The sequence below is a fragment of the Motacilla alba genome, chromosome 3, assembly GCF_015832195.1.
Source record: "Motacilla alba alba isolate MOTALB_02 chromosome 3, Motacilla_alba_V1.0_pri, whole genome shotgun sequence".
Taxonomy (NCBI): Eukaryota; Metazoa; Chordata; class Aves; order Passeriformes; family Motacillidae; genus Motacilla; species Motacilla alba.
The window spans coordinates 5,490,279-5,561,924 of record NC_052018.1 but is presented as its reverse complement, the minus strand read 5'-3'; the positions used below and the strand labels follow the sequence as shown (position 1 = coordinate 5,561,924).

Below are 71,646 nucleotides of genomic sequence, written 5' to 3'. Positions count from 1 at the left end.
GACTGCTGCCAGTGCACATCCTCTAACAGACCCCCAAACACTGAATTTCTCAACATAGACATAGTCCTTTTTAAGGAAATTTATGATGACTACATAGGGTTAACCACCTGTGGCTGCTCTGAGTGCATGTGCCACAGCACAGGTGTGCTGAAAGGGGCCCTGGAGAAGCTCTTCTCCAAAGATGAACCTGTCTGCTTCCCTGGGTGAAGGCAGAAGCCACTGCTGCTCAGAACTACTGCTCCAGGCTGCTCCCAAACTGCCAAAGGCATTGGTTATGTCTCTCTGTGCTCTTATTTGCAGCCGTAAAGAGCAGCAGATAATCACAGATGTGTCAGCCCAGATCCAACATCACCTTTAAGGTCCCAAATCCAGTCTGTCAAGAAGGCAGGAACCTAAGGAGGCTGCTGAGTCTGGGTTGGGGCACTCCCACTGAACAGCACAGCAGCTCCAAAAGGGTGGAAATGGCTCAGCTTGAAAGTTTTACAAGTGCTTGGGAGGAATGAGGGCTTGTGAGAGCCAGACAAGATGCCTGGGAGTTTAAACAATGCTGAGTGTGGCTCCAAAAGCACTCCCTGTGGACAGCCCATCCTTTCAGCACAGCCAGAGGTTGCCCACACGTCTTTAGAGCCCGTCGCACGCCCCACATCACGCTGACTGTGCACAGCAGCTGAGAGCTGAACAAATAAGCAGCCACTGCTGTGCTGGATGGGGGAACATCCTGGTGCTGCTATGGCATTCCTTGTCGAGTTTTCAGGCTCAAATGGATCCCACATGGGGGGAGCGCATCGGGCTCTGTTGGCTGGCGGGAGATTTGGAGGCTGGAGCACTCCCCATCTCCTGCTAGTGGAAACAAAGCATCTTTTATGTCTCCTTACAACCAGGACAAGGGGCTGGAATAAATAATTAAGTGACCCAGCCACTCCCCTGCTATTATAACAAGCAGCTGGAGGGCCACCAAACCCGGGCACCGTGCTCGTCAAACAGGCGCTTTCCCGCTTGCCTTTTATTGGGATTCACTGGTGGCACTCTGGGGGTTTGTTGCTTCTCTCTTTGCCTCCTACTGTCCAGAGACACTACCAGTAAAACCCCAAGGCAATATTAAAAAGGGGAGGCTGGGCTGGCAGCCAGCTGTTGCTACCAGATGTGCCTGTGAGCATCGCAGAAAAAGCCAATTTAGCCGATCCAGCCTCCTCGCAAAGTGGAGCCCATTGTTCAGTGGGGCACAACAAGCAACTGCAGGAGGTTAAATAAATCCCAGGGCACAACTGTTTCAGGCTGGGGCTGGGGAAAGCTCCCAGAAAGGTGCTTATTGCTGCAAAGAGAGCCTGGGGAGCTCTCCAAGTGAATAGTAGGTGCTCAAACACCGGCACTATGGCAACAAAAATAAACTTTTGCATTTTTAAGCTCACCTGGAAGATAATGGGAGCAAAAAGTGCATTTAAGGGACCAAAGTGAAGTTACCCATGTGTCCACGTTGGATGGGGGTGACCGAAAAATCACAGAATCATAGAATGGTTTGGGTTGGAAGGGACATTTAAAGATCATCTAGTCCAATCTCCTGCAATGAGCAGGGACATTTTCAATGAGATCAGGCTGCTCAGAGCCCCACCCAACCTGGCCTTGAATGTTTCCAAGGATGGGGCAACTGCCACCCCTCTGGTGCCAGCACTTACACGACCTTGAATGTGAAGCAAGGTCGAGCAAAAAGCAGATGCCCAAGCCTTTTGCTGTTGTCTCAAAGCCCCCCTCCCTCCATCCTTCCCTCATCTGGAGTCTGTGCTGCCCTCACAGAGATGATGCCCACTGCAGCCCACGGGGACTCTTCTCTCTCGAGCCACAGCCTCAAGGAGCAGCAAAGGGATGAATTTGGCAATGCCCCGTGAAGCAGCTGCTTTTCTGGGCCGGCTGCCTCTTCTCCTGGAAAAGGAGAGGCGCAGCTGGGGGGAGGAGGCTCCAGCTGGGAAGGTGGGGAGGGTGAGAGGAAAACCATGAGGGAAGTGCCTGAGCAATTTCACAGCAGAGGCAGCGTATGAAGTTGCCTCGGTTCGTGGTCTGCACTCTGGGGTCTGTCTGTGGGAAGCCTGCAGGGGTGTTGCAACCTGCCAGTGCCAATAAACATCACCACAAGACCAGAGGAGCTCAGGGCCTGCAATATGAAAGGCAAAGAGAGGAAAATTAGAAGCAAAAATATGAAGTTAATAAAAATCCTTTATCCAATCAGACTCTAAAGAGAGCACAGCCATGGGCTGGAAGGAGCAGCCGAGCGCTCCGAGCCCTCACTTTGCTTAATTACCTAATAGCTTGCAGAGCTCCTCCAGCTTTATGAGTTGCACATTTACGTGCAGCTGTCCTGCCTTGCAGGAGCCCTGGTAGCTGCTGGGGGGTGTCTCTGCCTGTGCCCCCTGCCTGCATGCGGGGCAATGGGGCTCCGTGGCCCAGATGCTCCACATCTCAAGGTTTGAAATAGGAAAATCCCTTTAGGTAAATAATCTTTCTTATAAACTGTACATTTTGCCTACTAAGGGGGAGAAATTCCCCCTCCCTGCTGTTTGCACAGCAGGTCCTCTGGGCGGTTTATCTGAGCCCCAATTCCCAGGACACAGGGTTGATGATTTCATGAAGATCAGGAATTGTGCCTGTGGCTTGCTGGGGGCTGGCACAGGCCCTGCTTTGGTTTTCCTGCTGCAAGAAAGCCCCTTCCCAGCTCGGCTCCTGTCTCCTGCTGGGAGCAGCTCCCAGAGCAGGAGGTGAGTGGGATGCTCGCATGGGGCTCTGAGCAGCCTGGCCTACTCACTGCAGAGGGGTTGGACCAGGTGACCTTTAAAAGTCTCTTCCAACCCAACCAGTCTCTGATTTTCTGATTCTATGCTGGAATTTTTTTCCCCAGTGAGGGGTGCACTTTGCAGGAGTGGAGGACAAGGTAGGAACACATATTCTCAGGAGCGGGGCAGCACACTGGACCCTGATAAATAATGGGTTTGGGCACAGTAAATGTTTTATTCAGTTCCACGTCAGGCTGAGGCAGATCTAGTGGTTTTTCTCCAGACTGGGCTACTGAGAGCTGCTGAGGTGTGTTGTCTTCCCTGTGTTGTGGGATCCCTGCTGCCTCCTGGGCATTTTGTCTGCAGGCTCCAACATCCCAGTTTTGCCAGAGCAATCACCCTGTGTCCCCATCCAGTGACTGAGCTGCAGGATCAGGCATTTCAGGACTCCTGTGCTGTGCTGATGGCCAGGACAGCTCTGTGCAGGCACAGAAAGCCAAGCACTGCCTTCAGCAGATGGTGAGGTGCCAGGAAGAATTCCCTATGCTGAGAAAGGACTGCTTGGTACCTGCTGTCTCAGCATTCCTGGGAGTAAGCAGTGGATGAAGATGTCTCTGATCAACAAGAAGTTCTTTGCAAGATGCCCATGACTGCAGCACTTGGGCATTGATTAACACCTCCCTTAGCAGGGCAAAACATAGAGGAGCCGCATGCAGCAGTGCTTGTCCAGAAGTCATTACCTCTGGGCTTTGGTCCCAGCACTTTTCTGGGACAGGATGTCTATCCAGGCAGCCATGGAAAACCCTGATGGCTTTTTCAGGGCTCTGAAACCCAGAGGCCAGAAGTTACATGCATGGTTGATGTGCAGGGATGAACACTGACCATCTAAAGGAGCTGGGGGCTTACTGCTGCAGCTGAGCACCATTAACCCCACCTGGTCATTAATCCCCAGGAAATTGAGTCATATCACAGACCTGGAGGATAAATGGGCTGAGGGGAGCTTGTGGGATTATTTTATCTGACCCTCTGCTGAGTGACAACATCAGAGAGCCTTTGTTCCAACACCTTTTGGTGTTGCAAGCTAAAAATGAGGAAGGAGAGGGAAAGGAGGAGAAAATATAAAGTGCTTAACAAAAGCTGTAGTGATACTGAGTGTATGCCCAGTTGTTGCTCCCTCTCAGCTGGCAGTCAGGTGAAGGCATAACACATATGTGGGCCATGAAAATGCTCCGAGGGCTGGAGCTTCTCTGCTCTGGAGACAGGCTGGGAGAGCCAGGGGTGTTCAGCTGGAGAAAAAAAGGTTCTCAGGAGATCTTAGAGCACCTTCAGTGCCTAAGCCGGCCACAGAGAAATGGAAAAAGAATTTTATCAAAGGTATGGGGTGACAGGACAAGGGGGAAAGGTTTCAAACTAAATGAGAAGATATTTAGATTAGATATTAAGGAAAGTTCTTCTCTGTGTAGGTGGTGAGACACTGACCCAGGTTTCCCAAAGAACCTGCAGATGTCCCATCCCTGGAAGTGTCCAAGACCAGGTTGGTTGGGGCTTGGAGCAACCTGGGATAGTGGAAGGTGTCCCTGCCCATGGAAGGACATGGAAGTAAATGATCTTTTAGGTTCCTTCCAACCCAAACCATCTATGGTTGATTCTGTGACATCTGAAGGGGGAATATTTTTAATGGCACAAATTGTCTCAGTGAAAGATTTGTGTTGAACATCTGATTTGTTTATTAGGAAAATCTTTTTGCTTTCTTGTTCTACTTGAAAGAAATACAGCAAAAATCCAAATCAATACTGTGCCTTTAGTGGGTGTGACAAAAGTTCATACAGATGTGTCTTTTTCTGCATTTTGCAGCTCCATTTTCCAAATCTGAGCTTTCTGAGAAATCATTTTATCACACCTGGAAAATATAAGTAAAATAAACATTTTTTCATATTCATTGATATTTTTGAAATAGAACCTCTAAGGCTGCCATTAAATCCCAGTCAATTTTAGAAGTGATGTAGATAACTAAAGATGTTCAGGATTCAGAAGAAAATTTCATATCACTTGAGAATAAAATAAAATAAAATTTCCATTCTGTAAATATTAAACAGAGAGACAGAAACTGTCTTGTTTTCCCCAAACTGTTCTGTGTAAGAAATAATGTCACAATGTCACGGGAAGAAAAGACTGTCCATGGCTTTTTGTGTTGTAAAAGAGGAAGATGGTAGACAGTTGATTAATTGAACATATGAAAATATAGGAATAATTTATTCATAGAAAGACTTTTTATTAAGTCCAAATGTATAATCTCAGGCTGCAACTGATAAAGGATGTGTAAATCTGGATTTTCATACTCTAAGTTCATGTTTTGGTTCTTATTCCCCTTTTCCAAAACATCTCAAAGTCCCACACTGGGCTCTTCTGAAAATCTGCCCATTGTCTGAGTGACCTCCCCTCAGCAACTGAGCTCTTTTGAAAAAAGAACTTCAGTTGGGAGAGCTGACCACATCTGTAAATCTGGAACAGCTTTTCAAAGAGAATTAGATGTCAAGTCTCAAAAACACTGGTAGGCATTTAAATACCAGCATAGAAACAAATATTTATATATATAAAACCTGTTCCAGTGGCTCATCAGCCTCTGAGTAAAGAATTTCTTCTTCATATCTAACCTAACCCTGCCCTCTGGCACTCTGAAACCTTTCCCCATTGTCCTGTCACTCCAGGCCTTTGTTTCAAGTCCCTCTCCAGCTCTCCTGGAGCCCCTTTGGGCACTGGAAGAGGCTCCAAGTTCTCCCTGGAGCCTTCTCTTCTCCAGGCTGAACAATCCCAGCTCTCCCAGCCTGGCTCCACAGGAGAGGAGCTCCTCCCCTGATCAGCTTAGTGGCCTCCTCTGGACTTGTTCCAACAGTTCCATGTCTTTCTGGATTTGGGGGCCCCAGACCTGGATGCAGAACTGCAGGGGGGGGTTTAGAGGACATGGTTTAGTGGCGGATTGGCAATTCTGGGTTAACAGTCGAATTTGATGATCCTAAGGATCTCTTTCCACTAAAATAATTCTGTAGTTCTATAAACTGACTTTTGATTTTAAGTTGTCCTATTATCCCGTTTTTAAGGTTTTATTTCAGGCAATCAGGCAGCAGGTATAACTTGTGCTCCCTGCTCAGAGTAAGCAAAACTTGCAGAGTGAGTTTGGTGTGAGCTTGGTGGTCACGCAACCTGAAACCAGCTGTAATGCCAGATCTGACCCTCGTGGCTTCAGTGGAGATGCATGGATGAGCAACAAGTGAATATTTGCTCTTCCTGCCCTGCATCTCAGTCCTAAACCCATCCTGCCAGCATGTGATGCAGTGAGTGCTGGGTCTGGCTCCTTTATGAGCTCATCACATGTGAGGATTTCTGGAGACAGGGGGGATTTGTGAGCCCCAGACACTTCTCAGTGGCTGCAGAGGGCTGGTCCATCTGCGTCCTGGTGTTCACTTACGTGGAGTCAGAGGAGCTGGCTGCCAGCTCCCAGCAGACAGATCAAACCAGCATAAAAAGGGATTAGTATCTGAAGACCGGATGGAATTCCCTGACGTTTCCCTTTAAAAGTTTCAGGTGGAGGATAAAGAAAAATCTTGTAACCCGAAACCTTCTGATGTCCAAATTGTTATGTTACATAGGAAATCTCCTTCTTTCTTACAGCCCCTGGTGGACTTTCACTGATGAGTGAGGGGGCCATCTGTTTAATTTCACGATTAACGTGTGCACTTACAAACCCTCTCCTCCCTGCGCCGTCCGGCTGCCCGTATCTGAATTGTAGCTGATCTTGGTCCAAAAACCACAGCAGGGCGTGTAATTAATGAGGGTAAAGTTGTGATACGATAAGTGCTGCAGTGTAGTGTGTGGTTGGGCCCATTGTTAACCCCAGAGCTGTTAATTTCAGGGCAATGTTTTAAGCTGATTAAATGGGAGATAAGCAAATTCAACTGTATTACAGCAATTAAACTATTTAGCACTTATCCAGCTGCAGATCTTAAAGCAATTTGTAAACATTAATGAATTAAACTCCGTGTTCAATCAAGCTGCAAACAAGCTTACAGTGCTATAGCCCCATTTCTAGAAAGACATCCAGAAGAGTGGGAGAGGAATCCCTGTTTTACCAGCCCAAACTGAGAGAAACTGCCCCCAGTTTTTATTAGAAGTTATAAAAGACCTATTCTGCAGCTCTGTCCTTCTTTAGACACCTGGGACAAAACTCCCTTTAACTTTGATGTCCATTCAATGCTAGGTTTCCCCTTGTGAAATATCCCTTTAGCAAAATGGTGTTCAAAACACACCACTGATAAATGAAGGAGGAGTGGGTGAGTTTTCCTGTGGTGTTCTGATCTATACTAGAAAAAAAATGTCTTTTATGCCCTATTTATCTACGTCTGTGTCTTCTCTGTCTCTGCTCAGAAACAAAATGAGAAGGGTGCACATTTTTCAGCAGTCAGTCGGGGGCTGTTCCCAGCTCTGTGTAATCAGTTAAAAGAGTCCTCGTGCTTTGCAGTGGCTCCAGCTCAGACCCTCAGGATAAATCCTCCTTCTTTTTAGTTAAAGTCAGGTAGCTCTGCATGAAGCTGGCCAAACCCACCGAGTGAGGATGTTTTAGCTGCTCAGTGAAAAAGCCCTCATTAATTAAACAGGACTTGCTTCCAGAGGTTTGCAGGATGCAGCTGGGCCCTGCAGGCATTATCCCGTGGTGGGATGGGAAGTCCTCGGTAAGGCAGCTGAAATGGTTGCTACAGGAGTTCACAGCAGGAATACAGACTCGGCTAGATGTGATCCTGATTGCTTGTGCCAGGCATTTACTACTCAGTTGAAAGAGTAAACAGGGACTTCAAAGCCTCATCAACCTGCAAATCAGATATATCCACAGCTGGAGAGAGGCTGTGCACAGCAGAGGATGGGAGGAGGTGGGCAACATCAGCCTGAGCACAGGTGTGATGAGGAGCAGGTGAGGGAGCTGGGAAAGGGACTCAGCCTGGAGAAAAGGAGGCTCAGGGGGGACCTTCTGGCTCTGCACAGCTCCCTGACAGGAGGGGACAGCCAGGTGGGGTCAAGCTCTGCTCCCAGGGAACAAGGGACAGGATGAAATGGCCTCAAGTTGTGCCAGCTAAGATTTAGACTGGATATTAGAGAAAATTTCTTCACTGGAAGGTTGTTTAGGCATTGGTACAGGCCATCCAGGGAAGAGGTGGAATTACCATCCCAGGAAATTTGGATGTGGCACCAGGGACGTGATCTAATGGCAGGATTGGCAGTGCTGGGTTGACAGCTGGACTTGATGATCTTAAAGGTCTTTTGCAACCTTAATGATCCAATAACTCTGTGATTCTAAGAGAAGAGCTGTGAGCATCCCCGCTCTGCACATGGATAAAGGGCTGGAGGAACATCCAGCCAGATTTGCAATGAGCTCCACAGCCAGCACCACTGGCATACACCCTTTAGGCATTCCTATAAGTGGCCATGTTTTCTGAAGCCTTGGTGGTCTGAGGTGACAATCTCTGGCCACTAGTGTCACAGAATGGCCACGAGAGTCACAAAAAGGTGGTTCTCAGGTGCTCTGCCCACACTTACAAATCAGAGCAGGGTCATGGTCTCCATTTCGACTCAATGATCTTTGAGGTCTTTTCCAATTTCAATGATTCTGTGTTTTCACCCCTAACAAGCTCTGAGGACAGGTCCTGCTGCGTGGGGCATCCCATTGTTGTTGTCTGAGATTCTTGCGGGCATCCCCTGTGATCTGCAGTTTTGCGGCGATATTCGCAGTTTTGAGTCAGAAAAAGGTGTGAGATGCCTCCAGCTGTAGTTTTTAATTGCTGGTGTCACCAAAAATAATGTCTTCTGGGTCTTTGTAAAGCCTAGCAAGAGATAGGGACCCACAGGGAAGAGGAAAGCTGCATTTATCTAGCTGGCATTCCCTGATGTATGAGCTGGGACACTCATCGTAAGCGCTTTGCTCACAGACAGAAAATAATCACTAACAGGAACTTTTCCCCTTCAGCTCATCTGAAAAAAAAAAAAAAAAAGTGTGCCAAGAAAACTCCTATCCAGGGCCTCCTAGACACTTTCCCAGTGCCAGAGGATGATCTTTGAACATCTGTTACAGCTCTGCACATGAAAGGCTCACAGGCACATTAGTTTGCATGTCCAGCCATCCTATCTCCAAGGGGGATGCGCTCATCGCTGACGGAGCTATCTGCAGGATGTGATTGCTCATGCTGCACCCAGGTACTTGGCAAGTGAGGGGGGTGACGACGTTCTTGGCATCACACCTGCCCCGTGTGCTGAGCCACGGGTGGGATTTCCGCATGGCTGTCTCCCCTGCCTGGGATCAGAGCGGCTGCGAGCTCACAGCTGGAGCTGGCTGAGCCCAGCAGCTCGGGAGGGAGGATTTTGTCTCTCCTTTCAAGGCAGAGCTGTGAAAAGACTTGCACTTGATGGGTTTTTCCTCTCCAGCTAGACTGAAGGTGCTCAGTGAACTTGGTGGTCTTTGGTCTTTGCTTCAGTTCTGATGGTTTTTAGGTGAAGATTTCTTCCCTTGGGGTGACTTGCTGGAAGTAACACAGCACCCTGACCCCTGAAATGCAGCTGTGGCATTCTCCTGTTGGTTTCAGAGCAACCCCACAATCACCAAGGCACTGTCAGGAGCTGGGCCCAGCTGTTCTCAGCTCCTGTTTTTTTGTCAAGACTACAAAACCCACCTTCACCAAAGCAGCATCCTTGCCTCCCTGTCTGCCAGCAGATACTAGTTTAGATTGCTGTGAGTTTTACAACACTGCTTTTATGCCAAATTGGCTAGAAGGGTCAGCTGTCTGGAATGCCTTGTGCTCCTTGTTATTTTCCCAGTCAGAGCTGCTCAGTAAGCAATGCTCCCCGGGGCAGCTCTTACAAGTGAGTCAGGCAGGGTCATGATGTTTGGTCATTTCTCTCTGCTTTTCTTTTTTATCTCTTCTAAATGTTTATTTAAAAAAAAGTGTTTGGGCTGTTCTTAGGGCAAAATTCAGTTCAGTCCCCTGCTATATCTTAGAGTCAGAGACTCATTAAGGTTGGAAAATCCTGCTAAGACCACCTAGTCCAACCATTACCTCAGCACTGCCCCTGTCCCCACTAAACCATGTCTCCAGGTGCCACATGTGTTTTGAACAATTCCAGGGATGGTGATTCCACCACTTCTCAGGGCAGCCTCACCTGTGAGTGCCTGAGCACCCTTTCAGTGAAGAAATTTTTCCTAATATCCAATCTAAACCTCCCCTGGCACAACTTGAGGCTGTTTCCTCTTTTCCTATCACTTGTTACCTGGAATGATCCAGCAGTATATCCATCTTATACTTGGATTTAAGAAGTTTTACATGGTATAAGCAAGGCAGAGAACAACACCTGGCTTCACACAGGGCACCAGGCAAATGCCACACCAGTGACAGCTTTCGGTCACCAGTGGTGGGGACTGGGGTTGCATCTCGTTGTTGGGAGAGAAAATATTTTTTCCTTGGCCAAATGCTGATCTGTGTGGTTGTAGAACTGCCTTCATCAGAACAAGGAGACACAGAGATGGGGCAAAACTGCATCCTAAATCTTACCAGAGTATCAGTCTCTCTCTCTCTCTTTTTCTCAGTCTCACCCCATTTAATTCAACTCTTACTTTCCAATTTGCAACAGTGTGTTATTTTTGTCTCTGCAGACACAAATCCAAATCCTGATCTCATTAATGTTAGTGGCAAAACTTCCAATAACTTCAACTGCACCAGGACTTGGCTCACTGTGAAGAAAATGTTGTTCTGAAGGCAATATGTACTGCCACAAGGCTTCAGACATCCATAAATCCATCAGGCCAATGAGTATTTCCATCTGCCATCCAGCATTTGGAGTCGTGTGTGTTAACAATATGAGCTAGAGAGTGAAAGTTACCAGCAAATGCATTTCTGCAACCATTTCTCCCCCCCTTATTGATGAGGCTTTTGCATTTACTGGCAGAAGGGTAAGGAACAGCTTCCAGAGCACAGTAGTTTCTGTGTAGGTTGGATTTTGGATGTCAGTGTGATGGACACCTTGAAAATGTTGTAGTAAGACCTAAAAAGGTTGATTTGGTTCTAGGAGACCTGAGCTTATTTCCCAGCTCTGCCACCAACGTCCTGTGCTTCCCAGGGCAAACCATTTGATCTCACTCTGCCTCAGTCCCTTTGCTACAACATTTCTAACAATTTTGTCCTTTGCCTATGCAAAATTACCGGCAAAGGCTGTTATATAAATACTACTACTACTAATAATGATGATGATGAAAATCTGGTCTATACACTGCATCAAATCTCAGCCACCAGCATCTGGCCAGCTACATTCTGGCAGGACTCTCACAGCTGAGCAGCACACACAGGAACCCTTTAGCTGGGGGGAAAAAAATCTTTCCCTTTCCTGGTGAATAATTTTAGGACTAGACTGGTAGCAAAGCCAGAGTGCAACCTGGAGGCAATTTCACTGGCGTTCTGAAACGAGTTTTATTTAAGTCCATAAATGTTTTTGAAAAGTCTGTTTTAACAGAGGCCAGAGTGCCCTGGGGTGACTCTGTTTAAAGAGCTTTGTTTGGTTAATAATGGTTTGTAAATGCTGTCTGTCGGAAGTGCCGCTGCCACTACCTTGGAGATGTCTCTGCTGGGAAACACAGGTACCCCGTGTTTGCTGAGGTGTTTTCCTTGTGTTTGCTGAGGTTTTTGAGTGTTCTCCTTTCCAATAACTTCTGCCAGTGCCCCGACCCTGTGTGGCCACAGTGGAACAATGCTCGGCTGAATGGCCTCGGATGTGCTGCATCTACACATCCACTTCTTCAGTGGCCCATGGGATGTCACCATGGGAGAAGATGGCATTGCCTTGGGATTTGGGGAGGTGAACTCCTTGGGGAACTCACTAGATTTTTTCTGAGCAAGGACAAGCCCTGGCAGGTACCTGCTGCGGCTGGATGTGCTGTGGTGTGAATAAAGGGCACATCACACCTGCCAGAGGTGAGATTCAATTCATGGCACAGAGAAGGTCCTGCTGGGATGGTGAACAGTTGCCATGGGGATGCCCTGAACTAGGTGCCATAGGCACAAATCCTGACATTAACTGTTAAAGAAAGGAAAAAATCAGTAATTTCAATCTCTTTATTTGTATTTAGTGGGAAGTAGGACTTCTAAATGACCTTGGGAAATACTCAGACTGTACTTTCTGCTGCTACCTCTGCAAGCATGGACTGTATGAAAACATGATGCCTGCTGTTTCTGTTAAAATCCCACAGTTTGGTTTCTCTGCAACCACTGTTTCAAGTCTCTGGGTCCTTTCAGAGGGCCCAGCTCCATCTTGCAGGGATCAGCAGCACTATTTCCACCTCTCCAATCTACTCCAGCAGCTTCAGTTTGGATAAAATTATAGCAGCCATCAATCCAGTGCTCGTACTCGAGAGCTGACGCTAATCACCACAGAGGGGAAGGAAGCAATTTTCTTAACACTTTATTACTGTGCAGCTCCATACTTACAGATCTCAGTGCTGCTCTTTATTTGGCATCCTTGAGGAGCACCCATCACCATTCACTGATGGAAGGGCTGACAGAAAACCAGGCTGGACAGACCACTGCACTGCCCAGGCAGGATTCACCTGACCTAACTATGGCTGCCTGCGAGCTTGGCTGATGCCAGATATCTTTTTCTAGTTGGTGGAGAGAGTGGGAGAGGGTCAGGGGATGATTCATCCCATGCTAGGAGAGGTGTCTGAGGCAGCCAGAATAAATCACCCTTCAGAGGCCCAGCTCTGTAGGTGGAGCCCATATGATTCACCCCTGTGAGATTCCAAATTTCTTGATGGCTGTAGTGGAGATAGGTGTTCCTTATCTCTCCTGGCCATGGGTGCTCTATTCCTGACCCACTGCAGCAGTTCTCCTTCAGATGAATGAAATTCCAGAAAATTTGCTTCTGCTTAGTACAAAATTGCCTCAAGCATGCTGCCTCTTAGCAGCAGGTTGATGCAGGACACTAGAGAAATATGGATGTGCCATGATAATAATAATAATAATAATAATAATAATAATAATAATAATAATAATAATAATAATAATAAAGATTGCTGGTTTGGAAAAGGGAAATATAACAGCTGAAACTCAGCAGAAGGGGCCAGTGAGAAGTCTTGTTCCGAAATGATTGTGCGCTGAGATGATGTGGAAGAGGAGGGGAAGTTTTATTAATTATCATACTTAAACCTGAGTGCAACGGCAAACATTGCTGCTTTTAAAACTTCCCAGCTGTTCCTTCCTTTGTTCTGGTGACTGCTTGGAAGTTTGAGCAGTGATAAAAGCAAGGGCTCTTAAAGCAGTTTGCAAAGTTGTAGGAGACTTTAAACAGCTGGTATGATAAAACACCCACATTTCCCCTGACAAATGTAAGCTCTACCGGTAGCTTTTAGTACAGGGATCTGTACCAGAGCCATAAAAGAAATCAAATGGTTAAGTGTGGAGGTGAGGTCCTGGGTTTTCCCAGCTCAGTAAAGATATATCCAACCAGCCATTATCACACAGGTGCACGTATATCATTCAACATCAGACATCAAGGAAAAATAATCGCCTGGAGCGAGAGAGTAAAGTTCAATGAAAGTTTGAAAGCGTTACACACCAGCACTCCTGGAAGGATAATCAGACACACACACACACCAAAAAAAAAAAAAAAAAAAAAAAATTACTCTCATGCTTTTGTTTGGTTGATGAGTTTGGGTTTTCTGGCTGCATCAAATGAGATCTGCAAATCCGTCTTCATTAGACTTCTTCTAAAAACAATTGTACATTTCCTGGAAGCTCATTAACAGAGGAGCATTGCCAGGCTCTTATTCATAGTGACCATGATTCAACAAAGTACTTGAACATGTGCTCTGGGACTGATGATTTATGAGAGAAAGTATAAAAGGAACCCAGATTTCTTCTAAGTTGTAAAAAGTTGTAAAACAGATTTAGTTTGTATTTTTAGTGAAAATTCTGGTCAATCCCTCTTTTCTTGGATCTGATTTGTTTTAAATAATATGTCCAATATCTACCTATCTATTATTTCATCACTCAGCATAAATTCATGTTGAGCTCGAAATACTTGATGACTCCACCTCAGTATCTACTGATTCTTCCTTCTCTCTTCTGAAATACTTCAAATACTCCAAAGGCTGGGAGGGCAGCAGCTGTTACCTGTTGAGCACAAGGATATAGAATAATGAATGATTTGGGTTGAGACAGGCCGTAAGGTTCATCTACTCCAACCCCCTGCCATGGGAGGGACAGCTTCCACTAGACCAGGTTGCTCCAAGCCCTGTCCAACCTGGCTTTGAACAATTCCAAGGATGGGGTAGCCACAGATTCTCTGGGAAACCTATGCCAGGGCCTTACCAGCCTCTGAGTAAAGAATTTCTTTCTAATATCTAACCTAAATTACCCTTCTACATCTTAAAGCCATGTAGGTAAAGGTCTTTCATGTAGGCTTAAATTTATTTTTTAATAGCTTAAATATCTTTTCCTATTGCAGTTTCCTCACTAGAATAGATTCCCTGTTCCTGGCTGAACTGTGATCCAGCTTTGGTTCATTTTCCAACCACCTCCAAGGCAACAGCATCTACTGCTGCTTTGCCCAATTTATTGCTACTTCACCTTTCCTGTTCCTGTAGGATGATAGCCCCAGCAGTGATTAATCCCTTGCTACATCCTAAACTCTGTACAAACATGTAGTCAGAGGTTAACATCCCTCTGAGAAGCCTATAACCTAAATAGATGAAATAAATTAGGAGGTGAAGTGATTTGCCAGGAGGAAAAGCTGATTTTTGGATTTGCACCTGACGGCGCCAGGTCTCGGTGCTGGGTCATTAATCCCCCATTCCCCAGGGGAGCAGGAGTGTTACCTGCTGGAAGTCCTCAGCTGGAAAACGTTCCAGCTACAGCTTTCCCATTGCAGTTCTGCTGGAGACAGATCGCTCCTTGCTTGACACATGGAGTTGTACGAAGGCTCATTACAGAAAATGTTTTATGCTGTCGATCTTCCAAAGCGTCGTCGCTGCCAGCAGGGCACTGGCTTCAGAATGGGTGGATTGTGCTTCCAAAAGCTAATTAAAATCATTAGTGGCTCCCTCAGATCAGTTGCCAGAAGCTATCCTTCATGACAGCAACCTCACATTCCCCTTGTCTGCTTGGGTACATTTAAGAGTTATTCTGAAGTTTATTATCTACCTTTTTAAAAATAATTCATGGTTATTTTATGGTAAGGGGAGACATCTTAAAATGATTATGTATACCCAGATAAGCAATAAAAATCACAGAGGTCAAGAAAGAGAGGGCCTGTTTTGAATGTTACAAGTGTTCTGTATCTGCTGCTGGGTTCAAGGCCAGAACCTTTGCCAAATCCCCCGAAGTCAGATATTTTTCCACTCTCTGCCTGTTACAAATGGAAGCTACAAAGCCGCTCAATGGGAAGGGGATGGAAAGATGAAAGGGGAATTTGCAACCAGAAAATAGTCACGAGACAATATCACCATTTAGGATTTCTTTTTCTTTGCCCTGAATTTCTATTTCCCTTATCCTCCACCATTCCCAGGTTTGTATTCTTTGGAAAGGGATAGAAACAGGAGTTTCACACTAGCAAACCTGTGTCTGTAATATGGATAGAAACTTTGACCAGGATTTATACTGCTTACCTGCACACCAAAGAGTAGAGCTGTATTGAGTCCCTGGACTGAGAGAGGTGGTTCAGTTCACTGAATGCAGGCTGTGACCCTCAATAAATCAAAGTAATACTGCTCTCCTCTGAACCCTTTCTTGTCCTGTCTGTTTCAGGTCTATTTTATTTGCCTTCCCATGTTGGTACAGTGGATTCTCCAGGTGCTGACACAAGGCATTTCGAGATTTGTAAGCCACATTGCACCTGCAAAGTGCCTGGTGACAGCTGTGAGAGGTGCATTTGTTCCAGCTCTGCTCAGAGTGGCTGGCTACAGCCATTTGTATGGAATACCTTCGAGCTGCAGTTATGTAGCTTTAGACTTAGACATTAGGAAGAAATTCTTTATAGTGAGGGTGGTGAGGCCCTGGCACAGGTTGTCCAAAGAAGCTGTGGCTGTCCCATCTCTGGAAGTGTCCAAGGCCAGGTTGGATGAGGCTCTAAGCAACCTGGTCTAGTGAAAGGTGTTCCTGCCCATGGCAGGGGATTGGAAATGGGCGATCTTTAAAGTCCCTTCCAACCCAAATCGTTCTATGATTTTGGCTGGCAAATTGAGAGTCTAAAACAAAGGATTTGAGGCTACTGGGAGCAGTTCTTTGTGTGGCGGATTGCTTTCATGGACATGGAAACTCATGCTGGAAACATGGTTTTAATAATTAAATTCATTTGGATATTTTATGTAGAGTGTCAGTTTAGCTTTGTAATAATAAATTCCAGTTCTTCTTCTGTTTGCAGCAATTTAACTCTTACTGGAAGAATCACTTCTGTTCTACTTCTGCTTCCCATTCACTGACTAGCTCTAGTGCCCGGGCTTTATCCCCCTATATGGTTTTTAAAAAGCACAGGATCACCTGTAAGATGGGGCTGCCCATTGCATCTCTGCTCAGGGCTACCAGTGATTCTAGCACAGCAAAGAGCAGCTATGAGTGGTTTTGTCCAAAAAAAAGAATATGGAAAGAATGTTCTTTGTGCCTGCCTCCTACAGTGAGCATCTTCCACGGTGATGAAAGGTCCTGGTCCACTTCCTGCCCTTCCCACCTGGAAAGGCTACATAACAAAAATAACATTCCCTGGCTTTAGCTGTGTTGCTGCTCAGTAAGGATTTGCTAAAATTCGCTGAAATAGCCATTGAAACCCAAATGTGAACAGAAGTTTCTGCAAGTCTGATTTCTGCCATGCAGAAAGGCTGTGCCTGTGGCAGCTGAGGCACACTGCTCAGTGACAGCCACCTTTGCAGCCACCCTGCAGGGAAACAGCAATCCAGCCACATTCATCAGCTCCTCGTGAATGACCACAGTTGCTCTGTGCATCCCTCACATAATGATAGGCTGCCTTCAAAAGTTTTACAGCTTTTTTTGCCTCAGTTTTCTTTTTTTTTTTTTGGTAGTAGGAAGCATCCTTCCAGTGAAAATAAGACCATTTGATGTTACAATAAACCATTCTGCTGGCTCAAATCAAAGATGAGGCACCGAGGTGTTGTAAAAATCTTTGAGTCAACGAAAGACAGCTGGTTGAATCATTTCCCAGATTTTCATATGACTCATAAATTTGTTACATAGTGAGGAAATTCCATGAAAGCTTCTTGGCAGGCACCACCAGTCTGACCAGTAGCTAAGAAACACATAACCTTCCAGTTATAGGGAGGGAGCAGTGTGTGGAGGAAACAAAGACCACTCTGCCTTCAGGTTTGAGCCTGGGGTTAGTTGGAAATGCATTTCTGCCACCAAAGCCACAATCCTTCTGCACAAGGGGACAGGACATTGAAGTGACAGCTCTGGGTTGTTATGACAATGTACATAAGAGTCTTGTCTCTTTCTCATTCATCCCCACTGCACTCGTGCACAGAAACACATATGTCCAGACTCCACAGGGGTGACCTGGTGGTGCAGATATCTGTATCAGCCAAATACATAAAATTATACCTTATCCAAATTAACCAAATACATAAAATTATACTTTATCCAAATTAACCAAGAGGCATAAATTCATAAATGTTTTGGGTCGGAAGGGACTTGAAATATCAACTCATTCCAACCCTCTTCCACGAGCAGAGCTGGGAGTTAAAGGTCATCTGGTTTCAACACCCCCTGCCATGGGCAGGGAAACCTTCCACTATCCCAGGTTGCTCCAAGCCCCATCCAACCTGGTCTTGAACATTTCCAGGGTTGTGGAAGCCACAGCTTCTCTGAGCAACCTGTGCCAGTGTCTCACCTGTGCCAGTGTCTCACCATCCTCTGAGGGCTAGTGAACCACTGGAGTAAGACAGGTAGCCCAAATCCTGTCTTATTTGGGAATCTAACTAATGACAAAATTTGAGATGTTTCTGTCACCATGATCCACATTTCTTTGAGTAATTAATGGGGAGCACCTTAGAGAGCCTCTAAAGGAAAAAGCCTGGCTACTGTGAGCAGGTAGGTTGGGTAGTTGTGTTCCCCAAAAAACCTTCAAAGCTGTGTTTGGTTTTTTTCACTCTCACTACTGATTGTGTGTGGACAGAAAAGTCTTGCTTCAAGGGAACCAATTAATTAGTCACCTACAACCTTGGCACAGATTGGGGCACAGTGATGTGCACCCCAAATTAAGCTGTATGAACAAATACCAGTGACCATCTTGTGCTTGTGTTGACACAAGCACTGGGCCAAGATCTTGCCTGGTACCTCAGAGATCATCTGAGCCTGGAGTTATCTCCATTACCCCAGCAAAATGGAGCTTATCCACAAAACTCCTCCAGCTTCAGAGGTTGCTGGTGCAGACAACTGCACCTGAATTTCTCAGTGACCTCTTCTTTGTGTCCAGAGGAAAGGAAGAACAGGTTCCTCTCATCCCAAACAATTGAAGCTCCATGTGACCTCAGGTATCATGCACATAATCTCACAATAATTTTCTTTCATGTCCCTGTGATATGTAGACAATAAACCCAGGACATCCTCTTGAAAACTGCGGTGTAGAATCATTGGTAGCTCTACAGTAAAACTCAACAATGCAGCATTTGGTTGTTCTGTTTGGTGTCTAAGCTCTGCACCTTGTTATCTTTTGAGGAACCTCCAAGGTATCTGCAGGGGGCTCTGCATGTCTCTGCAGGTTGTAGCACAGAATCTGAGATGCTTTGGGGTGTTGGCAGACAGGTCAGCTCAGGGTTTTTCCCAGTCACTGGTACCAAAGCCACAAAGCCACGAAGCCACAAAGCCACAAAGCCACAAAGCCACAAACCACAAGGAGTAATTGACTCCAACGGGTTGGGTCGAGTGATGGAAGTGAGACTGTCTGGGTTAGAGAGTGTGAAGATGATGGGGACCACCTAGCAGAGACTTGGGGACCACCAGAGAGGCGTGGGCTCCTGTTTGGGGCCCACCAGTGCTTAAGCAGAAGATGTGTGACCTGGCAATTCATCCCACAGAGTTTTCACACATTTAATTAATTCGTCAGGTAATTCAACAGCCGTGGATGATCACAGATAAAAGTCCCACTGAAATCCCAGTGCGTGAGCACACACAGGCCCAGGCACATCTAATGGAACGCGGCTCCCAGCTCCCCAAACCCCGCCGCGCTTAAAATGGCCAAAGGAAACACAAATGACATTTTGTTTCTTCCCTGTGAAAAACACTTGCAAAACCCTGACCGGCAAGAATGGATTGCATTTCAGGGACTTGTTTATTCATCCGAAGCTCAAAAGATTTAAGAGTTTAAATAAAACATCTGAATGAGGCTCCGAGTATGTGAGGCTCTGAAATGCTCTTTTTAAGAGACAGACGCCTGACGCCTTGGAGGAGCTCCTCGGTGGCAGAGAGGAGCTTAGCGGCTTCAGTTGGCTGCAATTAAAGCTGATCAGGGCTTCGAGCTGGTTGACAACACAGAAAATCATGCCCAGTTCAGCCCTCCAAAATGCCTTCCTGTGTCACATATTTGTCACAGCTTTAGCTTCAAACTGCAGCATAAAATACACACCCCATCACCAGGCTAGGGGTAAAAATGTTCCTAGGAATTCAGAAACTTTATCAAACCGTTATTCTGACTGCTTTCCAGATTAAGCCTCTTCTTTTTTTTTTTTTTTTTTTTTCCCTCTCCTTCTTTTGGTTGCTTTAATTTACTAGAGGAAGCAAAGGCAAATAGTTTAATCATAACCATCCCTAGGGGCAATTTAGAATCATTTTCTCATTAGTGCCTATAATATGCAGCATAAGTAATGTTCAATCAGATGGTGGCTACAAAGGCCTGTGCAGACAGTGAAATGAAATGCACTCCAAAGCCAGGAATAGATGAATGAGAATAATCTTGTCTTTTTGTATCTTGCCCCTTTGCTGGTGGATGAACAGGATTTTTCCCCCCTTTATTCTCTTTCTAGTTTGGGGGGATGAATCAAACTTTCTCCTAAATAGTAAAATCAAGTTATAGAAGTGGAGAGATTCCAAGACTATTAAGGCTCCAGGGAGTTCAGTCACAGACAGCCAGAGGCAGGAAGTATTTGAAGGGGGAGAAGAAAATAAAAACATGAGGGAGCAGGAAATACGTGCTCCATAAAGATGGCTTAAGTGCGAGACGTGTCACACATCCATAAGGAGGGTCCAATGGGAGTACCTGAGGATATTTTGGGAGAGACAATAGCTTCAAAGGCTTCTTTTTCCCCAAAAGATTCTCAGCCTGAGATGCAATTACTCTCATCCCCAGTTTCATCATACCACCTCGTGTGGGTCAGGATTGAAGTCAGATCATGGAAATGACTCCCATTAAAAAGCAAGCTATGAAGATTCAAAATAGTGGGGGCAGGAAGTTCTTGCACCATCTCTCCTGCCAAAGCTGGCACACATGGGATTACTCCCCTGAGTGTAGCCGGGTAGATAAGCAGAAGTAAAATGGTCATTATTGCATGGCCACCAGTTCAGTGGTGTCCATTTTGCTCCTGTCACGTGGGATGTGCTGCTCATGACAGCTACACCACTTAAATGGGATCTCATGGATCATCCTGACCATGATGGGGAGCCCAAAGAGCACTGCCTGTGATTCCAGCACATGCTGGGAGCTGAGGAAGGTAAATTCTTTCCTCTTTCCAGGGAAAAAAAAATCAGTAAGACCCATAGTTGTGTTCCTCTCCGTATTTTTCAGGAGGCTCTTGGCTTGCTCAGGGTGGTACCTACTGGCTTTGATGGACCTTGTCTGGGAGAAGGGCAAATTCTGGGATTTCCTGCTTTCCAGCTGGCCCAGGGTGATGACTGAGATTGGATATTGTCTCTTGAACAGCTCTACATTAAAACAAATGTAGTGGCTTCACTTGTCTGTCTTTTATAGGTTGGAAGAGACACTGGTGCTGCTCCCAGCATCCACAGAGATCAAAGGTATGAAATTGGACTCCATAGCAAGGGGTTTTGCAGATCGTTTTTCAGGATCATTCAATGAGGGTTTGAACCTCCCAAGTTTCACTTAATTCTTCATAACTGAATAAAACCAAAAATTCAAAGTGAAACTCAACCCAGAAATCCACATTCAGCTTGGATTTGGATGGAAACCAAAGGAAATCATTTAATCCCAACATGGTTTCTACCAGAAGCTCTGCTTTGGTCTGGGTTTGGTTGAAGCTCAGCTTTTGCTTCCCTTTGCTGAATAGTTCATGTAAACTATGGGATAAGAAGAAACAAATTCAGGAAATACTTGTGTATTTTCCTTTAACGGTTAAAAAATATCCCCTGAATTCTATCAAACACATCAGTACCATGGAACCAGAAAATACATCAGTCCAAACTCGCTGTAAATTAGAAAGAAGAGAAATTTGCCACTGTTTATCTTCGACACAAGTACAGATACTCCAGCACTGGAAGAACTTGTATTTGTAGCCTGCATTTTTTCCCCCATAGGTGGGGAAAAAAAGATAACTTTAGAAAAGATTATTTGATTTGATAAATAGAAATGAAAGGCTTAATTAATGCCATAAACAAGCTTTCCTCTCACTTTTACAAAGTCTGAAGGAAGCAAAAGTAGCAGATTTGCTGCTACAAGAGACTTGGAGGATGTTTTCCCCAAGATCACAAAAATGATGGTATTATACAAATGTCATGTTGGGCAACAGGCTTCGAGTGATTAAGGACAAGCCTAATTATTATCTTATTTAATGGATCATGGCAATGAAAAATCTGTTAAATAGGAGGATGGCAGGACTGTTCAGATAGTACATGATAAGTGAATAATGGGTATGGAAAATAGATATTTCTTATTTTAGTATATGTTTGTGTAAGTCTGTGTAAGGCTTGTCTGGCTCACATCCTCTTGACCATGAGAATGTGGAGCTTCATAGGAAGGGACAAGAAACCATAATTAATGCTTATGGCATGAGCAGTTTTTTAGTTCAGCCAACAATTAGAGGCAGCCTGAACTCAGAAGATGAAGTTCTTGCTCCTCCAGGCTCACAGATGAATTGGGGTCTGTAGATCTGGATTATTCAAGGGCAGGTTGGACAGGCCTTGGAGCAACTTGGGATAGTGGAAGGTGTCCCTGCCCATGGCAGGGGTTGGAATAAGATATCTCTAAGGCCCCTTCCAGCTGAAACCATTCTGTGATTCTGTGATACTACTGTAAACTGGTATTCCCCCTTAGGCATTCTGGGTGGTAAAAATACTTGTTTACAGAGATTGGGGTAGGATTGTTACTTCACAGGGAGCGCTGGGCATCTGCAAACTGTGTGCTTGGCAAACTCACGCCCTGGAGATATTTCATGGAAATTCCACTCACTGGTTTTTTGGTTGTTTCTCCACAAATTCCTCGTTAATACATTCTCCACTAATAAATCTTTTCATTGCTCAACCAGCTCTGCAGAAAACAAAAGTACTGTTTGGAGTGTGTTTGATTGCAACATTTCTTTCTACAATAAAGTTGGAAGGAGCTTGGCAAAGTAAAATCCTCCACTGGGATTGGATCCCCTTGAAAAGACTCAAATTAATTTTGCTGTTGCCATGATTTGATTAGATCTTGTTGCACATGTGGTTGAGCTTCAAAACAGAGATTTATATCTGTGCAGCTAACCTGTGCAACAGCACTTGTTGCTCCTTTTAACTTTATTTAATACATTGAATGAAGTACATAAGCATATTTTAAAGCATGTAAAAAAGTAAACCTAAGGAAAATGTTTAAAATACTGACTCACACACATGATGTTTTGTGCTTCTCTTCTTACACTGTCTACAAAAACATCATGTGTTTTGGCCAGGCCATTGTCAGAACAGACAGAGATTAATTACTGCAGCCATTTGTTCTGTTACAAAAAAGATAAAAATAACTCATGAGTCATGATAACAGTGAACACTGTGGAGCCAAATCCTGCATCTTTATTTGCCATTTTCTAGCCTCAGTGTAGAAGAAGAGATGATTTTGAGAAATGACCCGACAGTATCCTTAGTCCCTCTGTGGCGTTTGCGCAGCCAGGGAAGCCAGTGCCTGGCATTGCCTTTAGGGACACGTAGACGTGGCTCAGGGGAGGCTGTCCTGAGTGAGCCCACACTTCACATCCTGGGTCTAGAGAGACATTGAGGGGCTGGAGCGTGTCCAGGGAAGGGAACGGAGCTGAAGAAGGGTCTGGAGCACAGGTGTGATGAGGAGCAGCTGAGGGAGCTGGGAAAGGGGCTCAGCCTGGAGAAGAGGAGGCTCAGGGGGGACCTTCTGGCTCTGCACAGCTCCCTGACAGGAGGGGACAGCCCGGTGGGGTCGGGCTCTGCTCCCAGAGAACAATGGACAGGACAAGAGGAAATGGCCCCAAGTTGCACCACAGGATGTTTAGAGTAGACATTTGGAAAAATTTCTTCATCAAAAGGGTGGTCAGACACTGGAACAGGCTGTCCAGGGTAGTGGTGCAGCCACCATCCCTGGAAGCATTCAGAAATTGTGTGGAAGTGGCACTGTGGAACATGGTTTTGTGGTGAACATGACTGTGGTGCTGGGTTGATGGTTGGGCATGATGACGTTAGAGGTCTTTTCCAACCTTCATGATTGTATGATTCTATAAAAATCCACAGGATGTGCTATAATAAGCATGAAATACATAAACATGACACAAGTGTCACCAGTGTGCTGGACCCAGGGTCTGTGTTGTGTGCTCCCTTTGCAGCATGCATTCCTAGCAGGGGCCAGGGCAAATTTCTGACATAGTTATCATCCTGGGAGAACCAGTTTAATAAGGTCATGGGCATAATCCATGCAAGAGACAAGGATAGGTGTGGCTTAGTTTCCTGGCATAGATCATAGAATCATTGAATCATAAAATTATAGCATTATAGAATATCCTGAGTTCTAACAGGCCCACAAGGTTCATTGAGTCCAGCTTTTGTCCCTGCACAGGACAAACCCAACAATCCCATCCTGTGCCTGAGAGCATTGTCCAAATGCTCCTTGAGCTCTCTCAGGTGTGGTGCTGCGACCACTCCCTGGGGAGCCTGTTCAGTGCCCAGCTACTCCCTGGCTGAAGAACCTTTTCCTAATGTCCAGCCTAAACCTCCCCTAACTCGGCTTTAGGACATTCCCTCAGGTTCTGTCAATGATCACAACACAGAAGAGATCAGTGCCTGCTCCTCCTCTTCCCCTCATGAGGTCTCCCCTCAGTCTCCTCTGCCCAGGGCTGAACAGACCAAGTGTCTCAGCAGCTCCAGACGTGGCCATGTCCTGCACAGAGCTCCCTGTGACCTCAGAGCCAGCAAGCAGGGAGCAGCTCTGGACTCCACACCCAGGCCTGAGGACTGCTCAGATATTTTTCATTTAACAGTGACTGGACCTAATAAACAAAGACAAATCTGACTGAAGTCTCCCAACCTCTTCCTTGAAGTACTCTTGTCTGTCTGGCCTGGGAAGAGGTGAAGAGAAGTTGAGTGCCTTGTTGCTACAGTGCAAAATCAGGCAGCTGCTGGTCCAGGCACTGCTCAGCAGCAGAGAGTTATGATTATGATGATTCTCTTCTAGCTGTGCTTGTCCCTTCCCTTGTTTTTTATTGGGCCAAGTTCTCTGTTGAGGAGCTTGAGCCAGAGATGGCCAAAGACCAAATACGTCACCTGAGTCCCATCATCCCTGGGAGTGTGGTGATGCCAGACAGAAGGCATCTGAGGTCAGCCCTGCATGTGTTACATGAGCAGAGAAGTATCAGGACTCACTTTTTATTATTTTTTAAAAATTTTGCTGGCACACATCTTGTGTGTCAGGTCGTTCCTTCACACATGCACATGTGTGCACTTCATTACAGCTTCTTGTCTCCCTCCCTTCCTCCGCCTTGCCCTGCTTCCCTGCAGTATCCTCCTTCCACCCTGGGGCTTGGAAGCTGTGCTCAGCCTCTGCAGGAAAACTGCTTCCAGCTGTGTGCTGTGACAGGCTCCCAGCCGCTGTGCAGCTGTTCCCGGGCTCCTGCTCCCCAATCCAAGGGGATGGGTGGGGAAGGGCTGATCCGTGCTGCTGACTGCCTTCTGAAGCAGTTGCCTGACTCTGGGTTTGGAGCCCACCCTGTGCCTGAGAGCACTGTCCAAATGTTCCTTGAGTTCTGTCAGGTTTGGTGCTGTGACCATTCCCCTGGGATTCCTCTTCAGTGTTCAGCCACCCTCTGAGTGAGGAACCTTCTCCTAATATCCAACCTAAACCTCCCCTGACAAAACGTGAGGCCATTCCCTCGGGTCCTGTCACTGGTCACCAGTGAGGAGATCAGTGCCGTGCCTGCCCCTCCTCTTCCTCTCCTGAGGCAGATGTAAACGCTGTCCTTGTGGGTAGGAAGGTGCCTCCCACCCAGCTGATGTCTCTCAACCTCTCCCGGCCATGCCACAATTTGTGGTCACTTTTTGCTCGGTGCTTCCAAGGCCATGTGTCTGCCTGGCCCAAGTTCCTCCGTGAACCCTTGTCCTTTTGGCTGATTCAGCAGTTTTTTCAATTACAGTCACAGCCACATGGGCTTGGCTGTGCTCCTGCCATGCCTCGTTCCTGCTGGAAGAAGGGGAGGCAGGCAGACGTTTGTGCATTCTCTGGTGATGCACAATCCCCGTCCTGTGGTCACCGGGTAACTGTAAAATTAAATCAGATCCTTGCTGTTAACCAAAAGGCATCTGCAATGAAAGGAAGTTAAATGCAGAGCTGGAGGGGTTGTTCTGCTGCTAACAACACATTACAGGACCTGCTAGGAAATCAAATTCACTGTTCTGTCCTCGCCCACATGACTAAGTTCACCCCCAGCTTAATGTGATTTAGGATTACGTGGGATATTTTATACTGATTCTAGGTTCAAGGACCTTTTTTTTTTTTCCTCTGGACTTTGGTAACATTGCCATTATTAATGACATATCAAATGGCCATAAGTTGCACCACAGGGGAGGTTTAGAGTAGACATTTGGAAAAATTTCTTCATAGCAAGGGTGGTCAGACACTGGAACAGGCTGCCCAGGGCAGTGGTGGAGTCACTAACCCTGGAAGTATTCAGAAATTGCGTGGATGTAGCACTGTGGGACATGGTTTAGTGGTGAACATGATTGTGGTGCAGGTTGGATTTAATCTTAGAGGTTTTTTCCAACCTTAATGATTCAATGATTTTATAAAATCCAAAGGATGTGCTATAGCAAGCATGAAATAAATAAAATATTTTTTCCCCTTCTGTATAATTCTTCCATGAGGTAGAAAGTGGCTAGATACTCCCATCTTTCTCTCTAGAGACCATTCAGGAAGCCAGAGACAAAAAATTCTGCCTTCACCAGAATTTGGATGTTTTCCAGGCAACACAGTGATGCTGGGGGCTTGATCTCTGGGACTGGCAAAAGTGTGACCAAAGGTCCAGACCTTCCAATCCATGCCTGGGCTGAAAGTCTGGCATCTCTCCCAGAAAGGGGGGGGATGCACTTTGTCATAGCGAAATGACACAGTTGTGTGACTACAATCTGCTGCAACAGGGACAGAAACTGCTCAGGGCCCTCTAAAGCAATGCCCAACCATTTATTATGTCGGGTGAAAACACCTCATGGGTGTTCCCACCAAACTGCTGTTCCTGGTTTTGTCTTGTTTTCTTCTAAACTTGAAACAAGATGATCAGCACTGTCTCTTTTCAGCTAAAGCACCCAATAAAAAAACCTGGAGGTCACTGTTGGAGCCAGGATGAGCTAAGGATGTAGAAGCAGCGGTTTGGAGGGAGAATATCTTTGAATAAACCAGCTGGAACAGGGAGGTGAATTTCAGAGTTCAGGGTCTTGCAAACATCTGTGTTCTCCACCTTTCTAATGAAAGACCCTACCTCTTCCCAGACCCTTGGAAGAGCTTTGCAGGAGCATAGATCAAGGAGGGAGAAGCCTGTTCTGTGCTAGAGATTGATTTGGTTCAGTCAGAATCAAGAAAAAAAGTGGGGGAACACAATCTAAGGAATAATTTAACTTTTATTTATAGTTATTTTATGGTCTGCCATGGAGCCTAATTAATGTGGTCACTAAACTCACTTTTATTTTAAGACCCAGCAACAGTAATGGCCCTGCCCAAGCCCTAAGATAATTCATGAACAATTATAGATAAGAGAGAGACAGCTTTGAAATCAATGTTTTACACAAGAGCCAGATATTACAAAGATCAATGCAATAATTAAGTTTTTAAAAAAATAAATATATCATACAGTTGAATTACTCCAGAGGTGCCTTTGTGTCTGAGGTTCAACCAGTGGATTCTTTTAATCAGAATTAGTTCTGGAATAGATTTTGCTGGCTATGGAGCTAAAAATGTAATCCTGGCTGGCTCATTCAGCTTTATTAAGCATTCATGACTATTTTTCAAAAGAGGATCTCTTTCTTCTCCTCACAGAAAGGCTCATCAAATATAGAGAGGAGAGGAGAGGAAAGGAAATCTCAGCTCCATTGAAGCTGAAGCCAAATCTCCCATTGAATTCACTGGGGCCAGCCACAGTCTCACCTAAGCTGCATAACACACTTAAAAATGCTACTGGCCTGATAATTATACAAAATAGACCCCACATTTCTGTCCTGGGAGGAGAGAGGGAGAGGGAGGAGAAGAGGGGAACCTAACACACACATCTGTCTGATCCTGTGAGGCATTTACCAGTAGCATGTACTTGGCAAAAGATGTGATGTATGAAGTGAATAAATAACAAAACAGTCTGTGTTGCCTTGTGTTGCAATTCCTAAATGCTTTCGATGCACATAAATGATTCTAAAAGATGAACTTGCATTTCCTTTGAGGAATCCTTGAGGAATCCAAACACATCAGCACCGCGGTTGTGACTTGGAAACCTGAAAGTCATCGAATGAGGCAGACCCTGTCTAATCTGATCTGTGAAAAACTTTTGACTCGAAAGCAAGACTTTCCTAGCACTGACACCAAGGCATCTCTCAATGAATCACAGTAAACGCAGACAACACCCCCCAACAACTGGCGAACAATCAAACCCGCTATGAGTAATCACACCAGCAGCAGAATCGATGCTGTAAAACACTGCCATACCCACTTCTTTACCTTTTCACCTACTGTGTGCATCACAGTCATGCCTGAGGCACCAGGAATTGGTTAAAGCCACCTCATTTAAATACATAAAAAGCTAATGAGGCTTGCTGGAGGGGAGATGACTCACATAAAGGCCTGCATGCAACCAAAAAAGTGAAGCTCCTCTTTTTTTTTATGCACAGCTACTCCCCTTTGCTTCAACATTATTAAAGTCTCAAAAGTGCTTAGTGTGGAACTTTCAGAGGGTGAGACAATTGCCTGTACTTAGTGGAGATACAGGGCTGCATTGGCTTAGATATGTGTCAAATGTGCCTTTTGAAGTCTTTTTCAGGGTCTGATCTCACTCCTAATGTCAGTGCCAGTCTTCAAGATCAGCAGAACCAGGTATCTTTTTGTTGGTAAGGAAAGGTAGAAACTGGAGCCCTGGAAAGGCAGAGCACACAGGTCTGGAATCAGTTACAGGGACACTGCTTTGAGATGAGTATCTGGCTATTTTTCAATGAGCTTTTCACTCAGGAAAATGGGGGAAGTGCTATTTGATACTGCACTTTTAAATCCTGCTTGGGAGACAGGTGTTGCTTTGAACCCACATTATGGAAGATAACTGCAAGCTGGATTCCAGAGATGAATGTGAGGCAGATTAAGTCCAGACCACAATAATCTCTCTTCTCCAGCAACATCACTGACCGAGGATACTGAAGGCAAGCCAAAGTTCACACACTGGTTTATGATACTGTTAGCAAGTCTGCAGCCAAAACAAAAGTTCAAACACGGGTTTTTATGCATTTTATTTAGAAATCTATGTTCAGGCCATGATGACAAAAAACAATGAATTTCCAGAGTTTTCATCAGGGGCGCAGATCCAGCTGAGTGTCAGAGGACCTAATTGTGGGTAGTTACCTCACGTCAGCTACTGGCCCTGGAGTACCCAGCCCATGTTTCACACTCACTTTCGGCAGACAATGAAGTGGGACATCCTCTGACAGAAGCAATCACAGAATCATTAAGGTCGGAAAAGACCTCTACTATCATCAAGCCCAAACATTAACCCAGCACTGCCAAGCCCAAAGCTAAAGTCTCTAAGCACCACATCTACACGGTTTTTGAACAGGGGTGGTCGCTGCTCCACTTCCTCGTGCAGCCCATTCCAATGCCGGTACACCCTTTCAATGAAGAAATGTTTTTCCAATATCCAATTTAGTCCTTCTTGTTGTAATCTGGGGCTATTTCCTCTTGCCTTATCACTGGTTACCAGGGAGAAGAGCCTGCCCACCGCCTGGCTGCCTACTCCTGCAAGGGAGTTGTGGAGAGCTAGAAAGTCCCCCCTAAGCCTCCTTTTCTCCAGGCTGAGCCCCCCCAGCTCCCTCAGCTGCCCCCTTGTGCTCTAGACCCTTCCCCAGCTCCATTGTCCCTCTTTGGACACTATTCTGCCCGACTTCCACCTTCACTTGCACTTCCTACCTGGAAACGTGGCCCAACTCACGTCTGCTCTGTACAGGGGATTGGACAATCAAGCTGAATGAACATATTTTAACCCAAATGTGCTGCCCCAATGCTTGTTTTAGCAAACAAGGGTGCAAAAGGCAAACAAGCAGCAACAGGCAAAGACAAGATGCTCCTGTTGGCACTGGAAGTGTCTTTTTAAGGCAGCCAGAGAGCTCTGGTGTGTCTTGGCCACTGCTGGCTGCCGTGACTAATTACAGTATTACACAGTGCTTTTTTCTCTGGAGATTTGCCAGGTTTGGAAGAGCTGGCTTCAGCTCTGTTGGATTTCTCACAGGGAACCTCCTGTGCCTCTGAGGAGTCTCCCCCTTACCCCGAGCTCACGATCTCTGTTATCTGTTGGGTATGGATGAGACACCCAGCTGTTATAATTTAGTCCCCTTGGCTTTCCCAGGTACCGGAATCCAAGTCAATTGAAGTAAATGACAGCCTTATCAACTCCACGGACTTTGAAGCAGGCTCCAGCTATGGGATTGATCCAACACGTAAATGCCAAGTCTGATTCCAGGAAGGGAGGAAAATCATCAGCTGAAATTATTTAAAGGCTTGCAGATCTATTTTGGCATGCTGAATGGAAATTGAGGAATTTCTCGGGGAGAATGTTAAATAATTCTCAAAATAATTGTTAACACACACAGCACAGCCCCCATCCCACCTCTGTCACACAGGTTAGAGCTTCCCCACTGTAGTGAAATGTTCAAAAGTTTGCATTGTTTATGGTTATACTTATTATTGTTCTTTGAAAGAAAGATCAAATCAGTGGCCGGCTTCAGAATTTTAAAATAAAAATTTGTTGTCAAGGTGTGCTGGTCGCTCTATGTCCAACAAACATCTGCATTTGGCTACAGAGCCATTTAGAAAGAGATTCAGGGAGTGCTGCTCAGGACATAAACTGGGCCAAAGCCCAAGAAATAGATCTGGCAAGCCTGAGCTCCATCATCACCTGCAGCTGGAAGCACTGACATCTACCAGCATCCAAATTTGCTTAGACAGATTTCCTGAGCACTCCTGTTTAAGATCCCACACCTGAATGACCTCAGGATGTTTTTTCCAGGCTCTGCTGCTCCATTCACACCATTCTGGAACCAACAAATGTACAGAGCACCCTGTGTGAAGGTTTTGGGTTAATTTCAGCAGATCTATGACTGGCTGCTCTAGAGCAGTCAGCTGAGGGCAGGTAAAAAGCTAAAGCAGGGCACAGGAAAGCTCTAAGTAAGGAAAGAGACTTTATTAGTTTTCTTTCATTACTGAGATAAAACTTCAGGACAAAAACTCTAACTAAAGACAGGGAAAACTGTGAACTTGCTTAAGTGTTGTGTGAACAAACTGTACTGCAGAAACACAGAGAAAACCTCCTGCAGGTACTTCTCAAATAGAACCACCTCGTGCCTGCTGCAATTAATGACTGGTTAATTGCATACATTTCAAGAAAGAAAAGTCTTTTGTGACTGATCAGTCCTTCTGAATTTTTCATTTAAACAATTTAAGGCAGAGTTGGAATACCTGTCTAGCTCCAAAGCTGTCAAAAATACAGGGCACATCAAAGAGGCTCTGCTGCAGCCCTAAAAAGAAAAGAAACAATTGTAGTTGTGGTATTGGTAAACCTACAAGGGTTTCTCTGTTAATATCTCCAGCTACCACACAACCACAAGAACTGACACGATATGCCATGATTTTTCCTTTTGGGTATAACCGTCCAAGCTAAAATACCCCATATGCTACAAGATTGATGCTTAATACTTCATTCCAGATGTGTTCTGGCTTAGTTAAATATTTAACACATTTCTAGAAGAATGTAGTCTATAATTGCATTAATACTTCAGAAGAATGATGTCCTGGTGAGTAAAGAGAAAGCTATTCCAAGGCTGGCTGTGTCCCTATTCCTGTCAGTGACAGCAAGACTCACCCAAGTTACATTTAAAAAAATCTGATAATCACTAATCTCCATGTGTTCTCTAACAACATTTTCCAAAGCCTAAGCAAAGTGACACTGCAATTTGATAAAATTCCAGACAGCAAAATCCCCATTTAAATTTCAAATATATCCAAGCAAAATTGCATGATGCAGGTTACTGGATGTATTTAATTGCTGAATTTTGTGCTATTAGCAACAGTTTTGCTGTTTTCCTTGTGCCTTTCCACAAGCCACAGCTCAAAAGACCTAAAGCATAGGCACATTCCCACCTTTCTGTAATTCTATCCTTACCCTTCAAGACAAAGCAATGAGACACTTAAATCCTGTTGGGATGAGATGAAAGGAGGAGAAAACACAGAGCTTCTTTCCTACCCCACACCATGGGCAACAAAGCAGCAGATGATTTATAAAAATTAATACTTGGAAAATTTAACAGTACATTTTTTACTGAAACCTATGGTTCCATTAGGCATTAGGCCATACTGGGTGTCTTTATTAAATTTATCCCTGTATGGGTCTAGGATGGGGAGATTATGCCAGTATGACCATTAGAGCACCTAGATAAAGCTGGGAGGGTTTATTCACAGGCACAGAGAAGAGTTGCGAACATAGTATTTATTATCTGGACATCAACTATCCTGCACAGGTAATTCCTATTACAAATCAGTCATGGAAAATAAAGGCGGCAGCAGCAGGGGGAAGGGAAGACCAGAAAAACAAAGGAGGGCTGGGATATGTGAAGATTCAATTGTAGTTAAAAGACAGACATTATTACTTCATTGTTTTTTAACATTCCAGATTTATTCAAAAGACATTATTCTGCATGTATCTTACAGGTCTTAAGACTGGTAAAACACTAGGAATAACGTGATAACCCTAGCAAATGCAGACATGGCTAAAATCATACCAGAGTGATTTTTCTTTTCTTTCAATAAAATTCTGGACATTTCAATCCCACTTTTAACACTGGCCAGAGCTATTCATACCTAGAGCATCTGGAATAGTCCACTGAAGGAACAAAACTTGACAAGATGGAAACAGCAGACTACACTTGATTTCTGCAACTGCTGGCAAAAGCTGCTGGAGAAGTATCTGCACACTTTAAAAATGTTACATCAGTGACAGATGGAATTTTGTGCTCTAATACTTTGCTTGAAAAGTCTCTTTATCCAACATGAAGTCAGCAAATCTCTGCTGGAGCTCCTTTTCTCTCTCCTGCTGTCGCTGCACATCTTCCTTCAGACACTGTAAGGAAAACATCATTAAACAACCAGTCAGTCACTTTTCCACCAGTCACACCCATGAAGATCATTACCAAAGGCTGTATTTTAGTTTCTCCAGAGGAAGAGCTCAGAATTAAGACAGAACATTGCTGAAATTACTTACTTTAAATATAAATGTAAAACAGAGCAGTGGATATAAAGCATCAAGAATCACAGTTATCTTATTTCAAATGTCAGGTAGCTCACCCTGTTTTTGACAGCAGCTAAGATCAAATGCTTCAAAAGGAGAGATTTCAAATTGGAACCTTGCCATTTACTAAAAACAGGTGCTATTAGCAGCTATCAAGTGATTTAATATGTTTTAACTGTTATCTTTCACTAAATCAATCATTTCTGAGTTTGTAGACACATCTATCAGCATTTCTACATCATCTTCACAAAATCAGTTTAAGGAACTGATGCGTTTTATCTTTTTTTAGCAAGTGGTTGAGAATATCTAAGCCACAATGGAAGCCTCTGTTCTGAAGGAAAACCACATTAAAATAAAAATTGTGCTCAGGTGAACTTGTATTCCTTGGAAAGAAAGGCTGGTACTGGTTCAAACCTGAGTCTTGATTAAGGGTTGTCTCATTAGCTGAATAAAAGGAGAATATCCTGGAGATCCTTAAACTAAGAAAAGTGGCTCCAAGGTAGTAATTTCAGGTATATTCCAGCATTTAGTCTGCTAGCTTTTAAGGAAGAAGGAGATTTTAGACAAGTTTTACATTTACCCAAAGCTCTAATAGTAATTAAAACAAACCAAAACAGAAACAAACCAAATCAAGAGAGAGATGGAACTTGTGCTGATATGCATTGCAGAAGACTTATAAAATAAACCACACAAGGAAATAAAAAAACCCCAAAGTTAAAGAACACACTGCCAGATTAGTCCCAGCCTCTAATATGTGTATGACAGAATCTTTGATATTGAAGTAAAAGACAGATGAATCTGGTAACAGCCAAAAGTATAGTTTTAAGAGAGCATTAAAAACTTGATACCAACTCAGGCTGTAAAGGTCAGAGCTCATGCCTTGTAAAAACATCTTTTCCACAAGGTGCCTGTGTGTGACCTCAGGTATTGGATTTTGGAATCTCACCTCCAGCCTCCGCGGGATGGCAGCATCCTCGTGTTTCTTCAGCTCCTCAAAGGTCCGCAGCTCCAGGTGGGCCTGCTCGATCTGGTCCCACAGATCATTCAGCTGCTTGATGAGCCCCATTGCTCGAGACTGGTAACCACCAAGAAGGATCTTCAGCTTCTTCTCCATCTTGGCAGCCCTCTTGGCTTCAGTGGTCATGTGGCCTCTGTTGATCTGCCAGAAGGAAACCAAGAGTTGTTTTAGTTACCCAGAATTCAAAAGTCAAGAGGAAAAAAAAAGTAAAAATGTATCTGTGGAATGGTGTTGAGTTAATCAAGTTCTTTGATTTCTATTAAAATAATCATACTGCACATTTTACAACAATCTAGACTTCTGGATTAAAATCTTTATAAAAGACATAATGCATCTCTAAAATTGTAATCCAGACAAAATCCATAAACAGACAAATGACACAAATTACAAAATTCTGTCACCTGGGACACAACACCAATAGTTGAACATATTCGTGTTAATATGTTATAAATGTCATATAAAACATTTATAAATACCAAAGGTAACAGAAGTCTTTGTGTATTTTTCCATCTGGGGTAAAATTAAATGAGCACTAAAAGAAGGAAATATCCATCAGAATTTTTAAAGGCACCAAAGAAAACTTTAACACTGAATTCCAATCACAAATGGCCTAAAGATGAAGACTAGATTACATGAAATATTTGGAAGAAATTGTTCCCTGGATGGGGAGGATGGGGAGACCCTGGCACAGGTTGCCCAGAGCAGCTGTGGCTGTTCCATCCCTGGAAGCGTCCAAGGCCAGGTTGGACAGGGCTTGGAGCACCTGGGATAGTGGAATGTGTCCCTGCCATGGCAGGTGGTAGAATGAGAAGATTTTTACAGTCCCTTCCAGCCTAGGCTATTTTATGATCCTTTGAATCCAAGAAAGAACACAGGCATCTACCACTGAGCACCTCTGTGGAGCAGTGCAACAGCTCACATCTCTGAACAGGGACATAAGGTTCCTTGTTGAGGCTTTTTTAATGCTTCTTAAAAAAAATAACCCAACAAAACAAAATCTTTTTATTTTAAAGGACTGTGTGAAGACTGCCAAGCTCAAGAAAAATTTGAACTTCTCATATTTTGATTTTTGCTACACTTAATATTATATTAGTGCAGAACATAAAATATGATATGAAAGTTTCTTAAGTATTAAAATATAAAAGACTAATTCAGAACCACAGACCATTGGTCTGAATCACCAATCTTTGCCTTGTTTCTTTAAAAATCAAAGCTTTGCTGGTGAATGTTCTCACATACAAAGAAATTACCAATAATCAACCAAAATGCAGCACTTTTTCATTGCTACAATTACCCAATATCTCATTTATTACCAATGAAACAGAACTCCTTTGGGGAAGAACTACTGAAGAGGGATCTGCCCTTCACAGTGATAACCACAGTCAGCCATCACAGTCTCACACACCAAGCTACTGCAAAGTGCATTTCATCAGCCTTCCAACTGTACTGAAGTACCCTCTGTTACACAGCTGCAGGTTTCTGTAACGTGCCCTCCTACTCCTTAACAATTTATTCACTCATTTAGAACAGTTTTAGTTGCTGGTGCAGAGATAAACAAAGTGAATGGTCATGGGAGCAAACTGTTAATGGGTGAGTGAAAGAGAAATTTGACTTTCTGAGCTGTCTAGTTTGCTCCTGGGGAGAGCGATGCAGACTGCTACGCTTTTCAAACTCTGTTGGCAATGTAGACTTAAGCTATGCCCAAGGTGCTTTAAGCATACAGAAAGGCGCCTCTTTTTCAATATTTATATAAATCTAGAGAAAATTAAATAAATAGATTAGGGATTTGTGAGGATACTTTCTGATGGAAAAGTATGAAAGCTTTAAATGTCTTCATTGGTAAATAATATGCTATTACTGCAACAACAAATACAGCTGTGCGGTCAATGAACTATTTTCCAATTACTGTTTCTTGGATGAAAAATGTGTGCTGAGCACCACTGACATTTAGAGATCATGGAATAGATGGATGCACAGGCAAACAGAATTTTGTTTGTAACAGAGACCTAATGTAACAAAGACCAACTGTCCATGTTGCTCCCAGCATTACAGACAATGTAGAGTGTGGCTGGCATGAAATGAAACTCCTATCACAATGTCACTTTTTAGAGCAGGCTAAAAAAGACCATTTAGACAAGTTCCACTGTTCTGTCATCCTGAGTGAACATCTTATTCTTTACTGTGAGGGTGAGGCCCTGGCAGAGGTTGCCTAGAGATGTGGCTGTCCCATCCCTGGAAGTGTCCAAGGCCAGGCTGGATGGAGCTCTGGGCAGCCTGGTCTGGTGGAAGGTGTCCCTGCCATGGCAGGGGGTTGGAATGAGCCGAGCTTGAAGATCCCCTAAGCCAAACTATTCTGTGATTCCATGATCTCTCAACAACCTAATTTTCTAACAAAATGTTAAACACTGAGTACCCGAGGGCATAAATACAGTTATCAGCACTATCCCCACCACACAGAAAAGAGACTGGATTAGGGCACTGTGGTCACAAGCCCTGAATTATCCCCATGCTCCAAGTAGCACGACCAGCAGTGGCAGAACTGACTTGGTCTCACACTTTTACACTCTTCAGTTGGGATTTACTTTGCTGGGCTTTAGACATCAACATCTGAGTTTGTCACAGGAGATCTTTCTGTCATCAGGAGAGAAACTGGCAACTCCAGGGCATGGCTCATCTGATCCAGGGCCTTGGAACAAGATTAAACACCTCAGTGAAGGGCTCTTCACCGACAGGGATGGGAGCACAAACTGTCTGTTTAGACACTGTTATCCAAGACCAGGTAGATCAATCCCATCCCAAGTGTGTATTATCTTAAAGTGTCAGCTATAATAAAGCATTTTTAAATTTAAAGCTTCTAACAAAGCCAGTTCAAGTCTGATACTTATTATAGTATTAGACCCTGATTATTTAAGCACTGTTGAAATTTTCAGAGAATTGGACTTAATATTTCTGAGTTGGTCTGGATATTGGACTCTTAACTACTAGAGCTCCTCAGGTTATATGTTCCTATATTGCTTTTCTAGTCAGGTCCTTGTCCCATCTTGGATTATCATAGGCCTCACTGCTAAGAAAAGACAAAAACAAGAAGAAGAAAAGAAAAAAGCCTCCCAAGTTTCTAAAACCAGAAATAACAGCCCTTTCTTCCTTCTCTGCTTAGGGAGAAATGTGAACACTCACCACCTTTTCCCCTCCCTTCCAACTACAAAATTTTAGGACCTACTAGAAGGTCAAAAGGAGGTCTCAGCTTTTGTAACAAATACTATTTATTAAAAATTGCTGACTGCTGCATTAGTGCCAACAACTGCATATAATTTCAGTTCAAGCTTCATAAAATTTTAAGGCTCAGATACCAAGCTAAAAATTCCAAGCAGTTATGAAGAGGTGTGTTTAAACAGTAGTCTACATTATTTGCTTAAAGCAAAGAAATAGATTTGAGTAAAATCTGACAACCATTTCCCCCTGAACCTACCCCTGAAAGAGTAAAGACATTTGAAAGATTTCTCCACTTATTTATTTTGTACTGTTCCTTGGCCAGCTTTGGTTCTGCTGACTTTTATACCGGCAACAGCAAAATGAGAACAGCATGTAGAGACACGGGGTAAGATGATATATGATGTTAAGGCAAGTGTGAGAGCTTCATCCCATCCCAAATCTCCGATGTAAAAGCTTCCCTCATGACTCGTAAAGTGGTGTTCAGTTTTCAGTACTGCACTAGAGAACCAAGGAAGAGAAACCAAAACAAGCGGCAGACAAAAGAGCAACAGACGTAACTAGAGGTTTATAAAACATGATCTAGAAAAGGGAGACAGACTGGAAAAGGAGGGTTTGATGGATTTGTTTTTCCTCAGCCTAACAAAAAAAGAGAAAAAGAAGAAAGACACAACACCCTGCTTTAAATACCCCAATGTTAATTGTGAAAAATTCATCTGTTCTTACCGCTACTGAGAAAGGAAGAGGGACTTAAATTTGGGAAGGAAATTTTAGATGTTAGTTGTAAGGTTTAACTAAGGACAACAAAGGACAGAGAAGGGCTCCTTATGAGAACAAACATCCACTGGGAAAGATTTAAGAAAAACTGACCCTGAGGAAGGAAGAGCTCAATTGCCTTAAAAACTGCATTTTCAGAATTCTCATCTCACCAGGTCTACTGAGGACACCCTTCCTCAGTTCCAAGGGTTTTTTGCTGTACTGACTGATTTGTTTTCCTTCCCTTTAATGTGGAGCTTCTGGTAATCCCTGAACAGCATTAAGCTCTCTTGTCTTTTAATTGATCTTCCTAATCACGCTGGATGGATTAAACAAACATGGAAGAAAAACTGCTCCATATTTAGAGCAGAGGCACAGTCAAAGTAAACCAACCTGTTCCGTGACCTTGGAGAATCAACATCATCACAAAGCTGCCTCGCTTGTGCAGAGAAATCCTCTGCCAGCTTCAGCTCCGCCGGCTGAGCAGAGTACTCCTGGAACATACATGGGACTACTCTAAACCTTACTGTAACTTCCTTCCTCACCTCAGACCCACACGTGGCCCTCCCAAATTCAGTTCTGCTGGCAGGAGATGGATTGACTTAATTGGAATGGCAGGTTTTTGAGCTTGGCTCGTGCTGGCTCAGCCGCAGTGTCTGGAGTGAGAGCGCTCAGCTCGACAGCAGCTTGTGCTCCAGGCCAGGCATTTCTAACCACTCCAGGGACAACAAGGACTCCCACCCTACAGAATCCTCTGGCTATGCTGGGGTCATCTGCCTTTACAAGCTTATGGTGCACTCAACAATAGTACGTTAAAAAAAAAAAAGTCATTAATTTCTCTACTCCAAAATGTTTTTTCACTTCCAAGCTCTTGGGCAGAATTCTCCACTTTCGGCTTGAAACACTGTTATATCCGTCTAGAGTTTGACCAGGCAAAACTCTCTGTAGAGCCCTGCCTGAGCTACCCTCAAGTTAATGAAAGGTAAGTCTACTCTGCTGGAAACTGAGGCTTGGAGTTAGCATCAAACCAAAATTGCATGTGCAGTGTAGAACAGTAAGGCCTCAACCTATTAAACAACATTAGCCGAGCTCATCAACTGAAACCACTCCATGGGCTTGACACAATCTCACACTTCTGCTGTGGCACTAAAGATCACAGAATCAGAGAACGGGTTGGGTTGGAAGGGATCTGAAAGATCAAATCATTCCAACCCTCCAGCCACGGGCAAGAACACCTACCACTAGACCACTAGACTAGGCTGCTCCAAGCCCAAGCCCAACCTGGCCTTGAACACCTCAGCTTCAGAAAGGTGCTCTACCTAATGTACGAGGGAGAATGAGGATCATGAAGTAAAGGTGCTGATCAGGATCACAGCAGTCAAAGAGGAACTGAGCTTGTAGCTGGTAAGACATGAAAAAGAAGAAATTCATTCTAATCGACTAGGATCACACTAAGTTTTTTATGGAAAGATTCACTTAAAAAAATCCTCAATTTAAGGCATTGCTGGTAAGCAACTACAACTTCCCAACAGAAACTAGACCACATGTTCAGAGCTTGCATAGCAATATAAAGCTGACTTTTCCCAGTTTAATAAGGGAGCCCCAGATAAACTCCTGTATTGTACTTTATCACACAGATCATGTACCATTATGGCTTACTGATACCTGCAGAACACTGTTCTCTCTACTCACAGCCAAATCTAATGACACAAGAGCATGCTCCCCCTGAAGTACGTTCGAGAAATTATAATGACTTGTCTTCAAACACCATGAGTAAAAACAATTCAGGGTATATGAAAAGCGAGTGTTCCTACAGGGGCTCACAGTATCCAACTAGAACTAGAATAATCTAGGAAAGTTACTGTGCAAGTTGGTAGTCATTGCTGATCTACAGCCATGACAATAAAGTCCACATTGAAGATTTTCATTGGAGAACTGCTTCTAAGACCAGCAGTTTTATGAGTGATACCCATGTATGATCCCTACAAAGAAAGGAGGTTATACTGAGGTGGGTGTCAGTCTTTTCTCCCAGGTAACAAATGACAGGATGAGAGGAAATTGCATCTTCAAATTGCATCAGGGTGGTTTACACTGGATAGAAGGAAAAAATTTTGTTATGGAAAGAGTTGCCAAGCATTGAAACAGGCTGAACAGGGGAGTGGTGAAGTCACCATCCTTGAAACTGTTCAAAAAATGTGTGGATATGGCATTTGAGGACATGGTTTAGAGGTGAACAAGATGGTGGGATAAGGCTGATGACTGGACTTGGTGATCTTAGAGGTCTTCCAAATTTAATGATTCAAGGATCCTATCTCAATCACAGCAGAAACATGTCTAGAAGAGCATAGTTTATGACAAAAAAATGAATAATTTATTTTTACTTAACTTTTTTGGAAATTCTACTACTCATTGGGAAAGAAAAACCCTGCATTAAGATCACAGCAACACCCCCAGAGGCCAAGAGCTTTGATTAACCACAAGCAAACACAGGTTACTGCAGTGTCTGGTGAGGTCACAGGGCAGCCAGCACAGTGTAATTACCTTCAAACACCACTCTTGCACAACAGAGTGCCTGCACTGGCCTCTTCCCGAGGCTGACAAGGTTGTGGAAGCTCAGGCAATAGAGGAGCTGCCAAAGAGCCTGGCTCCCTCTCAGTATACCAGGAGCTCCATGGTGATCCTGCAGCACTCAGCTCTGGACAGTGAGGGTGTGCAAAGGCCTTTGCAATGAGAGCTTTGTCAATGCTGACCTTTATTTCTAAGCATGCTAAGTTACCAGATTCTGAAAAATCTGACAGTGAAGATCCGTGATACCCCTCTGCTGTGATCCTCTGGTGCCAACTACATTCCCAACAGGCCTTATTAAAAGAAGTGTATTTTACAAATGCAAGACATTAGCACAAAATAAAACATGTGACCATAAAAGGAATGCTACTCAGGATTTTCACTGTATTTTAGTTTTGTGAGCAATTTCTCTGTTCCTAGTCCTATAAAATCTCTTATTTTCTACGGGTGCTTTCTGAGTACCAGCCCACCTGAAAATGCAAAAGAAACTGCAAATTTTAGCACATAAACTAGAGAGAAATTAAAAGACAATCTCCCATAAACTAAAGTGATACACCTTGCAGCAGAGTGTACCATGTATCCTATAAAACTCCACCTTAGCAAGTTGTTTTTAATCTGAATTAATTCAGAGGACTTGGGCTGCAATTAAAAGCAAACATCAAAACTTTGATAAATCATCACCTTGACGTATCTTGGATACTGCAAAGAATAGTTAATTTACTAGATTTTGCATATACGGTGTTGTCTTGAACTTTTCTCCTGTAGGCTTCCAATAACATTTATAATTTAGTAATCAACTGAAATGATAATGTTAACTACCACAATTTTAATTAAAGCATTTGTATTCTGTAAGCCAGCTTTATTAACTGTCTTCAAAGGAAAAGTAAAGATGGCAGGAAGTTTCTATGTTGTGAACTACAAAGGGAAGCAACTAGCTTGTTAAATAGATGCCTTTACTATCTCATTTCATCTTCTAATGTTCCCAGTTTAACATATGTTAGTAGGAATGCTTTTCTTTATAAATGCATGGTTTGGAAGAGAAGGGAGCAAAAGGTATTGCAGAGAACTGAAGCCATTACTCAACACAACTGTAAGCATCAGAAAACTTCAATTTCTGAAATCACTTGCTCTGCAGTGTAGCTTAGCCTTGGAAAAATACTCTGGATTTCTAAAGCTACAGAGAAGATCAGAAAATTCCACAAATCTAAGGTGTACCAGAGCCACATAGTGAGGTCACAGGGATTCACTTGCATAGACCTGAAACTCCCCATCTGTCATGCAAGAAAGTTCACATACTAATCCTCTAACACTCATAACCCACATTAAGTAACACATCCAAGGAGTCCAAAACCCTCAAAACAGAGCAATGAAAAGTATTACTAATACACAGCAGTACACTCCAACATCAGAACCACTGATGAACTGTGCATTACTGATGATGCCTGGACAGGATACCCAGCCAAACAGAAGCTCTCCACAACGGCTCCACTTTGCCTCAAGTTCATCAATAACAGCACAAATCTGTTTGTGATATCAGCATCCATTTGAGAAAGATAAATGTCATGTCAGCATAGGCTGCCACGACTAAACCACTCAGGCAGTGAGAACAGGACAATTAGAGGAAGATGAGTGTGTGTCCACACCATCAATCCAGCCAGGAATCTCTGAGTGACGAAGACAGACACAGAAACAACTCGGTTTTTTTGCACAGGATCTGCAGGGTGTCAGCAGCCCCATATGGAAGTATTAGACAGTGACTTCCCCATGTGCAGCTGTACCAAATATCACTACACTCTCGTGGTTTTTTCCCTCTAAAAATCTTAGTGCACTATAAATGGGATGAAGCAGACCCCAAAACTGACCAACATCAGTTGCTGCTGATGGTAAACTGTTTCTACTCTTCTCACAAAGACAGCTAAGAGTACAAGCAAGTGTCTTGGGGTACCAAAAGCTGATCAAATATCCCTGCTTTTCATTAAGCTTGTCTGATACTTCCCATTAAAATATCTATTTCAACTGATAGTGCTTTCAGACAATTTTAATTGAAAAAACATTAAAATGAAAGTGGGTTTTGTCATTGCTGAGAATAGGGTAGGAAAAAAAAATCTGTACTTTTTTATTGCATATTCATTTGTTCATTAAACTGCTATGCCTTTTATTTATTGTTTAAGAAACGATTCAGCAGGTGAGCTATGCTTAAAAAACCTGTATATCTTCCTTTTAGGAAGGGCCTTTTAGGGTCAAGCCACAAAGCTGCACTGAACTGCATTTTGCACACACTTGGGAGAGATTTTCGGGTCAAATTTAACTTTGCACAGAGTCCACCTGCACTCAACAACAGTGAGTTGTGAGAGGCAGCACAGTGCTCCCTGCACCTGCAGGCACAGGGCTCTGCTGGCCCCACTGGGGTGGTATTTTGGAACACAGGAAAATGGGAGAGCAGGATTGTGTGTGGAATTGCACTAAGCCATGAGTCTCATCCAGCAGCACTCTGAGCTCCCAGGGGATGTAGCTACATTAGCCAGAGTCTCATGACTGCAGTGACTGATAACAGACACAGAAGGGGTCAGGCTGGAAGGGACCATAGTGGCTCATCTGGTCCCTCCTCCCTGCTCAAGCAGGGTCATTCCAGAGCACACGGCACAGAATTGTGTCCAGACAGTTCTGGAATATTTCCAGTGAGGGAGATTCCACACCCCCTCTGGTCTCTGTTCAGTGCTTGGTCACTGCACACTAAAGAAGTTCTGCCTCCTGTCGAGGTGGAACTTCCTCAGCATCAGTTCCTGCCCGTTCCTCTGGTGCCATTACTGGGCCCTGCTCAGAGCCTAGGCCTCCTCTGAGCCCTCCCTGCACACAGGGACACCCAGTGATGAGGGCCCCTCTCAGCTGTGTCTCCTCTGGAGGTTGAACAGCCCCAGCTCCCTCAGCCTTTCCTCCTCAGGGAGATGCTCCAGGCCCTCCATCATCTTTGCCACCCAGCACTGGACCCACTCCAGGAGCTCCATGTATCCTGAGGTCCCCAGAACTGGACACAGCACCCCAGATGTGCCACAGCAGGGCTGAGCAGAGGGGCAGGATCACCTTCCTGAGCCTGATGGGACACGGCTAACAGGATTTGGTTAAGTGTCTTTTACAGAGTCTCATGCAATGTTTGTAGAAAATAAAACCTTTTTTTTTTTTTGGCAAGACCTCTGATTTGTATTTTGCTTCCTGGGTGACTGTCTTATGACTGCAGAGCAAAGACTATTTAGAACAAACATACACGAGTTTGATAAATGATAAACTTGACCTTACTTTGCTTCAGTATCCTTAATATGCATTCCACCACCAACTACTCATTCAAATATTGGGAAGAGAAGGACAGAAATCAACAGCACAAGAAAGCCCACACAGAAGTAACCAATTTAGACTGCAGAAACAGTGCAAAGGATAAAGGCACAGGCCCACACACCAAACAATTAAGAGAAAACAAAATATTCAAGAGCTACTCATTAAGCAAGTACCATCCACCCTGTGCAGTAAATGAGTCTGTGGAAAAACTAGGCTGCAATCATGAAATTAAAGACTGTCTCAAAAAGCACATGCACAGACAAATTAAGGCTGTTCATGCATTGCATTCCCTAACTTGGGACTGTTTGACTTTGCAACTTTAATAATGCCCTTCTAATGTCGTTTTGGACCTAAAGTATTTAAATTTCAAAAGGATTTGTACACAAATTAGGCGCAGCCCTCTGACTTCTGGCTCGCTGCCCGCCAGGCCCCGCTGCCATGCACGGCCAGGCTGCTGCGGAGCTCCCACACGGGTTTGGGAAAGCAGAGCAAGAGAGAGTCTGGCAGGCAGCGCTGGGCAGGGCAATGGTGCTCTCTGCTGGGTGAGCAGCAGCACGACAGGGGCTCTGGAGTTCATACTAAACCCCTACTACCGGGCTACACGCAGGTGAACTGCTCCTGGCCCGGAGCTGGGCTAACAACTGCGGGAGCTGCACCTGGACAACGCCCTTGACTGACAGACTTCACAAAACACACACTCCCGTTGTATTGCATACGCACGAATCAAATGAAAATTCAGCCTTCCTGGCTTCTCTAGTTATTTCTGAGATAGCAGCTGTTTGGGGAGGTTTACTTCTAGCAACAGTCGCTATGTTAATGTTAAATACAGAAAAACTTCTTTGGCAAAGTTTCCTTTTACCATGGGAAAAAAAAATCTGATTCCTGAAGAATTTACAGAGACTTTTAGGCTAAAAGAGTATTTTAGAAATTTAATTACTTTTTTATTTAATGACTTACTGCAAGTCAGAACAAATACGTTCTGTGGGAGAAACTGTTTCAGACCACCTTACTTGTTATCATGAACGTTGTCTATTTTTGGTTTTTTGTATGGAGCATTTGGGTGAAAATCTAGAGAGAGCACTGGGCCAGGGAAATCAGTGTCCAAGAGTCTGACAAAGAAAGTGAAATGGGATCACAAACATCCATTGTTCTCTTTTTTGGAGGGATTCTCTGGAACTGGGAAAAGATGCCAGCCTGGCAAGAATTCAAGACTATCTAACCTTCATGTATGTAATAGTCAGTCAGAAACCAAAATTAAGTTGGAAAGAGAACTTGAGAGGAACTTTGGCACAGAGATGGTTTTTTTAAGCATCTTTCTCTGTGGTTTCTCCTCATACTGGCCACAAGCAAGTGCAAACTGAGAAAGATCTGATCCACTCACAGCAGAGATTAAGAAAATATCAAAAAATCCACATGTAATGAAGAGACAGCAGAACCTGACCTTCTCTCCAGTAGAGAACAGAGTGGATGAGCTGTGATACAACTAACAGAGTAGAGGTAAACTTTGTGTGGGAATACTCTGTGTGGGGATATTGTAAGAAGGAAGATGAGAGAAGGTCATTTAAGCACCTCAATAACATCTATAAACTCCCTAGGAGAATTCCTCAACAACCAACCTTTTCAAATGAATCTCTTCAAAAGACCTGACAAAACGCCTACAAAGGAAAAAAACCCAAAAAAACACAAGGAAACTCATAAAAAGGAGGTGCAAAAAGCAGAAAAAAGTGACACTGACCTCGAGTCTCTTTTCAAGTGACTCTATCCTGTCTTTTTTGCTGGCCAAGTTAGCCCTTGTGTAGCGGCTCTGTCCAGGCAGGTACAACACTTGGCTGTAACATTCTTCCCACACCTGGTTATAAGCTTCACTTGACAGCTCTCCGTGCCCCATTCCTTGCTTTACCACCTCCATCTCTTGTGCCAGTAGATCCTGTGCCTGTTGGAAAGGATGAGAGAAGTTACAGTTACAATACACAGGATACAAGGAAATTTCTCTTTTCAAACCTTCAGTGTGCAATTCATGGGGGCAGCTTTTCTTTTCATACTCACAGCTCACCATCAGGTTGAGCTAACTATGAAATCGAACACAGATGCCGTGGATTACAAATGAAACCCAGGCTAGAAGGCTCCTCACAGCACAACTATCCCTCATTTTATATAATTTGGCCAAACCTGACATCACTCTGGCGTGGCTAATGAAAGCTGTGGCACAGCGAGATACTTCATCTTGCTGCACAAGTACAGAGATAAAAGCAGGGACCTTGAGGGGAGGGAGAACTGTACAGACAGAAGCAGCTGTCCTATGAAACAAAAATCACTTTTCATTTCCTTTTGCCTGCCCTTCTCCACACAACCTGGAAAGTCAAGTCTAAATGTTCCCGGGTGAGCTGTGCAAACTCTGCTGCAGGAAATACAACTCTGACTGTAACTATCACATTCTGTGGCTGAAGAACTGGTGAGATATGAGCACTCTGCTGCTTCCAGTTTAGTTTACAAAGTTTACAATGAACTGAAAAGATTCTTGTTGGTCTCACAACTCTTAACAGTTCTGACAAAGAGCGTGGCCTGCAGAACTACACAGGCACCCAGGTCCTTCTGATTTTATTAATAACTAAAAAATGAAAGCATCTTTGCCAGTCTAGACTTCACTGGTTATAAGAGCATGTCCATGTCCTCTCTTCCAACAGCATTTACAGGTGCAACACAAATTTCCCTATCAGCAGTAGCTATCTTACTACAAGCAGATGTTATGTTTTGTAACTGCACACTGACCAGGTAGAAATTCAGGTATCACCAGATTAGATGATTCCACAGATACTGGGGAAATAAAAATTAATTACTCGTTCTTGATGGTCAAGACAGATAAAATAGGAGTAACACAACCACACCCGACAAAGCTAAATGTTATAAATTTCAATTAGCCAAGATTAGTACACTGTGAGGAACAACTTGAGGGTATTTACTTGTGGCACCAGAAGTGTTTCCCAGCTCCAGGAGCTCAGCACACCCTGCCCTGCTAATCCTTCCCAAAAGTGAACTGCACATCAGGAAAAGAAAGGAGTATTTCATGAAAGGGTTTTAGGATGAAGATATTCTAAAAACAAATGAAGTAAAGCAAAATAAACAAGCCCCAGATGAGATCACAGAGATAGGAAAATTTTCTGCTTTGAACTGGATTTTAGACAAGAGGAAATATTGTGCTGAATGTTAGAGAGCAAGCAGGAGCAGGGGTGCAAAAAAACTTCTGCCCATCAGTTAGGAGACAAAACTTCCAGGGACTTTGAAGAGAAGTTTCCAGACAAAAACTACTGGACCGTGTAATAGTCTCTAAGGGAAGTGATAGCAAACCTGATTCCTGCTGCACTTCAGAACAACCAGAGAAAGCACTTGGAGAGCATTCCTAAGGGAACAATCTGACACTGGCAGGGCAGTGAAATTCATGATCTAACTGTATTTTCCATCTTTAACATCTCCTGGTAAGAGATCTTGAAGTATAATTTTTCATTTCACAGCAAATTGTAAGTACATACTGTTCAGTGTTTCTCCTTTTAGGCTCTACATTCATTGGTCAGATATGGTCAAGGACATGGATTTAAAATCTGCTTGTGTATCTTTAGAGTCACCTCAAAGGAATAAGGGATTTAGGCGCAGAGATAAAACAGGTATTGTCAGAGGACAAGTCTAAAGAGACAGACAACTTGGTGGCACGTTATTTTGCTCTTTTCACTCATTTTTATTCCTGTAGGCATTTGGTCAAAGGTTATTGGCACAGCTTCACAGGTGAAGCTCTTTGAAAGAGCTAAACCACAGAATTGCCTATCTGTCACTTGGCAGCAAAAGCCAACATCTGTAGCTGCTTAAATAAATGAACACCCTGAACTGGAACCCAGGTCCAGAGCTGCTGTTTAACTTGGGATTACAATGCAAAACAGGACACAGTGCCCAGGCCGCCCACTCACTGCAACCAACCATGGCCCAATCTGCCTGTTCAGCACTTCTGGACCAGGTATGGCTGCAAGATGAGCTGCCACAGCTCAGCAGGCTCTGCACCAGCAGCTTGCCTGGATTGAGCTTGACAAACACAATTGAACAACTTGATTTGCTGCTCCAAGGTACAAGCTGACTACCACTGTTCTATTCTGTCTGCACTATTTTGAAGAAAATGCTTTGTAATTCTGGAATAATAAAATTCAGAGGCAGCAGAAGGTGGGTATCACACCTGGTTAATGCCTGATTTAACAGCAATTTACAGAAATGGCAAAGTAAAATTTGGTAACTGTTGGGGTATTATTTCTCTTAGCCTTATTTAAAATTATAAGCAACCACAACACATTCAAATTTATACCTCAGTGACAATGTCTATGGGCAAATACAGCATCCTCATCATTCTCCTGAAAGCCCAGATTAACATCAGCTTACAGAAAGGAGAATGTGCACTTAAATAATCCTTACTTATTAACTAATCCTTACTTAATGCTTGGCAGTGCTGGGTTAATGATCAAACCTGATTATCTTACAGGTCTTTTCCAACCCCAACAACTCTATGATTACAGCCCTGCATACAACCCTCTGGAGACCTCCCAGCTGAATTCTGTGCAGGCTTTTTTCCCAAATTACTACTAGAACTACGCCCTAAGGAGACTTTAGGTCTCTGCAGGCCACACAATTCTCACCTTCTTGAGATCCTCTTTGGAGAACTTCTCATAAGGATTTTGTTCCAGGTAAGCCATGTGCTCTGCATTGTTGCTTCCAAATCCTGGGCCTTTGCCTTTCTTACCAGTAAACTGTTCTCCAAATGGATGATGTAAAAGATCAAAATGAAGCATGGTAATCATCTCTTTCTTTATGAGTTCTTCACTTTTTTGCAAGTCTGTTAGGGGTGGTTCCACATTTAAGGGTCTCAGTATTGTTTCATTAACCTGTCCAGGAATAAAAAAAGTTTGTAAATATAATATACACCAAAGAGAATATTAAATTCCTGTATCTCCACCCAAGTATGAATTTTATGTATCAGCTAAACCCCACAGTGGAGGTGCCAAAACCCTTGTGACACATGCAGCCATCTCAGTATCTGTGCAAGCAAAATACCACATGGCAACTCTGCTGGGGAAGTTTCCTGAACATCATCATAGTCAAAGATTTCACACTCTCATGATTTCCTTAGACTGTATTTCCTCCTATAATGGTTAAAGCCTTTATTTTTAATTTTTGTTCCTTAACAGTGAATTTTGTTTCTACTTACTTCTGAGGGCCGTGGTAGATTCTTCTGCACAGCTTTGTGCATTCTCTTCAGCTCCTTGGCACGCTCTGCTTCACGGAGAGCCTAAACAAACAAGCCAAGTGTTACTCCAGTCACTGTAACACAATCAGATGCTGCCTAGGAATGTATGTGATATAAAAACTAATTGATTATTGCAGCAAAGCTTCCTTCCAGTATACAGACTTCATGTTACTAAGCCAGAGCTATATAATGTGATGACAATGTAATTCACTGCCTCTAAAGTGAATGGGAAGAACACAGCAGATTAACTCCAACAGAAAAGAGATCTTCAAAAAGTCATTTCCAGGCATCAAATTCTCCTTCAATCTCAACTGCAGCAAGATTTTGTTCTTTACACATTTCTCTGTGTGTGACAGCTGCTCTAATTCTGCTGATATTAAATCCACCAGGAAAGGAAAGACTCTTAAATTAGCAGCCATGACTCTGTTTCTCATCTTCAATGACTTAATGTACATATTTCACTAAAACAATACTTGTTAAAGTGGAAAAACATGAGAGAGTTCTCTTCACAATACAATTTCACGCAATAAATAACATGAAAAGCCAGTGCTGTCAGGAACTTCAGGAACAACGACCAACATCTTCCGTGTTCCCAGCATGTCACATCTTCACTTGAAGGCAGGATGCTCTTCTCTTGTATGATGGTACAACTCAGATTCTTTCCTCTATTCTACACACATACATTAATTGTATTTGTTCATACTTTTTATTAGGGTATGTATGCACAAGACATACAAATACATGTATAAAACATGTTCCTCCCCAAATAGGACACATGAGGAATCAAATTCTGGGAAATGCTTATCCCATTTAAACATCAAAGCATAGGATTTTTTAAAATATTTTGTTCACTTGTCAAGGCACAGCCATTGTTAAAAACTTCTCTGGAGCCAAAAATCGCATTTATTTTTATAAAAAAATGTGTATTTACATAAGGCATATAATAGAAAGAGATTTGCAACACAAAATTTAGGCTTAGCAATAAACAGAAAAGGAACTGTTTTTAGAAAGATTTAAAGCTTCTGTGGCTACTGTCCAGTACAGCCATTTAACCAGCAGAATTAAGGCTTCTACTTTATCCAGCCTCCCTCGACTTTAACCAAAACAAAACAACAGGGACCCATTCAAACTTGGCTGTCTGGGTAATCCTCTGGTAGTGGCCAAGGGTCCCAATTCCCTGCATGGCAGATTTTTATCTGTGTGCTACCAGCTTGCCAGAGTTTGTATACACCTGTCTAACCTTTCACAAACATCAGCTTTTAACCTTGAGAGAGTAACTTGAAACTGAAAAAAAAGCACAGTTCTTATGTGCTTAAAATCAAGCAAGTGCCACTGTAAAAAAAAAGCTTTTAATAAATTTTTATCTTCTTGGGGGACAAACCAGCAGGCAGGAGGACACAGGCACTCTGAGGGACTTCATGATAGAAAATAATGCTATACACAACATTAAGAAATTAAGAAAATTATTTAGAGAGAAAACTGATTTGGCCTCTGTGTGTGTATACTCTGATAGCAGCAAAGAAAACAGGTACATTTTACTTTGCTATCCTGTAGAAGAAGCTGTACCTCTCCTATTGAACAGGTATGAAACGTTGGGAACCATACAAGGAACACATTTTATTTTACACAAAAAGCACCATCCTCATCTCACACACTGACCTGCTTGCGGGCTTCTATATCAGCAGCATCTTCTACAAAGGTTTCATCTACTTCATGTTCTTCAAGTTCCTTTTCTGCATTTTCAGGCAGAACAATCTCAAAGTCATTCTTTGGAGCAGGGAGGGCCATGAGCCCCATGCGCAGGTGCTCCCGAGACTCCCTCTCCTGTGGGAAGAGCAGGGAGACGTGATGCTTCTGGATTCATACCCTGAATGCAGTGCAAAACCCTGAGTGCAACACAATCAGACTCCACTCATCTGCATTAACACACTAATTATTCCCTGGCCAGTTCAGTCTGCTGCAAAGCAGAAAGCACCAGATCTGGAAACCAGGGGAGTCCACAGGGATTTGAAGCCTCAGCTTCCCTTCCAGCAATAAAGCCCACAGCAATAAAGTCCACAGGGATTTGAAGCCTCAGCTTATCTTCCAGCTTCCCTTCCTACTATAAAAAGGCTAAGGGAGAACCAAAGTGTAACTACATCAAACAAACCTTCTCCTTCAAGCTAAGAGGAGCTGTGGAATTTTGAACTTGAAGAGTTATTTTTGTGAGAACACGGCAAACACTTGGAGTGGATATCTTAGCTAGGCCAAAAAGAAAACTGCTGATAGCTCAGGTGGGAGATATTCAAAGGCACAGTCGAGGCTGCAGAATCAACCACATAAAAGGAGTTCCCAAGGTGCTACCTATTAGGTAGATGCCCTTTTATACCATGTCTAATTGGCAAAGCCCATCTGGCTGAATCTCCAAGAATGGAAACATCTGTTGCCAAAGGTAATGAAAGAGTCTGGACGGGACTCAGATTTCTGAACATCTCAAACCCCAGTGCTCCTAATGGCAAAAATCAAACTCCTTTAGCTCAGTGTTGTCAACACGGCAGACTGATGAAAAGGTCCTGTAGGTAAATCAGGAAGTCAAGATGATGAGGAATTTGAGGATTGTGAAGGATTGCAAGAAAAATGAATCTTTGCTCAAGATGCATTTCCTGCTCAGCTTCAAAGATAGAAATAGGATGGAAACTTGACTATATCTTTAAAAAACAGTTTTAGTGTGTTTACTGAGCACACTGAAAGCCATTCTAAGCAGCAAGACTTCTGTTCTTTTAAATAAAGATTTTATTTTATTATGTGATGAAGACAGACTCGTAGACAGGTGGAAGCAATAACATTTAAAATAAAATTATTTTCAGCAGATGAGAACTAAAAATCTGAAAATTGATAGAGCACAGATTTCCACTTCTTAAGTACTACTTACCATTTGTTTTGCATAGGAAGGGTCACTGTAATCTGCCATTCCCTCTTCTGGGTTGATGTTCAGCTTATCCCGCAGGGGAGTTCTCCCAGGAGTTGTGCCGAGTGCAGGTTTGGGAGTCAGTCCTCCTCGAGGAGTTAAGCTCTCTGACCCTTGAGAGGGTGTTCTAGTGAAGTGCAATGAGTCATTAGTTTTTTACTAAAGAACTTTACTTACAGTAGTCTGAATGTTGGGAAAAGTTACATAGACACAGTCTATACATTCAATCCAGAGTTTTTTCTTGGGAGGCAGTGAAACTGTACAGTGCAATTACAAGAACACTAAAAATAAATTGTTTAAGCCTGTCAAGGTGCAACCAAGGTCCTGTCAAGCTGAAATCTAGGCACATCATCATTTCAAGAGAAGCTTCAGGAACTCCACAAACACAAACTCCCACTGCTGCTTTTGAGAAGAGCTTATCTAGTCACCAGGCATTATTCTGGGATACAGAAATCAGGGTTGAATTGCAAGCTCTGATTTCCCCACCACCTGGGCAAATCATTCGCTCTGAAATCATTTGGCCCAACAGCTGTCCCACACTGCAACTGAATGGATCATCCTAAAATGCCTCTTTGCTTTCACTGACTATTGAAAAAGTAGTTACATTGTAATAATTACTTCTAAGCATCTATGGTTAGGCAACATGGATTAAGTCTTAGGTTTTGTTGGCCCCAGTTGCTTCTCCTCTAGACTACGAAAGAATATTGCTCTCTATCCCAATGACCTACTACATGAATGAGAGGCTACTTCATGGATTAATTAATTTTTCCCTCTGCTCAAGGATTGGATTTTCCCACTGACAGAGCATTTCTACAAGCAAGCCAAGTTGACCCACAGGTAACATATTTACATGTGAAAATCTGAACTTCAGAAGCTAAAAAAACACCCCAAAAAAATCCCAAACAACAAAATTAGAGCATCTCTACTTTTTAAAATATAAAATAATGCAAATCAACAGCCAGATCACTCCAGGTCAAATCTTACATTCATTTTGCACCACACAGACTTCAACAGATCTTCAAAAAAAGCACTCATTGCTGGAACTGCTCTTTTAATTAAAAGATCAGGGCTTTTGCACACAGCTTCTGAACAAAATAAAGCTGCTTTGGAAAAGCTGCCATAAAGGTCCTTTTTATTTCATTCTCCACTTTTCCTACTAACGTGATACAAGTAAAATTAGAACCTAAGTGGAAAAACCTGACACACAAAATGTACCAATTGTAACATGTTTTAGCTGTATGGTATTTGACATTTGTGGGATATGTATTTGTTCACTGTAAGAGTTAAACCAGCAATTCTGTACTATTTAGATTGGCAATATAAGAAATATTTTATTTTGGATATATATGGCTTATAAAATATTTACTCCAGCTTTTCAAAAATTCAGTGTGGGTTTGGCTGAGGGACCTCCCACATCTTTGACTCCAAGGTAATACTTTGGAAAGGCCAGGATCCACATACAGAATGACACTCCAGCTTACTATTTATACTCCTGCATTACTCCAGAATAATTTATACTGCTCCAGACCACAGAAGGCCACATTTTGGATCAAAACTCCAGTGAGCTGTATGAACACAGATGAAGAGGCCATGGCTGAACTTTCTCAACAAGGGCTTGAAATAAAAGTGAGTTTCTTTTGAAGCTCTAATCATGATAGTATTTTACACATCAAAATCTGCTCTGTTCACCCACCTCCAAACAGACACATGCCCACCCAGGCACCCATCAGAAAAGGAGTCTGTTTACCTGAAAGGTGTGGAAAGCACAGTATTTGGAGTCTGAACAACCTGTTTCTGCGGTGTTACCCCTGAAAAGTCACTTTCATGCAAGGGAGTATTAAGACCTCCTTTTAGGGGAGTATCCACATTTGTGAGAGCCATCAGATTCTGGGCCTCCTGTGTAACAGACAACACAAGCAGTGCTTCACCAAGACATTCACAGTCACGTTTAACAGATTCAGTAGCATAACAGCTACTGCAGCAGAACAGCAGAAGAGTTATTTGAATATCAGTTTCTGGAAAATGTTTAAAATTTCTTAGCTTTAACACCCATACACTGGTATTTATAAACCCTACTGTTCCACTTGAGAGGCATTTGAACTTCATTTCCAGTAAAATAAGTATAAACTGGAGTTGCAAAAATGAGTGTGTTACTTATTGTTTCAGCTTCCTTCAGTTTGCCAGACTCCATAAATCTCCAAGATTTGTTAGTGACTGAACACTCAAGTAATCCTAAGAAGGGATTAAAAAAGGGAAGAGCACAGTTAAACTCTGAAACCTGAATTCAATCAACTTTATCCAAACTGCACTTCAAAGACAATGTTCCAAAAGAGATGGTCACTATTCAGATTTTTGGTCCATGACTCAACTGAGGCTTTTATGAATAGCCCCTTTCTTTATTTCATTTTTCCTTATTACAGTGAAGAATTAAGTCTTTCTGAAAATGAGCTAATTATACTACTGCAAATAGCAAATATATTCCCAGAAGACCACTAATCCACCTATGTATATGCATAATGCTGTGACACTTATAATAAACTCCATTTGAAGGTGAGACTGACCATTCCTGCACACATTGTACAGACTTAGGTAATGATCTGCAGAGCCAGGAATTTTCGCTTTCTCCTATCATGGAACTGCTGAAATACAGCTCGTGGTCAGCTCAGAGGGTTTTTGAGTTTTTTGTTTTGGAGTGGGATTTTTGGGGTCTTGTTTTGTCCTACACATTAGCTGCACTGATTTAATTCATCTATTTCCACGTACTCAACAAAATGTTACTCAACATAACCAGTTTTTGAAAAATCCAGGCAATCAGAGGTTGCAAAGGCAGCTTTTGGCTAACCTAAGTTTTAAGCCAATAAAGTGCTATGAAAATATTCTTGCATTGTTGCAGTTAATTACTACTTGTTATTTGAAATAAACATTGGACAACATAGAATACACTGTTTTAAGGAGATGAACTCGTACATCTTCAGCACTGAGAGACACACAAGGAAGGAAAAATTATGCAAGACTGCAGGAGAATGGTTAAAAGCTTCACACAATATATGACTAAAAGAAAAAGAATCAGAATGTTTTGAAATACAGGGACAACAGATCAAATACAAGCAGATCTGCTTTATGCCCTTCAGAGTGTCCTGAAGATGGGGATTGCTTCAAATCCCAACACTGCACATAATTTAAGGAGTGTTTCTCCGGAACTTACACCTTCTACTCAGTTGACTCCTGCTCCAAAATTTAAAACCCATCCTGTACACTTATACTCTACCTGCAGGATCCTGTCCTGGGCTGCTGGAGTTTTGGGGGTCCTCAGAGCTATGCTGTTGTTGGTTACATTATATTCAGAGAGAAGAGTGCTGGAAGCTGAGTTTGTGATTCCAGATTCCTCAGCAGTCTGCCGTGCAATCTCACTTGCTTGGCCAACTTTCACAACTTCTTCAAGTTCTGTATCAGATATCTTTGAAAGAGAAAATCCCAAGGCACAGTAAGATACAATGTTGCTATGAGATCCATTCAATAAAACAGAAAGCACGGTTTTAGTGGCTTTATAAGTTGTTTATCATCAGTAAACACCCCACCTGAGGAGCTGGAAGCACCAGTTTACTCCTTTTCTTGGTAAATTCTGACACTCCACTGGTCTGCAGAATAGCTGAGGGCAAGTCTGACTCTTTTTTCCGTTTCATGTGTTGCTTGTCCTTTTTGCGCTCTCTTCCCTCCCTCTCGCTGTTATTATGGAAAACAGGATCATTTCAGAACACACAGAGCAGCTACAAAGCAAAGCAAACGAGCCAAGAGCAAAAAGGCTGTACCCTGTTCAAACACTGGATACGCTGAAATAAAACCCTGCAGGAATAGTGGAACACCTTGTGGGTGATTGGATGTGATCTGCAGATCTTGCAGCAGAACCTACTACATGGCAGTATAATGCTTTTAAATCATGGAATTAGCCAACAGATTTAGCTTTTAGGCTGAAAAACCACAATAAACAGAATCCATGAAAAAATATCAGGCCAAGAATTTAGACAGTAAAAATAAGGGAATGTGAAGAGTCTTTTTCTCCAGTAGCTGCTAAGGGAAGGTGAATATTTTCTTTTGCGGAAAGTGGAAACTAATTTCTCTTCAGTCTTTAATAAAAATGGCATTTCCTTCAAACAGCAATGGAGACAGTCAGTGAAATCATAACCTTCAGTCTGAAGCTCCTGCCTGACCCTCTGAACAAAGAGCCATGCAGAAAAATCAGTTAGTAATGCCACATGAGTTAATAAACCAAACTGTACATGGCACTGGACTCTCTCAGTAAAAAGCAGTTTTGGCAGTAGTGGGAAATGCAACTGTACAATTAAGTATGTACCCAAGAGTAGCATTTAACTTCTCAACTACACTTTTGGGGATTTTTTGGGGGGGATGGAGAAAAATTAAGCATTTAAGGACCTCAACTTAAGAACAACTCCATCAGAAGTAATATTGCTTATAGGAGTAGATTTGTAATCATCATAAGATTATTATTTAAAAGACACTAAATACACAAGCAAATAAACTGCTAAAAATCTCAAAAAAATAACATTTCAACTTAAAGAGCAATGACATGTGTGAGAAACATTATTCTGATAAAAGGTGAACTAGAAGAAAGAAAAAAGGTGATCCTAGACAATAGGTGAACTAGACGTTGTGGAAAGATAAAACACAGAAAACTGAAAAGGCAGAGGCCACCTGCACTTGCATCTGTTCCATGGAAAATACATTTCCCACGCACACTATGTTCCCAGGACTTAACACAAAGATATATGGGTTGCTTTTTTTTTCAAATATGCTGTTCCCTCCTTATTACAACACACACTTACGATCTTAATTCTCCATCCAGGTCTTGCTGACGCAGTCTCCTGAAATCTGCATCCAGGGACTGATAATTTTCTTCTGATGTATCATAAAAACCAGGGGCAGGCTTCTTTTCAAATGGAATTTCTGCATTGTAATCCACACCTCTCTTCTTTTTTCTTTTCTTCTGGATCTCAATTCCAGCAGCGCGAAGTTCTCGTCTTTTCTGGAGAGCAGCAAGACGTCTAAAGAAACAGTAACACCACATGATTTAAAGTGATGAATATAAAGAAAAGAAGTCCCAGGATATGAAACCAAATATAAGTTTACCGAGCTTCTTCCAGCTGCTTCTCCCTGGCTTTCCTCTTGGCCTTCTTTCCCTGTGTATTCGCCAAACGTGCTCGAGCCTCAGACAGCATTTCAAGCTCATCTACAATAGCACAGATAAATACAGCAGTGAATCTGCACTTAAAAAATTAGAGGAAAAAAGTGACATTAAAATCAGAAAAACCATCTTTAAAAGCTGAATCAATCAATCACAGGCATTCTGTGCCATCACTAATCTCCAAGTTGTCCCAACATATTTACTGTATCACTGGCCAGGTGTAATGAAGACTTTTAGAAAAAAAGCTCCATGTTGAAAATAGTATCAATAAGTATCAACACCAAATCAAAATATTTACATAAAAAGGCCAATTGACCACATTAATGAAAGTAAAACTTCATTTACATCTTAATCTAAGAGTACTATCTTGAGAACTTGTTAATTGCATTTACTTCCAGAGCTGAGAGTGCTGTTTTTGTGAACCTGTTTGAAACCACCAATGGTTCATTCATGGAATTTTAACAATGTGCATTTTTCAGTTTATAACATTGCTCTGTGCAAGGGGAAAAAAAAGGAAGTCAGGCAGTCCTGTGCTTCAGCATGGATTCATCTGAGAGGTGTGAGCTGATGGAAAACAATGAAGATACAGAATGCAAACGAGCAGAGCAGTTGTGAAAGTAAAGAACAGCCAGTCATGGTAACAGATGAAGGTGATAGATAAGGAGGCAAAAGCACACCAAGAAAAGGAAAACTGGAAAAGTAGAACTGACTGGCCAGATACAGAAATAAGACAAAATCTGCAAGTAAATTAATGACTGTGGTTAAGGCGGTGGTGGACAAAAAGAAAAGAAGAAACTAAGGGACAATAAGTGTGTAAACAGAAAAATCAAACAGATCAGATTTCTGTCAAAAACAGTAAACACACTCCTAACTCACCTTCATCCATGTCAATGGGATCTGGCCTGGCTGGCTTGGTTTCTGGATTTGGATCGATTTCTCCAGGTTTCAGTTTCCGAGGATCATCAGCAGTTTCTTCCTCATTGTCTCTCTGAGCAGCTTTGTCCCTAAAAACACATGGTAGATGTTTGTTTTCCAGCTCTTTTGTTTTCCCCCAGGATCACAATAACCACCCCTTAAATGTCTCCAAAGACTGATTATAAAGCAGTAACCTCGTGGCCTGTACAATACAGTAAATCTGTTATACAATTCACAAGCGTGGTACAGTTCCATAATCTTAAACAAGACAAGAGAAAGAAACCAACACAGTATTATATTACAACAATAAAATATTTTATAAAATACAATACTGATATAGCTAGTAGTAAAGAAATTCCCATAGGTAATCTTTAATAATAAAAACAAGAATTCCAGCAGTGTGACAAAATTAAAAAATCAAATTTTATATTATGTTTTTTCTACTCAACCAATTGCACCAGAATTAAGAATGCTCACAAGGGAAAACGGTACATTCTTTCTCTTCTCGTGGCCAAAAGAAACTCTTTGTAGCAGAGAGGGTATCTGCACATTCAGCCATTTCAACGTGTGTTTTACGTCTCTTTTCTTTCTCACATACCCACTCCTGCTGATCAGCCAGTCAAAAAATGCCCATGCAGCCTAAGAAAAGCATAAATCTTGGCAATCCCTTAGCCAGAATGACCAGGAGCAGGAAGAGATACACCTATCTCTATTCAAGCTGCTCTCCAGCTTCCAGGAGCTTCTTTCAAGCTAGACACAAGTGACTGAACACAATCTCTAAAAGTTGCTTACAAAAGGACTCAGCCAACTTGAAACCACCCTAATTTACCGTGGGAGAAGGGAATGACACACTGCTACAACTCCACGGATTTTCTGGGTACTCTTGGCTAGATTTTCCTCTAGGCAAGCAGAAACTCACAGCAGAAATTCATAGTGCTCCAAGCACTGCGCAGCAGTTCTCCCAATGATGGGGGCGATGGTTCTCCACTGGGTTGGCATCAACTTGGCCAGGTGCAACAGTTTCTCCTCCTCCTCCCGAGACCACTCTGTCTTTTTGATGCTCGGGTCCAGCCATTCGTACCTGTAGTAAGGGAAAAAATTCGGGATGGCAGATCCAAGTTATCCCTTGATTTGTCTTCAAGACGGTTGTAATGACACATGTATTTGAGCTTTAAAATGTATTATTTATCCAGCACTCTTCATACAGATACTGCCTCTTCTTCCTTTTCCTATCTCTATTCTGGCAAAGTAAAAAGTGACAGAATTAATCCTGAAAAAGGAAAGTAAAAATTGTAACTATCAAAATAGAGAAATGGTAGAATTGTTTGGTCTGGAGCCTCCAACAATTATCTTACTAATCCTCAACCGTGCCAGTACTGTTATCTCTACAAGAAGTATTCTATTAAATATGTGTAGTTCAGTACTTGAAAATTAAGTCTGATTCTCAAATACATTTATGCTGCATCAGTTTAAAGCTCCTATTTTTCATAAAATACTAAATTTCACAGTGCAATTTCTTAACATTTACTCTCAAGCCAAACTCCCATTACATGAAATTAGAAAATTATATGTAAGAGAGATTAGTATCTTACAATTTCACTTCCTTGGCAATATCCACTGATTAAAACATGTTTAAATAAAGGGGAAAAATAATGTTTATATTTTAAACTCATCCTGCATTTGCTAACACTGCAGTCACTGGCAAACAGAACATCTGGCTATTTTTTTTCCAATTACTTTCAAGCAGTAAGAATTTGAAGTTTCCATGATAAAATCAAGCAGTGTTAAAACTGTTGTTGGTCTGTGGACATAAGTCAGTCTGTGGTAACATTTTTTCCTAAATTTCCACTAATTATGAAGGTCATATTCCCAGGCACAGCACCTCTCACTTACCATCTGGCTTTGCACTGCTTTGCTGATTTCCTGTGCAATAATGAGGCAATTCGAGACCACTGGTTTTTGCCATATTTCATAACAGCTGCTTTCAGAATTTCATCCTTGAAAAAACCATAAATAAATACCCTTATGGACTGAAAAACAGAAAGTCTAAGCTCAAGCAAAGGAGAACATGGTAAATTTCATGGGCTGTCCCAGAGGAAACAGCATAACACAGCATAACACTGCTACTTTTGTTCCATTTTCTTCTCAAGAAAAATGAGGATTTGCATTTCAAAGGTCATGACATCCATAAAGATTAAATGAAACAGACACATGGTTATTGTTCCAAACATCATATATCCAACAGCACTTCCCAAATGATTATTTTCAATGCTCTCTAATGCACTAGTGTTTAAAGGCTCTGTAGGTCTTCCCTGAAGGACAGCAAGAGAGGTAAGGAAGTGTTTATCTGGTAATGACATCACAATTGGAAAAAAAAGTAGAATCGGCAGATATCCCTGGCTGTCTTGTTTTAAATAATACTAGAAAAGTATCTGGTTTTTGCATTTTAATACAACTGGAATAAAAATGTAATAGATTCAGTTTGGGAGACAGGTTTTTCACATAAAATGAATTGTGCACTGAGTTTGATCAAAAGCCAGAAGTGCAACCAATTGTCTGTCAATGCATCCATCAATCCCTCTCTCCCTTTCTCGACAGATGGGTTCATTATTTCTGGTTTATTCAGAAGTGATATTTTAAATGCATTGAAGCTATTCTTACACTCCTATGTCCCTGTCCCATACCCAATGAGTCTGACACTGTCTCCACAGACACCTCCCAGAGAACAGCAGCTTTAACTGTGAGCTTATCATCAGCTCTTGATCTGGCTTGAGCTGCTACAGGCAACAATTCATGTGATTACTGTTCTGAAATAAATAATAAATCCTCCCGTGTGGTTTTTTTTAACTTACTTGGTGCTCTACGGCACACAGGAGCTGTACCAGTGACATGAACAGGCTTTTTCTGTGTGTAATGGATCATTTTATGAAAGACCTGGTATCACCTGATCCCCCTTTCTCTGTCTTTAATGCTGTATGTCTAATCAAAATGTTAAAAAAAAAATAAAATTCCAACACCTCTTTCATCTCTGGTACAAAAGCCCACTTGGCCACTGGAACAGGCTCCTCAGGGCAGTGGCCACAGCCCCAAGCCTGCCAGAGTCCAAGCAGCATTTGGACAATGCTCTCAGGCACAGGGTGGGATTTTTTGGGGGTGTTCTGTGCAGGAGCTGGACTCTATGGACCCTTCCCACCCGGGATGTTCTGTGATTCCATTTAATGCACTGCTTTTTCTCTTCACCTGTCACCAAAATTTATCGAGTATGGAAGACCCTAAGAATGGGGTGAAGACAATGTGAGTTTTCCTGTCCCCAGCTGACCCCAAATTAGCTGCTTCCTGGCACACCACTGATGCAGCACAAGTGCTTAAAAGCACACACAGAACATTTTATCATCTATTACTTTTTCCTCACTGCTTCCTGGAACCACGTACATGCCTGGTGTTCACAGTATGCAGTGACAGAGTTCTGGATTTCACAGTGCCAGGAACATCCTTTTTCTTTAAACATGCATCTAATAAAACTGATATCCTTGATTTCTCATGTTATTTATTTTTTTTTTCATGACCACTTGCGGTTCAGAAAGCTTGTGATAGCAAAATTGGAGGGATTTGTTCTTTTTTGGAACAGTAACTTCTGTGTACAGGATTCTTGGGGCTGCAGATGAAGAGCCCACACACACTGACAAGAAACAGACTGAAGTTGCACCAGGGCTTTAGATTACTTATTAGGATTTTTTTTCCCATGGAAAGGGTGGTAAAGCATTGGAACAGGCTGCTCAGGGTGGTACTGGAGTCACCATTCCTGGAAATGATACAAAAACCATGTGGACGAGGCACTTAAGGACAGGTTAAATGGTGAACATGGTGGTGGTGCTGGGTTGATGGCTGCACACTTGGTGATCTTAAGTATTTTCCAATCCTAAAAATTGTACGACTCTATCATTTCCACATTTGGAAATATCTTTAAGGGCAAGAGAATCCTGCTGCTTCGCTCCCCTAGAGCATAAGAAACCCGCCTATGGAGCACAAGTTACACTCCAGCCTGTGAGAGGCTCATCTCCAAGCACAGCACAGCCCATGCTTCCACTCCAGTGGCAGTGGGAACAGATTCTCTGGGGCAGAAGGACACAACACACACATGGCTGAGCTTCCCAATCTGCAGCCCAAGGGAAACAGAACACCAGTGTGACCTTGTGACCTCTGCCCACTGAGGCAGCAGGAAGGAGGAAGGCACAGGGGGGAATGCAACCCAACACAGAGCCAAGGAATCACAGAATCAGTTAGGTTGGAAAAAGCCTCTCAGATCACTGAGTTTAATCTACATCTGATCACCAACATGTCAATGAGGCCATGACACTCAGTCCCACATCCAGTCTTTCCTTAAACACTTTCAGGGACAGAGACTCCATCACCTCCCTGGGCAGCCCATTCCAATACCCAGTCATCCTTTCCTGTGAAAAAAATTCTTCCTAACGTCCAACCTAAACCTTTCCTGGTACACTTTGAGGCCATGTCCTCTTGTCTTGTCGCTTGTTGCCTGGGAGAAGAGCCCGATCCCCACCTTGGCGTCCCCTCCTGTCAGGGAGTTGTGGAGAGCCAGAAACCCCCCCCTGACTGAGCCCCTCCAGCTCCCTCAGCTGCTCCTCATCAGACCTGCGCTCCAGACCTTTCCCCAGCTGCTCTGCCATTCCCTGGACTTGCTCCTGCAGTTCCCAAATCCCCGATGTCCCGGCACAGCGGCTCCAGCAGAGCCCACCCTGCCCCGGGATACCCCAACACCTGAGCCCCCCGCGCAGGCGCACCACGACACCCGCCCCCTGCCGCGCCTGCGCACCAGTGCGGGCTCCCCCCCCCCCACACCACCTGCCCGGCCCTGAGGGGGGACGAGGGCTCGAACCCCGCCGAGCCTTACCTCGGTGTTCCGCCAAACACCGCCTTTAATCATAATCCGCGGCATCTTGGCGGCGAAGGCAGGCGGGGACGAACCCCTGGAGCGAGAGAATGGAGAGGGGGCGGGAGCGCCACTGGCGCCAGCGGAGCCGGCTGAGACGGCGCACGGTCGCCCTCAGGGGCAGCGGGTGCCGAAGGCGAGGGAAGCGGGGCCGGCTGCTCGGCCAGGAAAGCGGGAAGCGGGTCCGGCGGCTTTTCCAGGGGAAGTGAGGCCGCTGCTTCTCCAGGGAAGCGGGTTCGGCGGATTCGCGCATGCGCAGCCCCCCCGCGTGTCCTGAGGCGGCGCTCCGCGGTAGCGCCGCCTGCCGGCCGGAGGAGCGCACGGCGGAGGGGCCCGGCCGGCGCCTGGGCGTTCATTACACTCTTCCAATTCCCCCAAGGGACGCAAATGAGGGAGCAAAGGGACAGCGGAAGGAAATCACATCTCCCCGGTGTTCCTTAGCAAGGTGTTTCGTAAATTTCAGGAAAAAGCCCCCTGCGTTTATGTGTGGAATAAATTCTTGGCTGTGAGGGTAGTGAGGCCCTGGCACAGGTTGCCCAGAGAGGCTGCGGCTGCCCCATCCCTGGTGGTGTCCAGGGCCAGGTTGGACAGGGCTTGGAGCAGCCTGGGATCGTGGAAGGTGTCCCTGCCCATGGCAAGGGCTGGAATGAGATAATCTTTAAGGTGCCAATGCAAAACTATTCTGTGATTCTACAAGAGAGCAACACTGATAGTGCATTTGCATATACATACACACTAAAGGAAGGTGTACAAGGCACATAACCTGAATTTGGGAAATTTTCATAGGTAAGTACTCATGTCAGTCTCAACAGGTGAAGGGTTGAGTCTCAAGGAATGGGGATCTCAGCTCAGGACCTGTCTTTGTCCCTCAGCTGTGGTCCCCCAGGTACCTCCAGCCTGGGAGCTGTGTGGCTCAGAAAGGCTCCACTCAATGGGAAGAGCTGGTCTCAGCTCACTGCAGTCTGGAGTGCTCAGAGGGTCTAAAATACCACTGCTTGGGGAGTCACAACACACTTGGCTTTGCTCATAGCAATTTTCCACCCTGGCTGCAGTTCAGGTTGGTAACTTTCTCTGAAAATTCAAAACCTGGGTGGTTATTCAGGTAAGAAAAACAAGTTCCCAAGGCTGTTAAAACCCAGGGAGCTCCTTAGCCAGCACAAGTTCCTGGGAGCAGATAGTGTTTCGGATAAGCTCAAGAGGAGCTCGACTCAGCTTATCAAGGCCAAGCCCTAATGAGCATTTCTGAGACCACAGTGTGGCCCAAACAGGAGGATGCACCACCACACCATATAGATCTGACTCACTATTGTTCATTTACATCACCTCCAGTTTAACTTGCATTCATTTAATTAGCAGATGCACAGCAGGTAAAATGACAGCTTTTTGCCCAATTTGTTGTAACATTTCCCTGTTTTGTCCAAATTCAGGATATGTTCACAGAGAAAATGATGAAACTTATTTGGTTTAAATAGGAAAGTTCATAGTATGACTTAGGAAAGGCTTTGATTTTTGTTTAAACTGCAGGAATAAAAAATATTACACTTCTAGCAATCAAAAAAAATCCAACAGCAGCCTATATCTTCTATGAAACTGAAAATGCCTCAGCCTTTAAATTTCACTGACTTAGCAGACTGAGAATACTTCTGAAACCCCAAAAATCCAGTGGAGTGTATAAGGAACAGAAAGCAACGTCAGGAGTCATTGAACTGCTTATTTTTATTAGAGGCAGTGACTAGGAATAATTATTTTTATAAAATCAATCTCTAACTGAAAATACCTTCTTGTTCTTACTTAAAACTTGAAGAAACTTACATTTACAGACTTTTTCAAAAATTTACTGCAGTTAATTTATCCCCCTAAACCAGGCTCTTTTCATCATTGTTGTACTCCATGCTTTTAAACAACAGTGCTCTATCACATTTAGCCTTTCTAGTCTCATCTAATATAAAGGCTTTCAATTCCTTCAGTATTTTTATTTTCTTTGTAGCTGTTCTTCTCAAATAAATGATCAGAATTGTAATGTAACACAGGTAAAAACGCCTCCAAGCTTGAGTAACCATTAATATTTCCCTGCTTCTCTTTCTTCATACAGGGTAACATTCTTCTTTCTCACAAATGGATTAGGCGGCTCCAAGGTCTAAATCACTCATCTGTAACCACCATGCCTCAGGCATAGATACTTGTCTGACTTTACTGAAGCTGCAAATAACTGGATCACTTGAGTATCTTTGCTGATCTGGCCTTAAATACATTCATCTGTCCATGAGTTTCATGAGTGTTCATGAGTTTCAATCCATTATTGGAAAATTGCCTTCCAAATTGCAGAATGGCTGCAGGAGTTCTGGAAGACAAGCCCCTGCTCAGGCAGGGCTCAATCCAGGACAACAATCCTGGTTGTCCAGGGTTACATCCAGATGGCTTTTAAATAGCTGAAAAGAGGAGAACTCCACTACCTCTCTGGGCAGCCCTTCCCAACCTCTCCTACGTTACCAGAAAGCCTCTACAAGATATTATCTGTATTTCTACAGAAAGATACACATCCAGGAGCAGAAAAAAAAAAAAAGCACTGAGTTCCACATTTATATTCTGTAAATTAAACCACAGGTTTGTTCTGCTGCTCCATGGACTGAGCTGTAGCATTGGAACAGGCTGCACCCAGCCTTTGCTGTTGTCTTTCCTCACACAAGGGGATAACACACTGCTGTGAAAAGCATTTACCGCACTCAAGAGTTCCTAGCACTGCATAACTCCAAAACAAACAAAGATTTGTCTAGATTTGAATATAAATTGGAAGCAGCATCCATCTGGGTTCACTATGCCCTGCACCAACTGCTGCATAGTACAATGGTTCTCACACACGATATTTTAGACTAAGAGTAAAGTCCTTAAACTAATTTTAATTTTAGATATACTGTGAAGGTCTTCAATGTAACTAAACAGCATTCACAATTATCAGCAACTGCTCAGATTAACAGAAGTTATTGGAAAAGTGTTTTATCTATTTTAACAAACAACACAGTAACTACCAACCTGAGAAAAGGTAAGGCATTTCTTACTAGATTAACATTAGACATTCACATAAAATTGAACATTTAAAGATGCCTAGTATCATAAAATATATGTTTCTGGACATTACCATTTTTGTCAGACTACTCAAAAAATTATCAAAACTACAGACAAGGTAACAGCTTAATAAACATCTCATATATACAGACACATGTTAAACATTTAGATGTCACAATTACCCAGTGATGACATGCATATTTTGTTTCTGTAATTTGGTGAGATACTATTTTTTTTCCTCTTACAAGTATTGCAAAAGCACCTGGGAGTAAAGGAGGCAGCTTTCAGCAGATGGGAGGTAGCATTTAGCCTCCAGATACACTGGTAATTTTTATATGAAAAGTTATTACTACAAAATATAACATGCCCTTCCTTCCCTCCCATTACACATTCTTTCAGTTAGAAAAAAGTTTGTTTTTTTTCTTATTAAATCTTTACAAGAAAATAAGTGGTACAGAATAACTGCTTAAACACAGATGAACACTGGCCAAAATAACTGACCTCTACTGAAGCAGTTACTCAAGGATGAAAAAGTGTTTCCAAGATCTTCAGCACAGCCTGTGCTAGAATTGATGTTCCCAGAAACACCTGCAGCAAACCAGTACCCCAAGTGTCCCTTTCTCAACCAATATTCTGCAAGCATCCATTACCAACCATTGTTCTGGGCACAGCAAAGGAACATGAAGCCATGAAGAAACTCAGGACATGCAAACCTGGCCAAAACCAAGCACCAACTTCCAATTCTCAACCTCACATTCCAACGTTGTGCTGCTGCTTATGCTTCTCCAGCAGCTTTTTGGTGGGCAGCACCACATTACACCTTGCACACCTGTACTTCTTTTTGTGTGTTTTTATGTGCTTTTGGAAAGCTTGTTTATCCACCGTGGAATACCTGCACCTCCTGCAGTGCAGCTTGAGGTGAGTCAGCCAGTGGCGCTTGAGGTGGCTGGAGGTGCGGAAAGCCAGGGAGCACTGCCCGCACTGGAACGGCTTCTCCCCCGTGTGGATCCGCAGGTGGAGCTTCAGGTTTCCGCTGTGGGCTGTGCAATAGCCACACTCCTCACACCTGTATGTCTTGACAGGCAGCTCCTTGTGCTCGTAGAGGCAGCCAGGAGAGGAGGTTCCCTCCCCGGTGTGCGAAGCCAGGTGCCGCTTCAAGGACAGCCATTTGCTGGTTGAGTAGTCACAGCTCGTGCACTTGAAATGCTCCACGTTCAAATGTGTGAGTCTGTGCCTCTTCAGGTGACTGGAAGTACGGAACTTCTTCTGACAAACGGGGCAACTGTAGGGCTTCTCACCTGTGTGAGTTCTGATGTGGAGCTCCAGGTTGCTTAAAATGCCAGTAGCATAGCTGCACTCTGAACACTGATATAACAGTGGCTGACTTTGTGCTTGCACATCATTTGCTGTGCCCCTCTGAACACCTTGCTGAACTCCCCAAACTTGTGAACCAAGCAAGGAGCTGTTTAAGCCTTTGCAGGAATCAAAATCCCTTTCTGGATACGTGCCTCTCTGGATTTCATGATGCAATTCCAGATTCTCTAAACACCTCTCTACAAAGAGGCAACTTCCAAGCTCCTCTCCATTTTTCACATGAAGAAGGCTGTGTTTCTGCAAATGGTTTGATGTCTTGAATGTCTCATTGCACTCTTTACACACAAATGGTCTTTCATCCGTATGTATCTTTAGGTGCAGCCTGAAGTTGTTAGGAACAGCAGTAGCATAACTGCAGTGCTGGCATCTGTATGTTTGGAATGTATTTAAATCAGAAGGATATGTATCCTCCAAGTTTTCCACAAGGTTATGAAATGAAGCATTACCTTGCATTTGTGAACGAGTGGTCTCTGATTTGAAGAAAGGCTCCTCTTTGTAAGTGATGGTGTCCATTTGGTAAGAGGTCCGAGGAGCTTCTGATCTGTTTCCAGTAACAGCCAAGCTGTTGCTTCCTTGGCTGTTTTCAAGGAATTTCTTTCCAGGGCATATTTTCTTATTGTCCCACACACCAGCTTCTTGCTCAAACTCCACTTCTGAAGCCAGGATTCCCCCACCCAGACAATCATTTTCTCTACCAAAAAGAGAGTGAGAAACACGGCCTTGAGAACCACCATCAGCTTTGCCTATTGTGCTTGTACAGTAGTTATTGCTCTGACTCGTGTAACCATTAGCCTTTAACTGTTCATGAAATTTCTTGTGAAAGCTGAGATGTTCTTTAGTGTAGAACAGCAGGTTACATTCATCACATGTGTAAGTCTTTGGAGGATTTTCAGTTCTCTTTCTCCCACTCAGGCAGTCGGGCTGCTGTGCTTGGCACATTTCTGTCTCTGCATGTGTCCTCCTGTGCCTCTCCAAGCCTGAGGTGCTGGTGAATGCTACCTGGCAGAGCTCACAGCAATATGGTTTATCCCCTGTGTGGACATGGCTGTGCCTCACCATGCTTGCAAAATACAGTGAAAAAAAGGTGCAGAACCTGCACTGGTAGAGCTTATAGCCAGCATGCCAGTACATGTGATTTAACAGGAAGGACAAGCTGCTGCAGGAGTAATCACACTGAGGGCACTGGTAAGGTGGTCTCTCCTTGTGTCCCTTCATGTGATGAATAAAACTCCTAGGACTGGATGAAACAAAGAAACAAATTCTGCAGGAAAAGCTAACTGGCACGTCCAGAGGTGTAAAGTCCCTTTCAATTTTAATGAAAAATTTCTTGTATTTACTTTCTTTTTTCTTGGTTTCAGATTCTCCTTCAGATCCTTTCTGCCTCCCTTTTCGTGCACTTATTCTATTTTTTCTTGCCTTTTGCAACCTAGCAATCTTCTTATGAAATTTAAGGTGATTCTTAAGATTGAAAGAAAAGAAAAAAGTTTTTTTACAAAAGCAGCATTTATGTATTTTCTTATCTTTATGAGCTGAATAAATGTGTTTCTTCAGGTGCGCACTGCATTTAAACATAGAACTACAAAACCTGCACTTGAAACTCAATCTTTCATTCTCCTTTGTAAAACAAGATGTTTTAGGAAGAGGTGTGATGGTCACACTGTCATTCAGCCATGTTAAACCTTCTTGCTGGCTCTGGAACTCTTCTGGACTTGCACGAGAAGAAACAACTTTTTGTTGCTGGTATCTTTTCTTAGGGAATGGTGTTAACATCTTGTAAATATGCTCTCCAGCAGTATTTGATTCAGCAGAGGTAGAAGCATTCATGTCAGGTTTCCCTACATCTTCTAGATGTTCCTTAAAACTATGACATTCATTAAGAAGTGGATCAGAACAATTATAGGTAGATTCCTCTTCTTCTTTCAAGCCATGTTCCAAAAGAGAACTCAGAGTTTCATCTTCAGATTGGCTTATTTTCCTGTAATCAATTTCATCATCTCCATTCTTTGAGGAATCAGGATCTACAAGGAGATATAAAAAGTCACATATCATACATTCACAAATATTCATATTATTTCACAGTAATAATCCCAGCTTGCCTAATGACTTACTTGCTCTTCATTACTTCTGCTTCCTTATTATTTCCCTCTCTCCATTTTTTCCCTAATGCCTCTCTTCATGCTCCCCTCTGCCCCCAACATTTAAATGTTGCTCCAAATTAGAAGCCACCTTCTCTCCTACTCTCTATTTTCACTCAAGACTCTGAATTTCACAAGACAACATCACATCCAGAACACCCTAATGGCAGAATTCCTATCAAAATATTAACAACAAACTTTTCTAATGCTCCGTTCTCACAATTACCATGCTTTTTCTGCATTTTTATTTTGAGAACATTTTCCTGATCAAAGGACAACCTTTTTTCTCATTGGAGGAGAATGTCAAAGTACCAACATTTTGTAGTTTCACTGCCTTTCACAGGAGTCTGTGAAAGAAGTGAGCACACTCCAGGCAATATTTTCCTTCTGTTGCATTTATGAATCTAATTTAAAATGCTCATCCTAAAAGAACTTGGTTTCTTAGCTTTTCTATACAATATTTTATTTCAAAAACTTGAGGTTTACTGTATTTCTTAAACTCTTGCAATAATCTTATTAATATATTACCTTCCATTTTAACAATTATCTCAAATTCCTTGTGGACTTCTGGTTGTTTCTGTGGACTGCCATCAAAAAGAACACTTGCAATACTGACAGGTTCTTCTTCATGTTTGGGTACCACTACCAATGTCTCCAAAGTGTCAGCTCTGTCACTGTCAGCAGAGGAGAGCAGAGGAGGAATCTTCTCAAAGCCATCATTATCAACACAATCTTCTCCAACAGTGCATTTCACTATCTCTGGAAGCTCTGTTTTGCAAGACAATGTAGGTAACATGCAATTTTGTCCATATTTATCCACGTCTGCATCACACCCATCACTTAATGAGAATTTCGATGTGTTACACGCACTCTCAGCAAGCCATTTCTCCTCAGAGTACTTAATACAATTATCTTCATTTGAAACAGCCTTGTTTGCATCCCAATTGCCTACACTGCTGCTGTCATTTGAAGGCTCCACTTCATTTTTTAGGCAAAGGCTGTTGTTTAATTTAAACTCCTGCTCCACCTCGGGAATGGACGCTTCCTGGTCCTCATCATCATCCTGGAGAAAGTCCTCATCGCTCAGCACCAAGATTGTGATTGGCAGCACAATCTCAAACACCTCGGGCTCTGCGAACAGAAACAGACACAAATATCGCAATTCCCCCAAAAAAACCCCGAAACACCTGACGGCACCGCGTCCACCATAATCCCCACGCATGCCCAGTGCGCATGCGCACGCCCAGCCGGGCCCGCCAATTTGCCCCGTCCGCGCTGTCCCCACTTTCCGCGGTCTCTTGGGCACCGCCGCTGCCGCGGGATCCGCGCTGCGCTCCTGCCCGGGCCAGCAGGCACTTACCGCTGTCTGCGGCCGGCTGCGGGATTCCCTCCGCGCCCGCCTGCGCCACTCCCAGCTCCGTCGGCATCTCCGCGCCGCTGCGCCGCGGGACTCGAGCCAGCGCCGGGCGCGCCTGCGCACCGGGAGCGGGGGGGGGCGGTGCCGCTGGCCCCTCCTGGCTGGGGGGGAGAGGCGGGGGCGCGGCCTGAGGAACGTGTGGGCTGCGACCCGGGGCTTTCAAATATGCCTTAAAATTCAGTTTTAAACGTGCTCATAAGTGTGAGAATCCGTGTCTGGGATTAATAGTAATTATTAGTGTTAATTATAGTAATTAAGAAAAAGTAATTATTAGTGTTATTAACTATTTAGTGCAATACAACGCATAAGTGGTTTAAAAACACTGTTTAATCACCCACGTGGGCCAGGGAGCCCCCAGCCCTGGGCAGAATTATTCGAATGCTCTGTGAAACTTATTCCCAGTTTAAGCAATTTTGATCAGTTGTTACTTCTTTTCCTGTAAAATTAGATCTCAGCTAATACCGATCATATGCTTAAGATTGGAATTGTGCCAACAATAAGGCACTTCCTTGCTGGGTACAGAAAGAATCATAAAATAATTGCAGGCAGGAGTCACAAAAGTCATGGAAACGTAAAACAGCACCTTTGGTATCATCCTGTTCTCCTTGGATGTTCAGGCTGAAAGTGGAAAATATATAAACCTGTGTGCATACATATTTATAGGTATAGAGATGTAGGTCTTTATATAAATACATAAATTTATATACGTGCAGCGTGTCCCTGCCCATGACAGGGTGGTTGGAATGAG

The 71,646-nt window shown here is 43.3% G+C and overlaps 2 protein-coding genes across 2 annotated transcripts; both read right to left on the bottom strand.

Moving 5' to 3' along the window:
- Window positions 1-31,926: 31,926 nt before the first annotated feature.
- On the bottom strand, window positions 31,927-63,145 carry CDC5L (cell division cycle 5 like). Its single transcript, XM_038132786.1, has 16 exons — window positions 62,871-63,145; window positions 59,852-59,955; window positions 58,878-59,039; window positions 57,920-58,047; window positions 56,989-57,088; window positions 56,685-56,903; window positions 55,422-55,566; window positions 55,112-55,300; window positions 53,591-53,739; window positions 51,808-51,970; window positions 50,556-50,720; window positions 48,858-48,938; window positions 48,289-48,534; window positions 45,354-45,551; window positions 33,686-33,898; window positions 31,927-32,571 (listed from the first exon to the last, which is right to left on the bottom strand). The coding sequence occupies exons 1-16, from the start codon at window positions 62,913-62,915 to the stop codon at window positions 32,467-32,469; spliced, it is 2,412 nt and encodes an 803-aa protein (XP_037988714.1). The 5' UTR covers window positions 62,916-63,145; the 3' UTR covers window positions 31,927-32,466.
- Window positions 63,146-64,607: 1,462 nt separating this feature from the next.
- Window positions 64,608-70,958, bottom strand: LOC119699698 (zinc finger protein 808-like). The gene is made up of 3 exons (XM_038133552.1): window positions 70,842-70,958; window positions 70,010-70,612; window positions 64,608-69,364 (listed from the first exon to the last, which is right to left on the bottom strand). Exons 1-3 carry the CDS (start codon window positions 70,906-70,908, stop codon window positions 66,723-66,725), a joined length of 3,312 nt encoding a protein of 1,103 aa, XP_037989480.1. The 5' UTR covers window positions 70,909-70,958; the 3' UTR covers window positions 64,608-66,722.
- Between the last annotated feature and the right edge of the window lie 688 nt (window positions 70,959-71,646).

Coding starts and splice junctions, on each gene's coding strand:
- CDC5L (XM_038132786.1), bottom strand. CDS start 62,915: ATGCCGCGGATTATGATTAAAGGCGGTGTTTGGCGGAACACCGAG. Junction 59,956..62,870: donor GTGTTTGGCGGAACACCGAG/GTAAGGCTCGGC, acceptor GGTTTTTTCAAG/GATGAAATTCTGAAAGCAGC. Junction 51,971..53,590: donor GTGCTTTCCACACCTTTCAG/GTAAACAGACTC, acceptor GCACTTCACTAG/AACACCCTCTCAAGGGTCAG.
- LOC119699698 (XM_038133552.1), bottom strand. CDS start 70,908: ATGCCGACGGAGCTGGGAGTGGCGCAGGCGGGCGCGGAGGGAATCCCG. Junction 70,613..70,841: donor GCAGCCGGCCGCAGACAGCG/GTAAGTGCCTGC, acceptor TTCTGTTCGCAG/AGCCCGAGGTGTTTGAGATT. Junction 69,365..70,009: donor GATAATTGTTAAAATGGAAG/GTAATATATTAA, acceptor ATCTCCTTGTAG/ATCCTGATTCCTCAAAGAAT.